General features: G+C 37.9%; 1 protein-coding gene across 1 annotated transcript; it reads left to right on the plus strand.

The window, feature by feature from the left end:
* The first annotated feature begins 49,225 nt into the window (after nt 1–49,225).
* On the plus strand, nt 49,226–53,673 carry LOC147537826 (uncharacterized). Its single transcript, XM_086642857.1, has 3 exons — nt 49,226–52,163; nt 52,647–52,865; nt 53,669–53,673. The coding sequence occupies exons 1-3, from the start codon at nt 49,226–49,228 to the stop codon at nt 53,671–53,673; spliced, it is 3,162 nt and encodes a 1,053-aa protein (XP_086498983.1).
* The last annotated feature ends 4,590 nt before the right edge of the window (nt 53,674–58,263 follow it).

The following is a 58,263-nucleotide window of genomic DNA, read 5'->3' on the forward strand; positions in this document are numbered from 1 at the left end:
ACCCAAATATTGAAACGCGGCGGAACTACATGAAGACCAGCATGTGTTATGATTTAATCCCTTGGCCAAGATGTATTATTACCCTAACACCAATGGTATTTACTCTAACACACCAATTGTATTATTAGGTTTCTTTCAAGATGTATTATTACCCTAACACCAATGGTATTTACTCTAACACACCAATTGTATTATTAGGTTTCTTTCGGCTCCACTTGCCGAGATGGAGGCAAGAGATTTGGTCTAATCCCTTGGCCAACATTTTTGGTTATTTGACCTTGCATTTTGTTTTAAACTCCTCAACTAACCGACATATTATTAAGGCCGCGGCTTTAGGGAATAAAGAAAAATTTCGGGGGAATAAAGATTTAGTCAGTCGATATTGACTTATGGGACATATTTTTTTTAGTCCAAAAATTTACTAGATTGAGTTATGCTCCCTAATCATCATCTTCCATTTACCTCTACCACCACAACTTCTGGCGCATTTTTTTCTCTATCTTTTTCTTCTTCACTCTCTCCCTCTCCATCTCCATCTCTCTGGAAATTCAACAATTCTACAATAGTAAAGCTTCTGTCTTTCTATTCCCTTCGATCTGTGGAAGAACCCATACAAACAATAAAGTCATTAAAGCTTTTGTCACTGCCCATTAGACAGTTTCAATGCCAGTCAAATTTCACCAAATGAAGAACCCAAAAAGAACACAATCAAATGAGAAACAACACCATTAATCAATGAGAGGATCATTACTACCTGATACTTGAGATTTTGGTTTCCCCTCTCTTGTTGTTTACTTCTCTCTCTCTCTCTCTCTAAAACCCTAATTTTAGGGTTTAATCGAATTAAAGATGAAGATTATCTCATCTTTCATTGTTAATTCATGTTAAATGTTTGAGAGATGCCTGGATCAAATTCCAAAACTTATCGAAATCGTCACAATGTCAAAAAAATCATATAGTCGAAGAAACAACGTAATGAGTGGAGAAGAAGACTATGATGTTTATGAATCAACTAATAACCCTGACTTTCTCTTTGAAAATGATTTGATGTGGGGAAAAAACACTAATTTTTGTATATCAGCGACATGGGAAGAGAATACGAATCAACTCACTCTCTTTTCAAGAACAAGCTTACATTTTCGGTTCCATCTCCCCGGAAAAGGTTCTCTCTCATATTCATTGTCTTTTTAGGGTTTTTTTGTGTGACTGTGTTTGGGAAAATTCGAAATTCAAAGAAAGCTTTTTTTAGGGATAAGAATTAGGGTTTCTTGATGTATCTTGATCTTTACAGGTGGAATAGAAAGAGTGAAGAATAAGAAGATAAAAAGAAAAAAGAAATGAAACGGTGGTTTGATTGGGGTTATCCGGAATGGCTATGTAATAGTGGTGGAGGTAAATGGAAGATGATGATTAGGGAGTATAACTCAATCTAGTAAATTTGTGGACTAAAAAAAACGTATGCCCATAAGTCAATATCAACTGACTAAGTCTGTATTTCCTCGAGATTTTTCTTTATTCTCAATAGCCGCGACCATTATTAAAGAAATTTATTTTTTTAATGTTACACTAGTAACTTTTTTATTATGTCTTTTTTCTAATTCAAGTGTTATTGAGTAATTCTAATATGAAGATTTTAGAAAAATTAATTAAAGTATGCAAGTTTCTTTTCTTTCTTCTTTGTTCACTAAGACGTAATTGTTGAAGAATTTATCTGACTTTTGGTCTCAACCTCTCAATTGAGTTGTCTAGTGCTACATTAGTTTGTAAATCTAAGCCTAATTAAAACTCCCCTCTTACTATCTTGCTTAGAATATAAGATAAATACAAGAAATATGATACAAAAGGATTTTAAGTTACACGTTTTTCAGTTCTTTTGACCAACTCGTAAAATCTTGTTTGTTGGTGAGAATGGGTGGCTCGCCAATTTTATTCGGAAATTATATAAAAGTTAGGAGCATAGAATCGGTGATTTGGCAATTGAACTCTGAAATTCGACCTCTAGCCCGAAATGTTGATGGGTCGGCTTAAACAATCAAGTAAATTTTGAGCTTAAAGTAGAGATGTACCGTAAGTCTATTTTGATTCTTGACTAACATCAAGTAAATTTTTAAACTAAAAATAGAGATGTTCCGTAAGTCTATCTTGATTAACTAAGTCTTTATTTTTCGAGACTTTTTAGGATGTCCCAAAACCACAACCTTTCCATTTCTTGTCATTGTCATGTTAGCCACCAACTACCTGATCTTTAATTTTACTGATTATCCAAATCGCCGGGAAAGCATACCAAGGAGGCTGTGATTTTAACTCATTGTCATCCCAAAACTAAGTGCCAGTAATGTTTTTGACTTGGTTCGAATGGTTACCAACAATGCTCAATCGTGCAACACCCACCCTTCCAAGTTCCGTTGCCAAGAGGGAGTTCTTGATGTGCTTATTATTATATATATTATTAATCAAATATCACCAGTCGTGTGAAAAGAGGATAACAATCAATAACAAAACAGTCCCAAAATCATCTTACACATTCTATTAACATAGAACAATGTGATTATATTCCTTCATGTACTAAGAGGAGAATAACCCATCACTTCGTAAAAATATAGTTTCATCATTGAAAATATAGGTGTTGTCTAGATTTTGATTTGTATTTGGGTGTGGGGAATAAGGGGGGGGGGGGGGGGGGGGGGGGGGGGGAGGAGTGACCCATCACCCTACACAATGATGATGAATCTTGGGTGCAAATCTCACCCCACTTGTAGGTATCCCTTCTCCTTCGGCGGTATGATTATGATTGTGTTAGTGGGACCTGATTGACTTTTGCTATAAAGATCCATTTAAAAAGTCTTTCACCTTTCCTCCACCTTTTCTTTTTTATCTTTTACCTGTCTGACCTGTCTTTTGATTTTTTTTTTCTTCTTAATTTCTTTCTTCAGGCCGGTCTCTCCACTAGGTTGGATGCTCGGAACCTTGTTGGATCAGGTTAGTGATTTTTGTTAGAAATGACTCGAATATGGATTGATATCGAACCCAGTTTACGATCTGTCAACCCGCTTACAAGCGAGTTTTGGACTCGTTACCGGAGGTGATTGCTGAGACAGGGCTGGTATGCGAAGCAGTGTTCCGAGACAGAGTTGGACTCCGAGACAGAGTTGGACTCCGAGACAGAGTTAGACTCCGAGACATAGCTGGAATGTGAAGCTAGGCTTATGTCGGTTATTAGTGTTAGCGTATCCGTGTATAATGTCGGTTGTAGAGAGAGATTCGGTGAGGCGGTGGGATTAGGGTTTAATGGGTATATAAACTAAACCCTAAGGAGATATCAGTAGCACAATCTCACGAAAAATCTTGTGTAAACTTGTTTGCTTATCCTAGTGGAAATCATCGCGCCATTGTCGTCGTGGAGTAGGTCTCACCAACCGAACCACGTAAATCTCTGTGTTATGTTCTTGATTGTTCTTTATTTCATGTTGCTTCACTCGGATTACTCGTATTGATCACATTAAATCCCGATTGGCATAATAATTTTTGTACCATTTTGATGCGGGGAAATGGAGAAGAGAGAAGATAATACAAATTAGAAACGAAAGGTATAGGCCGTTGGTATTTTGAGATCAAACGAGAGCTATTTACGATGCTAGATATTTATAGTTTCAACAAAAAAAAAACTAGACATTCATAGATCCCCTTTATTTATGTATAGATATTTTAGTGACGGCCGAAAAAACTTAGTACTTAGGAATAAGAGTTTTTTATATTTAAATTCCGTTTTCGAGTCGTCTCCAAAACCCACCACCACCACAATCACTAACTATAAGAACTTACCACAAACACAACCATAATTTAAATACATTTTAGGAGGTTTATTTTTACTACATTAATGAAATAAATTGACATTGATAAAGCTTCGTTAATGAAGGAGTTTGATATTCAAGAAACGGTGGAAAGCATAAGAAAAGACCAATGGAGAAGTCAGAGAAGTATGAATATAACTTGTTGTGTCGTGGTATGACGGCCACTATCTTGAAAGTGATTTCACGACAACCTCGGTGCAAATTGTATACACCGGTCAGTCCCCAATGATTTACCACAACTATTGTTATCTTCTCGCCCTAAAGTGAACAGTATTGGAGAAAGCAGATAGATAAACTCAGCAAAGAGAAGAAGATGATAGCAATTCTGATTTTCGGTGCGTCTTCCTTGTTAAATTTGGCCAGTATATATAGCCAAAGAGAATGACTAAACCGACTAGGAAACGTGGTAGAGAAGATGAGGAGTGGGAACTAACCTCGGAAACAGATTGCGTTGATCCCACTAAGTTTTGTTAAACAGAGTTTGAGTCAAAATAAAATTACTCTGGGTAGCAAAAGGAGTTTTGTTTTATTTTAGATTTCCCTTGCCCCACTTTCTAATCCAAATCCCCAAGCCCCACACCCAAACCAAAATCCAAAGGCCAGAGCCCTACTCTACTCTTAGTTCTTTAGAGCACCTCCAATGGAAGACTCAATTTGAGAAACTCTAAGTGCCACCTAAGATTTATTGAGTTTTTAGCAAGAAACTCTCGCTAATGCAACATTCAGTTAGGAACTCAAAATGATGTGACAGCATTTAATGGTGAGATATCTCAAGAACAAATTCAATATTTGAGTTTTCTTTTGAATATCTCCATTGTCTTAGTCAACCCACTTTATATCTTAAACTAATAGAAAGCTTTTATTCATAACTAAGTATCAAGTAGAGTTTTTTTGAGATCTTCACGGGAGACATACAAAGTTTAAAGAAACTCAATTTAGCCTCTTAGAAATGAAAATCTCAATTGAGACTTGACACATAGTACCAATTGAGTTTTTTTTTTTTTGGTTTTGCATTGGAGAAGCTCTTACAATAGGTTGTGAAGATAAATTGGCTCTGAAAGCCATCTCTTCTCTAGTGGTGGTCCCTTACCATGTGTTAGCTAGCAAACAAAAGAGTATTGACTAGTATAACACAAGTGTGGATTCCACCACCTAGTTCTGCTTGTATTGTTTCTTTCAATGTGTGGCGTGGTAGCTTCTACACAAAAACGACATTGGAAAAGCTCTTACAATAGGTTGTGAAGATAAATTGGCTCTGAAAGTCATCTCTTCTCTAGTGGTGGTCCCTTACCATGTGTTAGCTAGTAAACAAAAGAGTATTGACTAGTATAACACAAGTGTGGATTCCACCACCTAGTAACTAAAATACCCAAAAATCCCCCCACAAGATGTCGTTTTTGTGTAGAAGCTAGCACGCCACACATTGAAAGAAACAATATAAGCAGAACTAGAAGCATTATTATGAAAATCTGAATCAATGTCACTACAAAGAGTCCCAGCTCAGATACCCCTTCCCAACAAAGATCTTATTCTTAGAAATTAATATTTTGTCAAACTCAAATACTAATTTTAATATAGTTTTGTTCAGAAGTGATCCTGAGATGACATTTCTCCTTTGGGGAGGCACGTAGAAAACATCGTTGAGAGACATATTTTTTAGGTGAGTTTAAGAAGAACCTTCCCTTTGCCCATTATTCCAGCTTTTGCGGAATTTCCCACAAAGACACTGCCTCCATCAGACACCTCTTGAAAAGTCTAAAATAATTCTCTATTTACACACATGTGCCTTGAAGCTCCCGTGTCAAGCCCCCACTCACTCTAGCAGTCAACCAAAAATAGTTCTACCACATCAATGATCTCTCCGAGTTCAACAACATTGACCACAACAACCGGTTTGGAGTTTGGGTACATTGGTATACTTCGTGCCCAGATTTTCCACTTACATAGAAACCCCCTTTGATTTCTAGATTTTGGAGTAAGAACCTTCTGATTTTTTGTTTTTTTCTAGTCTTTATCAGACTTCTTCCTTTTCGCGAATTCGGACCTGTCTTTATTTTCAGAAGGGAAGGATTCAACTAGGTTAACATTAGAATAATGTAAAGATAAATTTGCAAACTTATCCTTGAGGCGATTCTCCTCTACAGTCCTCATGTGACTGATCAACTCTTGTAGATCATATCTTTTTTCTTGTGTTTGTAATGGTTTCTCTAGTCACTCCAATATTGAGGAAACTTTTCGAGTAGAACACTGGCTTGAAGTACTTCACACATCTTCCTGCCTTCAACAAGAATTTAACCAACTACGTTCTTATAGACATGAACCTAATCCATAATAGGCGACTCACCAGTAATCTGGAGCTGCAACCACTTTCCTACGATGTATTTCTTTCTTCCACCATCAAGACGTTTGTATTTCCAAGATATTCCAGGTATCCTCCGCAGACTTGTAGTTAACAGACAAATCAAATAGCCTATTACCAATATGATTCAGAAGATGGCCTCGAACGATTTGTTGTCTTTCTGGTATTTCACGACATCACCATTCGGGACAGTAGTTTTTTCTTAACACGGTTGATGTCGATATAGATATGATCAATAATCTGTTTTCTAGTTTTCCAGCAAAATATAATCGATCTCCAACTGTTCAAAGAAACTAAGAAGCTTTTGTGACCACCTTTTGTAGTTTGTTCCATTTAGAGGAGTCAGCTTCGACATATCAAGTAAAGTTTTGAGGTTAAGAACAACCATTGATGAGAGAAATCACTTTCAAATTGTTAGAAATATAATAAAAGATCAATAGTTTTATAAACCCTCGAAAAAAGAAGTGGAACACCAAAGCTAGATCATTTTTTTTATAGCACAATTGCGCCTTTCATTGTTCGAAAGAGAATAGGAGAAATCGAATTAGAATAAAAGAAATAGAAAATCGGAGCTAGGCCTTGAGTTCCGAAAATCTTAGTCAATTTTTTTTTTTAGAAAATGAGAAAGAAAAAGGATTTCATCTAGAAAGTAGTAAGGTCGTTGAAAACCCCACGAGAGAGATAGAGTTATACGGATTAATAAAAGAGAGAAGGTAAAAATCCAAGAAAATTATATCTGTAGAAAAGAATCCAGTTACTGTAATGAGATTGAAGAGAAAGGAAAATTGAGACGAATTTGAATCAATTTACCTCGATTAAGATCAATCACTAAAATTTAATTTGTGCATCCTCTTGAGAGCAGGACGATAAAGTAGAGAGTGAGACATTTAAGAAAGGAAAATATTAAGGTAGTAAGGAGTAATCAAGGTTTTGATGTCCTCAAATCTTGACGAACTTAGTTGACAGATAAGATCAAATTGTTGACACTTGCATGGAAGAAGTAATTTCGTAATGTAGGACATCCAAAACTCATTATTTCTTTGTCTCCTTTTAGATCTTAAATATTCTTCTACTGTGGAAAAGTAGGAAAAATTTCTGATCAACAAGTTTATTAGTTTTTTTATAACTAAATGATTGCAAAAAAACCACAAATTTAAGAACCAGTAAATACAAAAATTAAAAAACAATACTCCGGCGGACTGTAGTCATTGGTATTGGCTACCGCCACCAGTTTTGCGTAAACTCGCTATGATCTAATTCAATACGCGTTAGAGTTTTGAGGCTCTAGATACCATGATAGAATTAGAAAGAATAGATAATTCTTATTCCATATTCATTTTTGATTACAACCAAAATATATATAGAGTCTCAGACTCACTCTATTAGGTAAGAAGACTAACTAAGATATATTCTCAATATTACATTATATCGCCTTTCATAGATACAATCGAGAATAATATATTTGAAAGATATATAAATAATATCTAATATATCTAATATCTAATATATAAAAACAGGTCAGTCGGTTATTTGGACAAGTCTGGCCGTCCATTTTTGTTGGGAGCTTTATAAAGATCACATCCGACGACTGGTATAAATCCCTCTTTATGTAAATAAACTAAAAAGAAAAGGGTAATAGTGTCCTTAATTATTATTTTTTAAATACGGTTTCGATATCCCTAAATAACTACTGCTCCACTTTCTTCTCATTCTGCTTTTCTCTCTCACGATTTCTCCAACAAAATAAGTTACAAGTTTGTTGGCAAAATAAGTTACAATGTCCATAGGATTATATTTCTCTCTCTATTCTCTGCAATTATATTTCTTTCTCTATTCTCTGCAATTATCTCTTCTCTAAAATTATCGAAGTTTTTAATTTGTAGGAAGAGTTTGAGAATGTTACAGCGTTAGCCAAGAGGGATCTGTCGCGTCCGTAGGACGAGGCGGAAACCTAGTTATGTAAAGTCTTCATCATCTAACGGTAGATGTGGTTGATGTCTTCATGATCCAATGATAGATATTAATCTCATTTACAGTATGGACGTCACCGCTGTGAAAGTTAGTGATTTTGGAACAACTTCAGTGCAAGTTCTATACTTCGGTCACTCCCCAAGGATTTACCACAGCTATTGCTTTCTTCTCGCGTTGGAAAGTAGAAAGATAAACTCAGTGAAGACAAGAAGATGATGGATGTTATGATTTTCAGTGTGTCTACTCAGTTAAATTCGACTAGTACATGTAGCCAAAGACAAAGGCAAAGACTAAACCAACTGCGAAACGTGGTAGAGAAGATAGGGTAGTTGGAGAGAAATTCGGAAACAGATCGTGATTATCCCACGAATTTCTGTTAAACAGAGTTTGAGTCAAAATAAAATTACTCCAGGTAGCGAAAGGAGTTTTGTTTTATTTTAGATTCCCCAAGACAAAGCCCCAAACCAAAGCCCAAGCCCAAGCCCAAACCTGCCCGCCCGCCGCGCTGTGTGTTTGCACGCTTATGGGGACCCTTTTCTACTCTTAGTTGTTTACAATAGGTTGTCAAATAAGCTATTATAGAGAGTAGCTAGTTTCAATAGTCTACTATGTTGGACTTTGGGTTGTGCATAAATTTGTGAGAGCCATCTCTTTTCTAGTGGTGGTCTCTATTCATGTGCTAGATAGCAAACAAATGTGAACTGACTGGTAAACACAAGAGTGGATGCCACCACCCATTAACTAAAATATCCAACGTAAACTTCATCAACCTAGAAGGTACACTTGCATCCAACTACCGAGAATCAATAGTCATATAACAACATTTTTAGTTAAGACATGTTTCTAGATGTAAGATAATTTTTTTATGGTAGAAACTCAAATTTTCAGATTAATTTATTTTCTTTAATTTAGTTACCGACCAAAAAATTCAGCAAATAGATGTTTTTAACGTTGAGAATTTTTGGTATCATCGTTCTTTTGATAAATGTGTCATTATTGATCGAAAACTTCGAAAAAAAAAGGAACACTTGTGATGCCGCAAACTCATTTTCTTTTTCGCCATTAACAAATTTGGCGATCCATTGCCAAAGGAAAAGATACATCTGTAGATGTTGGAGGATTAGAGGGTCACGACCATTAATGGAAGAAAAGGCAAAATTAAATTATTTTTCTTACCATAGGGCTGGGCAAGCGATTGCATGATGTCACGTATTTAAATGCCCTCTAGAATATTTTGAGTTATTTAATTTGTTGGTCGACTTTTACTTTGTATAACAATAATGTGATTGAAAAACTGGAGCAGTACCTGAAAAGGGAGTGGTACCGGCCTTTACCAGGGAATCATGATTCTCTCATACACATCTATTATATTAAAACAGATCAGTCGGTTATCCATGGGATAAGTCTGACCGTCCATTTTATTTTAGAGATTTAGTTGGGAACACATCTGACGGATAATATAAAATCCTTTCATGTAAATACACTAAAAAAAAGAAGGGTATCTATGTAAATCGTCAAAATTAGTTAGAATAACTACCCACATATTTCTCTCCCTCTTTTTCTCTCTCACGGATTACATCTTATAAACTACCCACTCTCCCATATCTTCCTAATTTCTCTTCTAGCTATTTCACTTAAAATTGAAATTAAATCTATTATATTAAAACAGATCAGTCGGTTATCCATGGGATAAGTCTGACCGTCCATTTTATTTTAGAGATTTAGTTGGGAACACATCTGACGGATAATATAAAATCCTTTCATGTAAATACACTAAAAAAAAGAAGGGTATCTATGTAAATCGTCAAAATTAGTTAGAATAACTACCCACATATTTCTCTCCCTCTTTTTCTCTCTCACGGATTACATCTTATAAACTACCCACTCTCCCATAACTTCCTAATTTCTCTTCTAGCTATTTCACTTAAAATTGAAATTAAATCTTCCAATTTTTTTTATCAAATTTTTTCTGTTAGTGATACATAAATACAATTTTCCCTCTCTCCTCTTTAAACACACGGTTATCTCTCCTATATTGAAGTTAATGTAATTTATGTTGTAATTTAAATTTATTTTTTGTTCCTCAAAGGCGTTAGCCAAGAGGGATCTTCCCCGTCCGTAGGACGGGGAGGAAACCTAGTTTATAACGGGTGCCATCTGTGGAGCCCAATTTTATATCTAGAATAGTCTATTGTCTTAGATTATTTTTGATATGGACAAAAATCATTACATTTTTATTACAAGATATACTTTTTTTCTTTTTTTTTTGTTGAACTTGTTGCAAAATATACTTGATCTGAGTATATTAAATCAGGGTGCGTCCATAGGCGCCTCCCAAAACTGCTATAGGAGCCTCCCGTCTGTAGGAGCACCCGTAACGCCCAGTAGGCGCCTCCCGAGCACCCCTCTTCTTCTTCTCTTCATCGTGTGTTATTCTTTCTCTCTCTACTTTTTCTAAAATCCGAAATTTCAATGGTGTTATCCCAATTACAATACTGTGTATTTCAACAAAAATTATTACAATACTGTGTTTTCCTAAGCCATGAACCTTAATCTCTGCTCCAGGTATCAGTTTAATTTCTTCTTCCCCAAATCTTGAATTCAATTCCTTCATCCAATCTAATATGATGTGCATTCTCAACTAAAATTGATGAAGTTATTAGTTCTTCAACCAATAAAGCTTCATCTTTTTGAAATTTCTTGATCCATGAAATGAAGAACCCTAACGATTATCAAATGATATTTTTGAGTTTTCAATCTTTTGAATCAATGAAACAAAGAACCCTCATTGAAGGAAGAACCCTAACCATTATCAAATGATATTTTTGACAATTTCATCTTTGAATCCATAAACAAAGAATCCTGACCATGAATGAAGAACCCCAACTATGAAAACATAGGAGAAAATCCATGAAACCGTAGAGGTGTAGATTGAATATTTGATTAGAGCCTGGGCTCCGACGGTCTCAATCCGAAACCTAAAACAAAGTCTCGGACTGGCCCAGCCCGAGACGTCTCGGACTGGATAGTCCGACCCTTCTCGGGCTTGCCCACTCCGAAGAAATGTACTGGGCCTCGGACTGGTCTGCCCGAATGGGGGGCGCCTACAGTTGTCGAGAATTGACTGTAGTCAAACACCTTGGGAAAGCTCCTATAGCAGTTTCAGGAGGCGCCTATAGAGGCGCCCATTAAATCAGGTTGAGCAAATTTTATAACTCATCTATTGTTATCTTTACCTTATTTATATTCTAATTTATTACATCATGAATTTCCAATTCTATAGGAACTTGAGACATCGAGGGTGTAAAACTTTGATGATCCAACTTCTTCTCGAATTTTGTTTCTTACTTTGTTAGCAAACATTAATAATATTTCTTTTTGAATTGGAGGAGATGTATATTAACATTTTGTGGAGCATTTTCTAAGACAACTTGTTAGATTTTATCATTGTTTTTATCCAAAAGTTTTACCAACTCAATGAAATTGTCACGATTCGACGGATTTGTAGATTCATCATGCCCCCTAAACACACATATTTGATAGGCAAGATATCATAAACAATCAATAGACGCTTTGAGTCTTATCCGATTTTTCTTCACTAGTTTCTTAGATTGTACATTAATCATCTTATCAATATGTCGAGATGTCCAACCTAAATCTTGACAAGCTTTTACGGACAACATGTGTTGAGAATTATGATCTCCCATATGTGTTAGGAATGCACATTTTTTTCCATCATTGACACTCTTCCATCATCTAAATCCTTGATCCGTAAATAATGTACGTTTTGGCGGATTTGTTTCAAAGATAAAACATGGAAGACAATAGGTCGTATATTTTGTAGAAGAGTACTCAAGGCAAGGAAAAAAGGTATACCAATCTTGAAATTTCCGGGATTGCTTCCAAAACTTTGTTGTTAGGTAGTCTTGAAATATAGGTTGATAAGGTCCTGGCTTAAGATATGCACGTCAAAGCTCATCTTGTTTGTTACTAGGATGTTACCAAATTTGAAGGCGCAATCTCGGATCACGTATAAAAGATGTAGTATCAGCTTCTTCTTCTAAAACATCCAAGGGAGGTTGTCCATCATCGACTAAATTTTCAATGTTAGATATAGAAGGTGAAGGGTCTTAGTCTTTTTTGTTGTTTTCTCTAGTTGAAGTAAAAAAAAAACGAATATAGTGTTTTTTTCCTTCGCTTGGGTACTTGAGGAACTTCAGACATTTTAGCCTAAATATAAATCAACATCAAAACAAAATAAATTTAGATGAATGTGTACTCTCTAAGTTACTAAAAGATCATGTATATGTAAGTCTGGTGTAAAATTCATATATTCCCTAAAATCATAAAGGCCTTAAGTTACAATGAAGATTAGACATTACACCCAAATAATCTAAAGTAGTAGCTCAGTTAATCAAAATCAATAACCCTAAAAATAAAGTAATGGACAATGATTTAATCAAAATCAATAATCCACCTAAAAAATCAAAATCAGTAAGCTAAAAGTTGTACCTAAAATAATGAAAATTGAAGCATTAGAAGCTTTAATAAAAATCAAAGAAAGAGGTAGAAACATTACTTACATAGATTGAAGATAACAAAGCCTAGAATCCCTTAATTAGTTGATTTTGTTGTTGTTAAAAAAACAGAAGATAAAGAACTCAATAACCTTAGATTTCACTTCAAATCTTAAATTTGTAGAAGCAATAGAATCTTCGAGAGGGATGATGTCGATAAAGTCTTAGATACGATGAGAATGAGACATTCATTTCACATTTTCACGTTCATAAATTTTGGTTCTCTCTCTCTCTCGGTTTGGAAGGGACGGCCCTTTCTCTCTTTACTCTCTAGTTCTTCCCTTCAGACGAAGTAAAGAAAAAAAAAATGCCCCTGGCTGCTCTTACAAAAAAAAAACCATACCTCTTCAAGAAATTAACGAAACTGCCCCTGGCTGCAGCCAAAGGCACTCTCCAAGTACCTCTGCGATTGTTTTAGGGTATGAACGGCTAAGAAGACATAGTTCATGAAGGAGTTGAAGGAGATGTCCTTCGACCAAGGTGACAATGCGAACAATTTGTCGGATAGGATAATTGATGTGGAAGATCATCAAGTCCGATTGATTTAGGGATCGTAGAGTTGTAGCTAGAGACCAACTACGATCGTCGAATTACGAAGTAATTCGCGGCTAACTTCGATCGGATCCTACAACGGGTTACACATAAGAGTGACAAATTGATCTAGGATATGACTAGTGGGAGTGAGATATAATCATGGGAGTGTCCCATAAACATATCTCATAGGCCTAAAAAGGAATTAGGCAAAGATAGTACAAAAAGGCCAAAAGCAGGGTTTTTGGGCCTAGGCCGATTCGGGCACTTTTAGGGCTCGGATTGGGCTTATTTTTAGAGGGACGTTTCCTTATGTTATGAACATTAAATATGCCAATTTTTGCTGGGTTTGGACGTCATCTCCTTAGGGAATTGAGAAAATATCAATAGTTGCTATTTTCGACTATTTCCCTAAATCTTATTCTAAAGGGTGTTTTGGGAAACCTAAAAGGAGGTGGATTCTTATTAGGGTTCTATATAAACACTCTTAGGGCAGAGAATAAGGTGTGGAATTTCTCTCTAAGCTTTCTTACTCTACCACATCAAGTAGAGAGGAGAAAGTGAGCTAATTCCCATTAACTATCTATCTAGTCAAAGAAGAAGGTGTTCTTCTATCCAACCACCATTGGTGTGCTAGCTATACAACATGGTGGGAGATCAAATTGATTGCTCGTGTCCCAAGTAGAGGAGCTACACTTGAAGCTCTTGGTCTTCTTCAATCAATTCAAGTAGTTCGAGGGAAAAGCGATTAAGGTAATCTACTATCTCCATTAGTTTAATTACTAGTTTTGCATGTGATCCTGGGGATACTAGTGTAGACATTAGATGTCTTATTTCCGCTATAAACACTAGTATAAGGGTTTAAATCCCAACAGTGGCGTCAGAGCCTCTTGCAATGAACTAGTTTTTGCTAAGAATCGAACTAGTTCATATTGGATATGATTGATAGTTTAATAAATTGAGTTTATAAAAGTATTTTAAAAGTGTTTTAAAAAAAATTATTTAAACTCACAATTTGATATTATTGAATGGGATTCAATGAATTTCAAATTGAGAATCAAATTGTTAAAAGTGTTTTGAAAGACTCAATTTGATTGAATTTCAAACTAATCCATGCTTGATTAAGTTGATAGTTATGTTTAAAAAGGTTTTAAACATGAAATTTGATTAATTTTGAATTGGATTCAAAGATTTTTCAAATTGATTTCAAAATCGTTCTTTGAAAAAAGTTTCAAAAACCTAGATTTTGATCCAAAATTGGTTTGGTTAAGAGTTGTTTTTAAGTTTTGGAAACTTTTGAAAAACAAAAATTTGGAATTTTAGAAGTGTTCTAAAAGGAGTTATTTTGAGTTTAGGAAACTCTTAAAACAAAATTTGGAAAATTTTAAAAGTTTCTACAAGTTTTGTAAAATTTTAGAAGTGTTCTAAAAGATTTCAAAATTTAGAAAGAGTTTTAAAATTGGAAGTTAGCAAATAAGATTTGCACAACAAAAAAAAATAAAATAATTTGTCCGGTGCATGGACTAGCGTCCTGGCTCCGGCCAGGATGAGACCAGGCCTTGATAGGCCTCGGCCAGGACATGCCGGCCTATGGGCCGTGCTATGTCCGGACCTTGTCCGAGCCCTTTTGTGGGCTTGGGCGGGGACTTGTCTAAGACTTGACCCGGGCTTTTTCGAGGCTTTTCGGACCACGAAAAGGGACCATCATTCGAGTGAGAGTTTTTGCCAAAATTTCTTCCGATTCCAACCAAATAATTCCAAAATCAATCCGGGCCATCCAGAAGGCCAAAACGGATTTCTCTTTAAATTGATTTATGAAATCATTAAGAATCGAACCAATATTTTTTCCGAAATTGACCCGGGCTTTCAGAACCCAAAACGGAGTTTTTCTTAAAGATGATTTTAGAAATCATAAAAGATAAAACCGGAACGCACCATTAGTTAAATTCTTCGAATTTAGACTTAAGGACCGTAATGTGACATGTGATGTCAACTAAAGTATCTCCCAAGATAATCATGCATATATAATTCTTAGCCTTGATATATTATATGATTGCATGTGATGTGAATGCGGGAAACTAGTATGGCCATAGATTTATATCTTTATTCTTGTTTTAAGCACGGATGGGTGCATGCTTTGTAATTAATTTTAATTTCAAGTTTATACGATCTGCGAATCGTTAGAGTCTTGTAATTAGAGTTTAGGGTCTATGAGTCCATTGAAGAAACTCGAGGATGAAATCCAAAGGCGAGTGGGAGAAATCAATGGAGGTTCAAAGATGGCAATGTAAGATGAACCAAAAGGCGAAACAAGAAGAAAACCAAAGGAGATTAGATCTTCTAGGTTAGGGGCCATACTAGGATCCATGTCTGCTTGATTTACATTCTCGCGCGCATTTACTTACTTATTTACGCTTTATGTCGTGGATGTTAGTTAGGCTAAATAGTTCACTATAACAAATGCCAGACTAGCGTAAAAGTCCCCAAAAGTAATCTTGAGTAATCGCCTATCCAGATTAAAACACTCGTTGCGCCCTTGTTCGAGGAAGGTGGGTCGGCCTTCGCAGAGTACCTCCTCTACCTTGGGACAATGCGGGTAGGTCTATAGAAGAGGCCTACACGTCTAAATGGTTCTACTCAACGAGATCAGCAAGAGAGTCTTGGATACTCGAGGCAAAAGGATAGATTAGTCATCCATTAATGAAATCTATCAACCAAGAGTCATAAGGTATGATCAGTGAAGTAGTTCACTCACCCGGAACGACGGAGTCAAAGGGTAGGGCCTTCGTCCGCTTTACTCCGAAGAACTGAGATCTTGGAATCACTTATTCAATCGGGGACGATTTTTATTGAATAATGTGGGAAAACTAAGTTTTTCAAAAACGATAACGAGTTTTAAAACTTTGCCATTTCTTTATGTAGAATTAAGATGACACATGAAAACGGTTTCAACTTTAAAATCACACCTAAGGGAGGTGTTGATCCACTTCCTAGAATGGAAGAATGAATCCGAGAATAGTTCTCAGATTCAAAAGGAAAGCTTACTAGAATACCCAATCCCAATGTTGACTCATACCGAAGAAGGTCAAAAGCCACTTGCAAGCGATCTTATAACATTCTCTTTGGAAGAGTAATGGTTGCTAGCATAACCATTAAGACAAACTGAGGAAGAATTTCCCACAGAAGTCATAAATGGAGAGGTACGAGACCTCCAAGGCAATCTGAAAGTCATCCTAACGGAAGACAACAGAATACATCTATCACCCAATTCAATATCGATTGAACAAAGATAAATAAAACCTTAGATGAGTCACTCAGGTTGTTACGGACAAACTGAGCAGAACATACGGGAATATCCAATCTAAGAAAGGTTCTTGAGATTTGGTACAAAAATCTAAGAAAGAGCTCTTAAGATTCAAAAGGGCAAAGGGTCAGTCAAGTGAGACAAACATTTGATCGAAGAAAAGGCAAACAGTTACTGAGTACATGATCAAGAGTATTTCTCATTACTGTGAATTTTTCCAAACAATGGCTAGACCATTCAAGAGGAAACTACCCTTAGCACCTGGAGGACATAAGGAATGGAATTATGAATTCTGATTCCAACATCCTTGTTAACAAAGTTAAAAACAAGTATCGTAAAATTTCTTCATCAGGTATTTTATACCGGATGAGCGGCTCAGTGGGAGCTTAAGGTAATTACATACTTGACTAAAAGAAGTAAAGATCCAAGAGGGAGCAGAAGTAGTAATGCTAGGGATGCTGAAAGGGATCAAAGTCTTCTTTTAGACACTAATCTAGCTTAGAACTTAATAGTGATTATTTTGTTCTTCTAGAAACATATGATGTTTTAAACTAGTGGTAAAATTAACTGAAGGTTAACATTGATAATGGCTAAAATCAAGAGATTCAAACTCATTAAACTTCAGCATTGTCAATTAGGTCTTAAGGACTGAATTGACAAAGTCACCCTTTTCAAAAGGCATAGAGACTAGTAATCTATTAGGACTCATACAATGTTATGCAGACCTATAAGTTTACTTGCAGAAGCTAACGAGAGCTACTCCAATATGTACGCTGATAACTTCATGAAGTATGGAAACGTACAAATCATAAAGTATAAGTCAGAATGTTTGAAAGGTTCAAACAAAGTACAAACCGAAGTAAAGAATCATTTTGACAAGAGAGTTTAAGTCATCCGATTAGATTGGAGTGGTAAAAACTTGAGTCAAACATTTGATAACCATCAAAGGAGTTGAGAAGCCGATTCCCAACTCGCTCCATGGAACACATCTGTAGGATGGTGGATTCAGTGGGAGTAATCGAACATTGCTATGCATGATTCGATCAAAGATGGGTTTAAGCCAGTCTTCCGAATATTTTGGGACATATTCTAGAAACAATTGTTTTCACACTTACTAAAGTCCGTCTAATAGCTAAGCTTGTAAAAGCATTACAAAAATTAGCTAAAGTCTGACGCAATTTCTTTTGAAAGAAATTTGGGCTTCTTCCACAACCAATCAAGAGAACAAAGTGTTTGTTGCTCATGATAGTATTCTTCTAATAATTAGCAGCCTGGGAGAAAAGCACTAATTGTTACAAGAATAAGTGGGAGAAAAGTACAAGTCGATTTAATTTGGTCATGAGAAGAATCATGAAGAGTCATGAAGAACAATCATGAAACTTGTACAAGACGATTAAATTCGACCAAGAGCAACAAACAGCGGCTCCTCGGAAAAGGAAAGGTTAAAGATATGATCTTATAAACCCACCGCACAAAAGCGAATGTCATTCGCCGGAGAACTCTCAAAACAAGTGAAAGTGTCTCTAAAGGAATATCTCAAAGTAGTTGAAAAATTCCAAATTGTTGTTCAAAAGCCCTGAAAGGTCAAAATAAAATCTCAAAGACTCAGAAAATAAAGGTTATTTCTGAAAAGATAAAAGACCTGCGCAGAAACAGAAACTGACTCTAGTTTTTGGCTAGAAGCCAAAATCATCGTGGAATCCATATCTCGTCAAGACATGAAGCTTGATAATTTAAGTCAACAAGAAGACCTAAATTGGTTTTCCAAAGTAGAAAACTGAGAAGGATGGAAACATTCATGTTTCCCGAAACTAGACAAGAAGAATAAGATTCTTCCAATCAAGTTATGTCCATAGGCATGCTTCAGAAATCCATCGACGGATTAAAAGCACGCAAGAGTTAGAATCTTCGATTCAAAAGGCAATCAAAGAAATTTGATTCCTGGAGAATGAAGAAAAATCTTGAATCGCGAGTTTCAAGAAGGTAAGTGGGAGAAACAAACCTTCCGGGTCTGTATGCTGAGTACATACAAAAGATTGAGTACGACATAAGATGTTGTATAACAGTAAACACACTGACTCAATAAAAGGACCACACACAAGGATGAAATGCCATTTTGGGCATCTGAAGATCTATAAGCATAGATCAAAAGGATGATAGGATTGGAGAGACTCAGTACGCTGAGATGCTTGAGATCCGAAACAGAAAATCTAAGACTCGGAAAGTCTAAATGAATTTCGACCCAAAACTCATGACTAAGAGCGTTGCTAAATCGGAGTTTGAAAAGACACCGATGTAGCAAACAAGCATGAGAGAGAGATTTATGTTCGAATACATAAAGTCAATCATATTGGATATGGTTAGCATTTGAATATCCAAATTCGGATTTGAAAACCGAAACACTACATAGAAACATCCTAGAAGGCTAAAGGATGAAGTAGTACAAAAGTTGAACATGTCATCGTAGCAAACTTCCAGACATGGAAGGAGAGTAGGCTAAAAGTGTTTTAAGCCGGGAACTGTTGCAAATACTACATAAAGAATTAAAAGCCTTAACTCTAGTAAAAGTTACTAGAAATTATCAAGGTTGAAGTAAGCAATCTTCAAATTACTTGATAATTAGCAAAGTTTAAAACGGACTACATACGTAGTCAAACTAAACTGTCACCTAAGACATAGTATGAGACTCATACACAGTCTAAGGCATGAGGTAAATTTGGAATAAACCTCGGCAAGTAAAACTGAGTGGGTAAAAAGAGTTTTACGGAAGAGGCTCAGATTTACAACTCTCGTTATCAGAAATAATAGAGTTATTTCACAAGTCGTCTAAATTTGGTTTAGTATTTAAACGACAGTCCATTGATGATAAAACATTCCGAATAGGTTTGTCAGATACGTGATCTGATGAATGAAACCCTATTAAGTGAACTTGGAATATTTATTATCAAAAACCCTGGTCCAGGTCATTGCATGGACAACAATGACTCACGAAGACTAGCACGGGAGTCGATGGAATAGCGCAGTTTCATGGGTTATAGGAATAGTATATTATATTCGACTACGTGGGTGTGTAAAAGGTTTATACACTGGATAACCCTCAAATGAGAAGTACATCACTCGTGATGAACGTCAATACTTTTCATAAAGACAATTGGAGAGATTCCTCAAAACATGAGTGCTCCACTCATCTTATGAAAGGAATGTCCGACTTTGGTTCCGTCAAACGCCGCGCCGTAAAAGGAGGTTATAAAGACGGATACTGGGAAGGACAGGATAGACATGAAGTTAAGTGGGAGCGCAAGAATGGATTGTGTCACCCTAATCACATTAGGTACAAAGTGTCTCAAGGCCACTTGGTGAGTAGCAACTGAAAATGCGTGGCTGCGCTCAAACGGATTAAAAGTTAATCGTTTTTCTTTTACAGTTGTACTCGGATATCAAGAAAGTCTGAATGACGTGACGTATCAGATGGGATACTAAATTGACACGGGAATCGAGGCATTGCACTTGTTCTAAGTCCAAGTGGGAGTCTGAAGGAGTTGAAGGAGATGAAGGAGATGTCCTTCGACCAAGGTGACAATGCGAACAATTTGTCGGATAGGATAATTGATGTGGAAGATCATCAAGTCCGATTGATTTAGGGATCGTAGAGTTGTAGCTAGAGACCAACTACGATCGTCGAATTACGAAGTAATTCGCGGCTAACTTCGATCGGATCCTACAATGGGTTACACATAAGAGTGACAAATTGATCTAGGATATGACTAGTGGGAGTGAGATATAATCATGGGAGTGTCCCATAAACATATCTCATAGGCCTAAAAAGGAATTAGGCAAAGATAGTACAAAAAGGCCAAAAACAGGGTTTTTGGGCCTAGGCCGATTCGGGCACTTTTAGGGCTCGGAGTGGGCTGATTTTTGGAGGGACGCTTCCTTATGTTATGAACATTAAATATGCCAATTTTGGCTTGGTTTGGACGTCATCTACTTAGGGAATTGAGAAAATATCAATAGTTGTTATTTTCGACTATTTCCCTAAATCTTATTCTAAAGGGTGTTTTGGGAAACCTAAAAGGAGGTGGATTCTTATTAGGGTTCTATATAAACACTCTTAGGGCAGAGAATAAGGTGTGGAATTATTTCTCTCTAAGCTTTCTTACTCTACAACATCAAGTAGAGAGGAGAAAGTGAGCTAATTCCCATTAACTATCTATCTAGTCAAAGAAGAAGGTGTTCTTCTATCCAACCACCATTGGTGTGCTAGCTATACAACAAGGTGGGGGATCAAATTGATTGCTCGTGTCCCAAGTAGAGGAGCTACACTTGAAGCTCTTGGTCTTCTTCAATCAATTCAACTAGTTCGAGGGAAAAGCGATTAAGGTAATCTACTATCTCCATTAGTTTAATTACTAGTTTTGCATGTGATCCTGGGGATACTAGTGTAGACATTAGATGTCTTATTTCCGCTATAAACACTAGTATAAGGGTTTAAATCCCAACAGTTCATAAGCTGAAGACCATCCTTTATGGGTTAAAGACATTAAGCTCCATGTGCGAGGAATAGAAGAATTGATTAGTATTATCAAGAAAATGGGCTTCAAAAGCTTCTCATGAGAACACTTTATATATGAAAGTGAAAGAAGATGGAGCTATGTTATTTTCTTTTCTTTATGTTAATGATTTGATATTCACCGGTGATGATTCAAGACTATATGAAGAGTTCAAGAACATCATGATTAAGGAATTCGATATAACCGGTATTGGGTTGATCAGTCATTTCCTGGGTATTAAAGTGAAGCAGGCACATGGATACACCGAATGAATCTCATCTTAATGTTGAAAAGAGACTCCTTTGATATATTAAAGGTACACTCTACAAAGGTGTGTTTTCTCTTGTGCACAAGATTTTAAGCTTATTGGTTATTCCGATAGTGATAGTGGTAAAGACTTAGATGAAAGAATGAGTACATTAGGGTTTGTACTTTTATGAGTTATACAACATTTACTTAGTCTTTCAAGAAACAACCCATTGTGACTTTATCTACATGTGAAGCAGAATATGTAGCCGCTAGCTCTATGATTTGTCATGCCATTCGGTTAAGACATATGTCGAAGCATCTTCAATGCCCTCAAGTTGGTCAAACTGAAGTGTTTCTTAACAAAATATCAGTAGTTATTTTAGCCAAAAATCCTGATTGTCATGAAAGAAGCAAGCACATCGATACACACTATCATTTTATTCGTGAACATGTTAAACAAGGTGATATTGAAGTGATGTATTGCAGAGAGGTTTTAGCTAAATAGGTCAAAATATTATTAAAAATAAGTAAAAGAACACCAAACATTTCATAATTATTATTCAGGTCATAAAAGTACTAAGATACCCTTTTGTCATTTTGTGTAACTAATTTTTTTGATTGTTTTTCTTTAAACTTTAAATCTATATAATTTTTTCTTAAGGTGTCGGTGAAGGAGATGTCCTTCGACCAAAGATGCAATGCGAGCAATTTGTCGGATAGGACAATTGATGAAGAATATCATCAAGTCCTGACGAATTAGGGGTCGTAGTGTTTAGCTAGAAACCAACTACGATCGTCGAATTACGAAGTAATTCGCGGCTAACTTCGACCACATCCAACATCGGGTTACACATAAGAATGTCTATTTGATCGGATGATATGACTAGTGGGATGAGACATATAATCATGGGAGAGTCCCATAGACATGTTTCATAGGCCTAAAAGAAGTTTAGGCAAAGATAGCACAAAAGGCTCAAAAGAAGGGTATTTGGGTCGGGCACCAAAGGAGGTGATTTGGGGCCCAAAAGGGCACGGCCAAGCTTGGTCGTGTGACCCTATAGAGGTCGGCAAGACCTTCCCAAGATGGGCTTTTTGGAAAACCTAATTAGGGTGGGACTCTAACTAGGGTTCTATATAATGTCTCTTTGAGACTTTAATAAGGTGAGGAATTTCTCAAGAAGCTTTCTTACTCTACAACATCAAGTAGCGAGAGAAAGTGAACTAATTTCCAAGCTATCTAAATAGTTAAAGAGAAGAAGGTGTTCTTATTAATCAAACCACCATTGGAGTTCTAGCTATCTACAAGGTGGGAGATCAAATTGATCATTAGGGTGTCTTGAGTAGAGGAGCAACATTTGGAGCTCTTGGTCTTGACATTCGATTGGAAAGGTTCGAGGGAAAATTTAGCGGGTTAAGGTAATCCTAAACTCTTATTTAATTATTAGTTTAGGCATGATGATCTTGGGACCTAGTAGTGTTAGACATGAGATGTCTGGGATTCCTTTTATAACACTAGGAGACACCACAACTCAACAGTGGCGTCAGAGCCTCTTGCAAATAGCTAATTTTTGCTCAGTTTCGAACTAATCCATGATTGATTACATAGATGGTCATGTCTAAAAGTGTTTTAGGCTTCAATTTAATGATTTTGAATGTAATTTAAAAGTTTTAAAATTTATTTTCAAAGTTGATGATTGAAAAGAGTTTCAAAAGATTCGATTTTGATTGATTTCGGTATTGAAAAGTGTTTTCAAAAGAATTGTTCTTCATTGATTTTTTAGAAATCGTATGAAATCAAATTTTGGGTTTTAGAAGTTTCTGAATACATGGGGACAACAACTTTAGAAGCAAAAGAAAAGAATAAAAAAAATTGGAAATTTTAGAAGTTTCTAAAACTTGGGAAGCTACTGGCCCGCGTCTGGGATGCGGCCAGCACGCCACCCGGACGCGACCAAGAAGCTTACAGTACGACACCAGGAAGCGTCCTGGTTTGCGCGTGCCCAAGATTTGGGCGCGTCTAGGACGCACCCCTTGGAGTCCAAGGGCGTCTCGAACTTGACCCAAGATGCATGGATTACCACCAGACGCGTTATCTCAGTCTAGGACCGAGATGGCCAGGGACGCTTCTGCCATAGGCCAGAGTCCCCAGACGCAACTAGGATGCGTCTTGGACAACCTAGGGAGTCTCGGACAAAGTCCGAGACATCCCAAAGGCTCGACCCTCGGCCAGACGCGTCTAGGACGAGTCTGGGCCATAAGCCAGCGTCCTGACCTAGAGCCAGGACACGTCCTATTCCTAGGCCGAGAGCGAGATGCGTTCAGATGTGTCTCGTCTTGGCCAGAACGTGTTGTGCACGGTTTCCTCAAACATGGGTGCTTCACTCATCTTACGTAAGGAATGTCCGACTTTGGTTTCGCCAAACGCCGCGTCGTAAAAGGAGGTTATAGATGTAGGGATTTACACCCTTCTACTAGTGTTTATAGCGGAAATATGACATCTAATGTCTACACTAGTATTCCCAGGATCACATGCAAAACTAGTAATTAATCTAATGGAGATAGTAGATTACCTTAATCGCTTTTCCCTTGAACTAGTTGAATTGATTGAAGAAGACCAAGAGCTTCAAGTGTAGCTCCTCTACTTGGGACACGAGCAATCAATTTGATCTCCCACCTTGTTGTATAGCTAGCACACCAATGGTGGTTGGATAGAAGAACACCTTCTTCTTTGACTAGATTGATAGTAATGGGAATTAGCTCACTTTCTCCTCTCTACTTGATGTGGTAGAGTAAGAAAGCTTAGAGAGAAATTCCACACCTTATTCTCTGCCCTAAGAGTGTTTATATAGAACCCTAATAAGAATCCACCTCCTTTTAGGTTTCCTAAAACACCCTTTAGAATAAGATTTAGGGAAATAGTCGAAAATAGCAACTATTGGTATTTTCTCAATTCCCTAAGGAGATGACGTCCAAACCCAGCCAAAATTGGCAGATTTAATGTTCATAACATAAGGAAACGTCCCTCCAAAAATCAGCCCAATCCGAGCCATAAAAGTGCCCGAATCGGCCTAGGCCCAAAAACCCTGTTTTTGGCCTTTTTGTACTATCTTTGCCTAATTCCTTTTTAGGCCTATGAGATATGTTTATGGGACACTCCCATGATTATATCTCACTCCCACTAATCATATTCTAGATCAATTTGACACTCTTATGTGTAACCCGTTGTAGGATCCGATCGAAGTTAGCCGCGAATTACTTCGTAATTCGACGATCGTAGTTGGTCTCTAGCTACAACTCTACGATCCCTAAATCAATCGGACTTGATGATCTTCCACATCAATTATCCTATCCGACATATTGCTCGCATTGCCATCTTGGTCGAAGGACATCTCCTTCAACTCCTTCAGACTCCCACTTGGACTTAGAACAAGTGCAATGCCTCAATTCCCGTGTCAATTTAGTATCCCATCTGATACGTCACGTCATTCAGACTTTCTCGATATCCGAGTACAACTGTAAAAGACAAACGATTAACTTTTAATCCATTTGAGCGCGGCCACGCATTTTCAGTTGCTACTCATCAAGTGGCCTTGAGACACTTTGTACCTAATGTGATTAGGGTGACACAATCCATTCTTGCGCTCCCACTTAACTTCATGTCTATCCTGTCCTTCCCAGTATCCGTCTTTATAACCTCTTTTTACGGCGCGGCGTTTAACGGAACCAAAGTCGGGCATTCCTTACATAAGATGAGTGGAGCACTCATGTTTTGAGGAATCTCTCCAATTGTCTTTATGAGAAGTATTGACGTTCATCACGAGTGATGTACTTCTCATTTGAGGGTTATCCAGTGTATAAACCTTTTACACACCCACGTAGTCGAATAGAATATACCATTCCTATAGCCCATGAAACTGCGCTATCCCATCGACTCCCGTACTAGTCTTCGTGAGTCATTGTTGTCCATGCAATGACCTGGACTAGGGAATTCGATAATAAATATTCCAAGTTCACTTAATAGGGTTTCATTCATCAGATCACGTATCTAACAAACCTATTCGGAACGTTTTATTATCGATGGACTGTCGTTTAAATACTAAACCAAATTTAGACGACTGGTGAAATAACTCTTATTATTTCTGATAACGAGAGTTGTAAATCTGAGCCTCTTCCGTAAAACTCCTTTTACCCACTCAATTTTACTTGTCGAGGTTTAAAATTATACCTCATGCCTTAGACTGTGTATGATTCTCATACTATGTCTTAGGTGACAGTTTAGTTTGACTACCGTGGTAGTCGGTTTTAAACTTTGCTTATTATCAATTAATTTGAAGATTGCTAACTTCAACCTTGATAATATCTAGTAACTTTTACTAGAGTTAAGGCTTTTGATTCTTTATGTAGTATTTGCAACAGTTCCCGGCTTAAAACACTTTTAGCCTACTTTCCTTCCATGTCTGGAAGTTTGCTACGATGACATGTTCAACTTTTGTACTACTTCATCCTTTAGCCTTCTAGGATGTACTAAGTAGTGTTTCGGTTTTCCAATCCGAATTCGGATGTTTAAATGCTAATCATGTCCAACATGATTGACTTTATGTTTTCGAACATAAATGTCTCTCTCATGCGTGCTAGCTCATCGGTGTGTTTTCAGACTCCGAGTTTTGCAACGCCCTCTGTCATGAGTTTTTGGGTCGAAATCTTTTAGACTTTCCGAGTCTTAGATTTTCTGTTTCGGATCTCAAGCATCTCAGCGTACTGAGTCTCTCTAATCCTATCATCCTTTTGATCAATGCTTATAGATCTTCAGATGCCCAAAATGGCATTTCATCCTTGTGTGTGGTCCTTTTATTGAGTCAGTGTGTTCACTGTTACACAACATCTTATGTTGTACTCAATCTTTTGTACTCAGCATACGGACCCGGAAGGTTTGTTTACTCCCACTTACCTTCTTGAAACTCGTGATTCATGATTTTCTTCATTCCTCAGGAATCAAACTTCTTTGATTTCCTTTTTGAATCGAAGATTCTAACTCTTGCGTGCTTTTAATCCGTCGATAGATTTCTGAAGCATGCTTGTGGACATAACTTGATTGGAAGAATCTTATTCTTCTTGTCTTGTTTCGGGAAACATGAATGTTTCCATCCTTCTCAGTTTTCTATTTTGGAAAACCAATTTAGGTCTTCTGTTGACTTAAATTATCAAGCTTCATGTCTTGACGAGATATGGATTCCACGATGATTTTGGCTTCTAGCCAAAATCTAGAGTCAGTTTCCGTTTCTGCGCAGGTCTTTTATCTCTTCAGAAATAACCTTTATTTTCTGAGTCTTTGAGATTTGACAACAATTTGGAATTTTCTCAACTACTTTGAGATATTCCTTTAGAGACACTTTCATTTGTTTTGAGAGTTCTCCGGCGAATGACATTCGCTTTTGTGCGGTGGGTTTATAAGATCATATCTTTAACCTTTCCTTTTCCGAGGAGCCGCAGTTTGTTGCTCTTGGTCGAATTTAATCGTCTTGTACAAGTTTCATGATTGTTCTTCATGACCCTCCATGATTTTTCTCATGATCGAATTAAATCGACTTGTACTTTTCTCCCACTTATTCTTGTAATAATTAGTGCTAATTATTAGAAGAATACTATCATGAGCAACAAACACTTTGTTCTCTTGATTGGTTATGGAAGAAGCCCAAATTTCTTTCAAAAGAAATTGCGTCAGATATTAGCTAGTTTTGTAACGCTTTTACAAATTTAGCTTTAGACGGAATTTTGGTAGTTTTGTGAGAAGCTATGTCTAGACTAATGGATTTTGGAGGATAGAGTTTGATTCGTGTTCTTCATCTTAATCCTTTTGGACATTCCAAATATGGATAGGTTAGAAGTATGTTTGAAGATCAATCTCTGTTTCTGACTCAAGACTTTCTTTCTTGTCAGTATGATTCATGTTTTGGTTATAGTGGACTTGTTGTCCTCATCCCTTTTGGATTGGGATGAACCTATCTTATAGGTTTTTGACCAAGTTTAGAATCTTTTGGTATAATTTGTTAAATTTAGCACTTATTAACATCTCAATTTAGAAATAAAGTTCTTTATTGATTCTCCGTAATACTTAGTACAGAGATGATGTTAAAAACTAGAAAAACTATTAGTCTAGAATAGTGCCTAAAGTAGACTTCGATCCCTTTCAGCTTCCTTAGCAGTCGAGGCTTCTGCTCCCTCTTGGATCTTGTCTTCCTTAGCCAAATACTCAATTCCCAGCTGCGCCTGTACATTCACAATGATAGGGCAATTTTAGGTATCATATACCAAGGTTTGGGAATTTTACAGTATTTGATAAGTTAACTGTTTATACCTGAATTGGAAGCCACTGTTCCATTCTTTTTGTCCTCCAAGAACTTAGGGCAGTTTCTTTTCCAGTGGCCCTTGCCATCACAGTAGAAACATATGGTGTCAGGAGGAGGACCTTTGTCTTTAGATTTGGCAACTCGTTTGCCTTTACCTTTTGACACGGTTTTCTTCTTCTGTTTTCCACCTTTCTTGAACCCTTTGTCCTTTTGTACCATAAGAACGTCCTTCTTAGTCTCCACTATAGCGACGTCCTTTTCGGCTGTTAGAAGCATAGAATGAAGTTCCTCCAACGTTTTATCCCATCCATTCATGTTGTAGTTCATCTTAAACTGATTAAAACCACTATGGAGGGAGTGAAGGATAGTGTCGGTAGCCGTCTGTTGGCTATAAGGGAAACCTAGTTTAGCCAGCTTGCCCATGAGCCTGATCATTTGACGAACATGAGGCCCAACTGGTTTTCCCTTTTCAAGGCGCATGTCCATAATTGCTTTGGAGGTTTCAAACCTCTCCAATCTCGACTGTTTCTGGAACATTTCCCGAAGTTGTCGCATCATGGAGTAAGCATCCATGTCTATGAACTACTCTTGCAGAGTCGGTTCCATGGTTGCTAGCATTAAGCAAGTTACAGGCTCTGCCTTTTTCCGCACACTCCTTTCTTCATCTATCTCTTCTTTAGTCGAATCATCATCCAATACAGGAATTGGAGTTTCTAGTACATGTTGCTTTCCTTCCATCCTGAGAACTATTCCCAGGTTCCTTTCCCAGTCAAGGAAGTTGTGCTCATTTAGCTTCTCCTTGTCGAGAAGTGAGCGGAAGTTGAAAATATCTTTTGTCATCTTTGAACTACATAAAAGAAATGGCAAAGTTTTAAAACTCGTTATCGTTTTTGAAAAACTTAGTTTTCCCACATTATTCAATAAAAATCGTCCCCGATTGAATAAGTGATTCCAAGACCCCAGTTCTTCGGAGTAAAGCGGACGAAGGCCCTACCCTTTGACTCCGTCGTTCCGGGTGAGTGAACTACTTCACTGATCATACCTTATGACTCTTGGTTGATAGATTTCATTAATGAATGACTAATCTATCCTTTTGCCTCGAGTATCCAAGACTCTCTTGCTGATCTCGTTGAGTAGAACCATTTAGACGTGTAGGCCTCTTCTATAGACCTACCCGCATTGTCCCAAGGTAGAGGAGGTACTCTGCGAAGGCCGACCCACCTTCCTCGAACAAGGGCGCAACGAGTGTCTTAATCTGGATAGGCGATTACTCAAGATTACGTTTTGGGGACTTTTACGCTAGTCTGGCGTTTGTTATAGTGAACTATTTAGCCTAACTAACATCCACGACATAAAGCGTAAATAAGTAAGTAAATGCGCGGGAGAAAGTAAATCAAGCAGACATGGATCCTAGTATGGCCCCTAACCTAGAAGATCTAATCTCCTTTGGTTTTCTTCTTGTTTCGCCTTTTGGTTCATCTTAGATCGCCATCTTTGAACCTCCATTGATTTCTCCCACTCGCCTTTGGATTTCATCCTCGAGTTTCTTCAATGGACTCATAGACCCTAAACTCTAATTACAAGACTCTAACGATTCGCAGATCGTATAAACTTGAAATTAAAATTAATTACAAAGCATGCACCCATCCGTGCTTAAACAAGAATAAAGAAATAAATCTATGGCCATACTAGTTTCCCGCATTCATATCACATGCAATCATATAATATATCAAGGCTAAGAATTATATATGCATGATTATCTTGGGAGATACTTTTGTTGACATCACATGTCACATTACGGACCTTAAGTCTAAATTCGAAGAATTCAACTAATGGTGCGTTCAGATTTTATCTTTTATGATTTCTAAAATCAACATTTAAGAAAAACTCCGTTTTGGGCTCGAGAAAGCCCGGGTCAATTTCGGAAAAAATATTGGTTCGATTCTTAACGATTTCATAAATCAATTTAAAGAGAAATCCGTTTTGGCCTTCTGGATGGCCCGGATTGATTTTGGAATTATTTGGTTGGAATCGGAAGAAATTTTGGCAAAAACTCCCACTCGAATGATGGTCCCTTTTGTGGTCCGAAAAGCCTCGAAAAAGCCCGGGACAAGTCCTAGACAAGTCCCGGCCCAAGCCCAAAAAGGGCTCGGACAAGGTCCGGACATAGCACGGCCCATAGGGCCGGCATGTCCTGGCCGAGGCCTATCAAGGCCTGGTCTCGTCCTGGCCGGAGCCAGGACGCTAGTCCATGTACCAGACGCGTCCTAGACGTGTCTGGTGCTGGACCGGACCAGCACTAGGTGTCTCGGACTAGTCCGAGACACCCAGAACCTCCCAGACGCGTCTCCAAGACGCGTCTGGTCGAGTGCTCTGGACGCGTCCTAGACGCGTCCAGGAAGCTCCCTCCGCAGCTGCTGGTCGCGTCTCCAAGACGCGTCCCAACAGCTGCTCTGGACGTGTCTTCAAGACGCGTCCAGAAGCTTCTGTCGCAGCTGCTGGTCGCGTCCTAGACGCGTCTCAGCAGCTGCTCTGGACGCGTCCAGAGGACGCATCCAGGAGCTTCTGGTCCGGCCAGGAAGCTTCCTGGCCGGACACTTGGGTTTTTCAAAACCCTAGTTCCAAAAAAATTTTTTTTTTTTTTTTGTTGTGCAAATCTTATTTGCTAACTTCCAATTTTAAAACTTTTCTAAATTTTGAAATCTTTTAGAACATTTCTAAAATTTTTTACAAAACTTGTAGAAACTTTTAAAATTTCCAAATTTTGTTTTGAGAGTTTCCTAAAACTCAAAACACTTCTTTTAGAACACTTCTAAAATTCCAAATTTTTGTTTTTCAAAAGTTTCCAAAACTTAAAAACAACTCTTAATCAAACCAATTTTGGATCAAAGTCTAGGTTTTTTGAAATTTTTCAAAGAACAATTTTGAAATCTATTTGAAAAATTCTTGAATCCCATTCAAAATCAATCAAATTTTTATGTTTAAAATTCTTTTAAACATAACTATCAACTTAATCAAGCATGGATTAGTCCGAAATTCAATCAAATTGAGTTTTTAAAACACTTTCAATCATCAATTTGATTCTCAATTTGAAATTCATTGAATCCCATTCAATAATATCAAATTGTGAGTTTAAATAATTTTAAAACACTTTTAAAATACTTTTATAAACTTAATTTATCAAACTATCAATCATATCTAATATGAACTAGTTCGATTCTTAGAAAAAACTAGTTCATTGCAAGAGGCTCTGACGCCACTGTAGGGATTTACACCCTTCTACTAGTGTTTATAGCGGAAATATGACATCTAATGTCTACACTAGTATTCCCAGGATCACATGCAAAACTAGTAATTAATCTAATGGACATAGTAGATTTCCTTAATCGCTTTTCCCTCGAACTAGTTGAATTGATTGAAGAAGACCAAGAGCTTCAAGTGTAGCTCCTCTACTTGGGACACGAGCAATCAATTTGATCTCCCACATTGTTGTATAGCTAGCACACCAATGGTGGTTGGATAGAAGAACACCTTCTTCTTTGACTAGATTGATAGTAATGGGAATTAGCTCACTTTCTCCTCTCTACTTGATGTGGTAGAGTAAGAAAGCTTAGAGAGAAATTCCACACCTTATTCTCTGCCCTAAGAGTGTTTATATAGAACCCTAATAAGAATCCACCTCCTTTTAGGTTTCCTAAAACACCCTTTAGAATAAGATTTAGGGAAATAGTCGAAAATAGCAACTATTGGTATTTTCTCAATCCCCTAAGGATATGACGTCCAAACCCAGCCAAAATTGGCAGATTTAATGTTCATAACATAAGGAAACGTCCCTCCAAAAATCAGCCCAATCCGAGCCCTAAAAGTGCCCGAATCGGCCTAGGCCCAAAAACCCTGTTTTTGGCCTTTTTGTACTATCTTTGCCTAATTCCTTTTTAGGCCTATGAGATATGTTTATGGGACACTCCCATGATTATATCTCACTCCCACTAATCATATCCTAGATCAATTTGACACTCTTATGTGTAACCCGTTGTAGGATCCGATCGAAGTTAGCCGCGAATTACTTCGTAATTCGACGATCGTAGTTGGTCTCTAGCTACAACTCTACGATCCCTAAATCAATCGGACTTGATGATCTTCCACATCAATTATCCTATCCGACATATTGCTCGCATTGCCATCTTGGCCGAAGGACATCTCCTTCAACTCCTTCAATAGAAGCGGATACAGGGAAAGACATGATAGACATAAAGCTGAGTAGGAGTGCAAGAATGGATTGTGTCATCTTGATTATATTAGGAAAAAGTGTCTCAAGGCCGCTTGATGAGTAGCAACTGAAAATACGTAGCCGCGCTCAAATAGATTAAAAGTTAATCATTTGTCTTTGCCAGTTGTACTCGGTATCAAGACAGTCTGAAATATTTGACTAGATGGGATACAAATTGACACGGGAATCGAGCATTGCACTTGTTCTAAGTACAAGTAGGAGTCTGAAGGAGATGTCCTTCGACTAAAGATGAAATGCGAACAATTTGTCGGATAAGACAATTGATGAATAAGATCATTAAGTCCGGACGATTTAGGGGTCGTAGTGTTTAGCTAGAAACCAACTACGGTCGTCGAATTACAAAGTACTTCGCAACTAACTTCGACCGCATCCTACATCGGGTTACACATAAGAATGTCTATTTGATAGGATGATATGACTAGTGGGATGAGACATATAATCATGGGAGAGTCCCATAAACATGTCTCATATGCCTAAAAGAAGTTTAGGCAAATAAAGCACAAAAGACCCAAAAAAAGGATATTTGGGCCGGGCGCCAAAGGAGATGATATGGGGCCCAAAAGGGTACGGCCAAGCTTGGCCGTAGAGCCTGTTATAAGTGACTCGAATATGGATTGGTATCGAACCAGGTACAACCTACCAAAGCTTGGACCCATTAGCGGAGCTGATTACCAAAACAAAGCAGGTATGCGAAGCAGTGCTCTGAGGCAAAACTGGACTCCGAGACAGAGCTGGAATGCGAAGTTAGGCTTATGTCGGTGATTAGTGTTATTCGTGTATAATGTCGGTTGTAAAGAGAGAGTCGGTGAGGCGGTGAGATTAGGGTTTAGTGGCTATATAAACTAAACCCTAAGGAGATATCAGTAAGACACAATCTCACGAATCTCTTGTGTAAACTTGTTTGCTTATCATAGTGGAAATCATTGCGCCATTGTCGCCATGGAGTAGGTCTCACCAACCGAACCACGTAAATCTCTGTGTTGTGTTCTTGATTGTTCTTTACTATTCCTATTGCTTGTCTTGGATAACTCGTATTGTTCACATAAACCCCGATTGGGCACAACAAACTGGTACAAGAGCTAAGTTTCTGAGGTTTATGTGATGGCAAAATACGAGATAGAGAAGTTCGATGGAAGTAACGATTTTAATCTTTGGAAGATTAACATGCGAGCAGTATTAGTTCAACAGGGTCTGGTGAAGACGTTGAATGGGAAGGCTGCACTCGCTGAATCACTTTCAGAAGCAGAGAAGGAAGATCTCATGGAAAGAGCTCATGGTCAGATTCTGCTCTGTTTGAGCAATGAGGTCTTGCGGGAAGTAGCGACAGAAACTACTGTTGGAATTTACACCCTTCTACTAGTGTTTATAGCGGAAATAAGACATCTAATGTCTACACTAGTATTTCCAGGATCACATGCATAAGCCTATAATAATACTAAGTAAAACTAGAAAGATAAATACCTTATTCGCTAGTTTTCCCTCGAACCTTTCCAATTGCTTATGAGAAGACCAAGAGCTTCAAGCATATCTCCTCTACTTGGGACACGAGCAATCAACTTGATCTCCCACCTTGTTGTTTAGCTAGCACACCAATGGTGGTTGGAAGAAGAACTCTTTTCTTCTTGACTAGATAGATAGTTAATGGGAATGCTCACTTTCTCCTCTCTAATTGATATGGTAGAGTAAGAAAGCTTAGAGAGAAATTCCACACCTCATTATCTGCCCTAAAAGTGTTTATATAGAACCCTAATGAGAATACACCTCCTCAAAGGTTTCCTAAAACACCCTTTAGAATAAGATTTAGGAAAATAGTCGAAAATAGCAACTATTGATATTTTCTCAATTCCCTAATGAGAAGGTGTCCAAACACCACTAAATTTTGCATGCATACTACTGGATATGTCAGAAATCTCCCCACAAAATTTCAGCCCAATCCGAGCCCTAGAAGTGCCCGAATCGGCTAAGGCCCAAAAATCGTGTTTTTCGCCTTTTTGAACTATCTTTGCCTAATTCCTTTTTAGCCCTATGAGATATGTTTATGGGACATTCCCATTGTTATATCTCACTCCCACTAGTCATATCCTAGATCAATTTGACACTCTTATGTGTAACCCGCTGTAGGATCCGATCGAAGTTAGCCGCGAATTACTTCGTAATTCGACGATCGTAGTTGGTCTCTAGCTACAACTCTACGATCCCTACATCAATCGGACTTGATGATCTTCCACATCAATTTTGCTATCTGACAAATTGTTCGCATTTTCACCTTGGTCGAAGGACATCTCCTTCAACTCCTTCAACTACAACCGATGGGCTATGGAGTAAGCTGGAGACAAGGTATATGACGAAATCTCTAACTAATCGTTTGTATCTAAAGAAGAAATTATTTAGTTTACAGATGTTAGAAGGGGAATAGTTGAAAGACCATATGGATGAACTCAACCGAGTATTCTTAGATTTGGCAAACATAGATGTCAAATTCGAAGAAGAAGATAAGGCAGTACAATTGCTTACATCCCTGCCACCATCATATGAAAGCTTTGTTGATTCTTTTATGTCTGGTAAAACAACTACAACCTTTGAGGATGTTAAAGCAGCATTGAACTCGAAGGAGTTGAGACGGAGGTCAATGGAAGAAAGCAGCTCAGGTGATGGTTTGGTGGTAAGGGAAAGGTCGCAGCATGAGGTCGATGGGAATGGTCGTTCACGGTCTAAATTGAAACCTAAGAAGTACATATGCTTTAACTTTAAGAAGGAGGGGCACTTCAAAAGGAATTGTCCTGAACTTAGGAAAAAGCCAGCAGAGGCAGCAGTCATCGAAGAAGATGATGGTAGTGTCTTGGTAATCATTGAAGAATGTGATGAAGCTATGGTTCTGGCGATCAATGCCTGCTTCGCTGAAGATAGGTGGATTTTGGATACTGGTTGTACATTCCATGTATGTCCTCAATGGATTTCCACTTACACAGTCATTAATGGCGGTAAGGTGTTAATGGGAAACGACGCTCCTTGTAAGGTGGTTGGAATTAGTGTACTGTTCAGATCAAGATGCACGATGGTGTTGTGAGGACTATATCAGACATAAGAAATGTTCCAGATTTGAAGAGAAATCTAATCTCTTTGGGAACTCTGGATGATAATGGTTGCAAATATGTTGGTGAAGGTGGTGTTCTTCGGGTTTCTAAGGGGAGTCTTACAGTTATGAAGGGGTTGAAAAAGAAGGGTCTATATGTCCTACAGGGTAACACAGTTACCGGATCTGTAGCGGTATCTTCATTAGACAAGGAAGTTGAGACTACCAAGCTATGGCATATGCGGTTAGGGCATATGAGTGAAAGGGGGATGGCTATACTGAGCTAGCAGGGTTTACTCTGTGGGCAGAAGGTCAGAAAACTGGAATTTTGTGAACATTTTGTCTTAGGGAAGCAATGTCGGGTAAAGTTCAGCACAGCGGTTCACAATACCAAAGGAACTCTGGATTCCATCCATTCAGATCTTTGGGTCCCTCTCGGGTCAGCTCACATAGTGGGGGTAGATACATGTTAACCTTGATAGATGATTTTTCCAAGAAAGTACAGGTTTACATACTGAAACGCAAGGATGAGGCATTCGTCAAGTTCAAGCAGTGGAAGACTTTGATCGAGAAGCAGACTGGAAAATCTATTAAACGCTTGAGGACTCACAATGGCATGGAATTTTGCGGAAACGAGTTTAATAGGTTCTGTGTAGACGAAGGGATAGTGAGACACCATACGGTCAGAAAGACCCCACAACAGAATGGGATGGCGGAACGTATGAATAAAACTCTATTAGAACGAGTTCATTGTATGCTTTCGAATGCAGGACTGCCGGAGGTGTTCTGGGCTGAAGCAGTGAACACGGCAGGGTATCTGGTGAACATTTCACCCTGTACATCTACAGAGTGTAAAACTTCTAATGAGGTGTGGTCTGGTTATCCTGGTTATTATGAGAACTTGAGGATCTTTGGTTGTTCGGCTTATGCACATGTTAAGGAAGGTAAACTTGATCCGAGGGTTAAGAAATATGTATTTCTTGGGTATGAGCCTAGAGTTAAGGGTTATCGATTGTGGAATCCGGATGGAAAATCGAAGAAATTTCTCATAAGTAGAGATGTTACTTTTGATGAGTTAGCCATGGTAACTCAGAAGGTAACGCTTGTAGATGCTCGGGAGGGTATTGGTAAAAAGGTGGAGCAGGAAGATCATAGAGAGCATGTGGAGTTTGAGATAGACACTCCGGAAGAGGTTCGGCCTCAGGTAGATGACAAGCTGAGGAAGCTGAACCAGAGTTGGTTCAGTACAGTGTTGCGAGGAACAGAGGAAGGAGAGACATCCGAGCACCGGAAAGGTATGGGATGACAGATATGGTTGCATTTGCACTTACTGTGGGAGAAAACATAGGTGGAGGTGAGCCATGCACCTATGAAGAAGCTATGAGGAGCGATGATTCACGGCAGTGGTCTCTTGCCATGAATGAAGAGATTGAGTCTCTTCGGAAGAATCAGGTCTGGGAATTAGCCGAGCTGCCTAAGGGTCAGAAGATTGTTGGTGGCAAATGGGTTTTCAAGAAGAAGGAAGGAATCCCAGGGGTGGAAGATGCACGTTACATAACACGGTTAGTAGCTAAGGGGTTTACACAACGAGAAGGGATAGACTTCAATGAAGTATTTTTTCCTGTTGTTAAACATAACTCTATTAGAGTGATACTTGCTATGGTTGCTTTGTATGATATGGAATTAGAGCAGCTTGATGTTAAGACTGTGTTCTTACATGGAGAGCTGGAGGAACAAATCTATATGAATCAGCCACAGGGGTTTCAGATTCTCGGGAAAGAAGACCAGGTCTGTTTGTTGAAGAAGTCTTGACAGAAGTAGGTATGATAGTTGTGTGTACCACAGGAAACTATCAGATGGTTTTTATGTGTATCTACTCCTGTATGTGGATGACATGCTGATAGCTTGCAAGGATATGCCGGAATTCCACATGTTAAAGGCTCACTTAAAGGGTGAGTTTGAGATGAAAGACTTGGGTGCCTCAAGGAAGATATTGGGTATGGAGATATGAAGAGACAGATCTGCTGGGAAACTGTTCTTGTCTCAGAAAACGTACATCGAGAAGGTGTTGGAACGTTTTGGTATGACTGAGGCAAAACCTGTCAATACTCCATTGGCAGCACACTTCAAGCTTTCGGGAGAATTGTCACCAACAACTGATGACGAGACGGAGTACATGTCTCGGGTGCCTTATGCAAATGCAATAGGTAGCATTATGTATGCTATGGTGTGCACAAGGCATGATATTTCACATACTGTTAGTGTAGTAAGCAGATACATGGGCAGACCTGGGAAAGGTCATTGGCAGGCTGTGAAATGGATACTGCGGTATCTAAGAGGAACTGCGGAGCTTGGTCTAGTTTACGACAGAAGGGCTGACACTTCTGGTTCGCTAGTTGGATTTGTAGATTCGGATTTTTCGGGGGATCTTGATAGGAAGAGGTCGCTGACGGGCTATACGTTCACACTCTTTAGGAGTGCCATTGGCTGGAGAGCAGTGCTGCAGTCGGTGGTAGCTTTGTCTAGAACGGAAGCTGAGTACATGGCAGCAACAGATGCAGTGAAGACGGCAATATGGCTAAGAGGTTTAGTTCAGGATTTGGGCCTGAAGCAGGAGGTGACAGAGGTCTACTGCGACAACCAGAGTGTTGTTCATTTGACCAAAAATCTAATGTATCACGAGAGAACTAAACACATTGACGGCAGGTATCATTTTATCAAGGACATGATTGAACAAGGGAAGATCACGATGAAGAAGGTTTTTACGGTAGAGAATCCAGCCGATATGCTGACCAAGGCAGTTACAACTTTCAAGTTTAAGCATTGCTTAGACTTGATTGGGATTTCCAGATGTTATCCCTAGCAAGGCTGGAGCGACGATGGCTCAGAGGCGCTGAGCTATGATGGTGGCAAATCTAAGTCAAGAGGAGCATATTCAAGTCAAGGTGGAGAATTGTTAGAAGTGACTCGAATATGGATTGGTATCGAACCCGGTACAACCTACCGAAGCTTGGACCCATTAGCGGAGCTGATTACTGAGACAGAGCTGGTATGCGAAGCAGTGCTCTGAGGCAAAGCTGGACTCCGAGACAGAGCTTGAATGCGAAGCTAGGCTTATGTCGGTGATTATTGTTATTCGTGTATAATGTCGGTTGTAAAGAGAGAGTCGGTGAGGCGGTGGGATTAGGGTTTAGTGGCTATATAAATTAAACCATAAGGAGATATCAGTAAGACACAAGAACAATCTCTTCTGTAAACTTGTCGGTGAGGCGGTGGGATTAGGTCTAACCAACCGAACCACGTAAATCTCTCTGTTATGTTCTTGATTGTTCTTTACTATTCCTATTGCTTGTCTTGGATTACTCGTATTGTTCACATAAACCCCGATTGGGTACAACAGGACCCTATAGGGGCCGGCCAGAACTGCCCAAGATGGGCTTGATATGGCCGGCTAATAATAAGGGAATCTAATTCAAAATGACCTTTTGGGGAACCTAATTAGGGTGAAACTCTAACTAGGGTTCTATATAATGTCTCTTTGAGATTGGAATAAGGTGTGGAATTTCTCAAGAAGCTTTCTTACTCTACAACATCAAGTAAAGAGAGAAAGTAAGCTAATTCCCAAGCTATCTAACTAGTTAAATAGAAGAAGGTGTTCTTCTTAATCAAACCACCATTGGAGTTTTAGCTACCTACAAGGTGGGAGACCAAATTGATCATTCGGGTATCTTGAGTAGAGGATCAACAGCTGGAGCTCTTTGTCTTTACATTCGATTGCAAAGGTTCGAGGAAAATTTAGCGGTTAAGGTAATCCTAGACTCTTAGTTAGTTATTAGCTTATGCATGATGATCTTGGGACCTACTAGTGTTAGACATGACTTGTCTGAGATTCCGCTTAGTACACTGGGAGACACCAAAACTCAACAGTCGGATTTCTATGAAATTTATATATTTAGAAAGAATGTTTCATTAAATTTCTAACAAGATTCACTTTCAATACTTTTTCTTCAAAAAAAATTCAGATAAACACAACGTTCTTTTAATAATATTTCTTCAATTAAGTTGTAATATTTCTTTTAGAACCTGAGTTTGCAGTATTTCTTCTGCAACCTGAGTTTGCATGTGTTATAATGCAAACTCAGTTTCAACGTGCGTTTTGGAAACTGAGTTAGCACAAGTTTATAGCGGTAAACTAGGTTTGCAAAGTCAGATAACCATAGAAGAAAAAGAATCGAAGAAGAAATTCGAAGACGATTCAAAGAAGACAAAGAAGTAGAATACTTGGAGAAGAAGAAGAATGAAAGAAGAGCTCTTGATTTATCAGATAAGCAACTAACAGGTCAAAATTAAAGCAAAATTTTCTTCAGTAGAAGAGCTAAGTCTTGTAAGATTATTGAGTAACAAATATTCAAGATTTTTATTGGACAACTTCAAAATATTGAAACATAATTTGCCTGGAACAATTCCTTCACCGGTTATAGTCAAAGAAATCTCAAATTAAATTCAAAATTGCAGAATTGGATCTCTCTTCAAACTCACTATCCCGTCCAATTCCATCGAGTCTTTGTTACTGATGATACATAAAATAGTCATCCGTTGACTGACGTGAAGAAGTCAAGAAAAGACTAGAAGACCAACGGGTCAACCCGCCTCGAGGTAACATGATCGCTGAGCCGGAAAGGATCTGTCACCTAAGCCCATGACTGGGAGGTCAGCTAGATCATCTAAGGAGCTCTAACCCTGTTCCGCCTAATACACAACCAGGTCTGCAAGGTCGATGCCTTACGTCCTGAACACGGGAAGGCAGAAACGTGCCACACGCTTACTGACTCAATCCCGAATCTTCCTAAAGATCTCAGTCGGCTACGATCCTAAGTGTTTAATTAACTTGGGCTTCAAGAGTCTCATTAACTGAGGAAACATCTCCATGAAGATCGATCAACTCGGCATAATATCTACGAAGTATCCTTGAACATAGGAACTTCTAAATATCCAAGATACGAGATAAACTCAAAAGGAAATCTTAAATCTCCTAACTTTCGAAGTGTACTGTTAATCCCGAACAGTGGATCAAAACCGCTTTCATCCACACCGTCTATCACAGCCGGTCCAAAGCAGTCTATAAAAGGGCATCTCATCACCTTCAACAAGGTACGCTCCCCAATGATCAATTAATACTCAATACTTTAACTGTAAAGGACAATCGGACTATCTTGACCGTCAGAGAGGTTTTCGAACTCTTTGTAGGTTTCCCCCCAGGTTTTCAAGAGCAAGATCTAAGGAGAAGCATTATTGTTCTTCCAGACGGAATATTATTCAATCAAACAGACGATCCAACATCAAAGTCTCTTTTCTTGACTGATAACACTTGATAAGCTAGCTATGAAATCATAATAAATCACAATTGAGAGTTCGATAAGAAATAGAATTTTTGGGTTTATAGCCCAAAAAACGGGCCCTAATAAGACATTTAGTCCTCTCTAATCCTATAAAGGGTTTCAAAACCAAAAAAATAATATAAATGGATATCTAGTCCATTTGGTGTCATCTAGAGAAAAAACACAAATCCCTATAATACCAAATAAATCATAATTCCTAATCTAACCTTCCTCATATATTATAACTGATTTATCTTCAAAATCCATAAAAATCTTCTTCCATTTTTATCTCCCACATTCTCTCTCCAATCACGTTTTTAAACAAAGAAATATATATTATAACTAATTTATCTTCAAAATACATAAAGATCTTCTTCCATTTTTATCTCCCACATTCCCTCTCCAATCACGTTTCTAAACAAAGAAACGTGATTCATTATTTTCAGTAACCGAAATCTCTTTATTCTCTCTCTCTAAATCCGATTCACATAACAAAACCTCCATTAAACTCAGAAATCTTGTTTCATCTTCATTAGATTGTTTTTCAAACATTCGTCTTCTAATCCAATAAACAAGCTCAGATCTCCATTTCCATTTATGTCTCTTCATATCAAGTTAATCAGGTAAAACATAAATCAATATAAGTTTTTGTGATTCTATTTCAGTTTATAGTAGTTGATTCTCTCTCTCTACATCTTAATCTACTGAAAATCTTCCATTAAAACAAAGAAATTGTTTCATATTCATTAGAGTTTTTCAAAATCAGTTTCTCAATTGTTAATCAGGTAAACAAAATTCTTCTTTAATGATTCTGTTTCAAATCGAGTATGTTATTATTGTATTTCTCTCTCTAAAAGTTTCTTTAATGATTTCGATATTGATGAGATAATCCTTCATTACTAATTCCTAAAAATTGAGTATACTTATTGTTGCAATCAATCATCATATCAGATATCTTTAGATATGTAGTTTAAACCTAATGATATTCGTACTTTTTCTTCAGATCTGGTTTTTCAATCCGTACGGATTTATGAAACGTGGTTTTTTCGTACGGTTCCTCATAACAGAATTAACAGTACATGTACTTTATCATAAATTACCATAATTTATAGTAAATTATGCAAACATCTCCCGTACAATGTTTTTCAAAATGAGAACATGATATATGTATTTTCTGACAAATTATATATACTTTATCACGAATATCATGAATATTATATGGAACATTAATTATGCTTTAATCTCAAAAACAGTACTCGTTTCATTATTAGAACAACTTCGCTTATATATGTAAATCCCGTGTACTTTGAAATAAATTACATATAATTTACGTAAATGTTCATGTAATTTATTGTAAATAATATACTTTTTTATATAATTTATATGTATTAATCTCTCTCCATTTGTTATCACAGATGGAGTTCCAGGCAGAATCATCAAATCAAAATAAGCAAATCAAACTTGAAATACTCTTGTTCTTGTTACTTGACTTTTTGATTGGCTCTCGAAATATAAAACAAATGCACACTTGAATGAATCTTGATCATGATTCCTTGCAAAAGCCTCATATTCGGCCCCCTCCATTAGCATTCCAAGCAATAGGGCAACATGGATGGGCACCATTATTGAACCAGAGAAGATTTTGTACGTTTTTTTGTAACAGAATGTAAACGATGTGTTATGTAAAAGAAATTATGTGTAATGTAAAAGAAATTATGTGTAATTTACTGAAGAAGACCCAAATACATTTGATAAATTACGTTGTATACTTGACAAATGATGGTTTATTCGTCATAAATAATACATAATTTACGTATTTATTTCATAATTTGTATTCGATGAGTATTTATGTATGAGTAAAAACAAAAATAAATGCTGCTTTAATGTTCCCAGAAAAATATACTATTTCCAAAACTAAAAGTTAAGTGAGAGAAAGTGACATAGATGTTTTGTATATTAACCCCCAAATCACGCTAAATTGATCCTAGATTATATACTATTTACAAATCTGAAAGTTAAGTGAGAGAAAATTGTTTTGAATCGAAAAAAAATTTACATAGTAAGATAGAGAAAATTGATTTGGTTTCCAAATCTGTAAAGAAGAGAGAGAAAATTGATTTAGAAATATCCGTGGTGATGACGTTTTGGTTTTGGTTAGGATTTTGGTATCTGATTGATTCGGATAATAGGAAAGAGAAAATTTGATTTCCAAATCTGTTTAGAGGAGAGAGAAATTATGATTTGTTTCTATCCATTTGTTTACAATAAATCTCCATATTTTTGGCTTATAAATCTCCATCTTAAATCTGTAAAGAAGAGAGAGAAAATTGATTTGCAAAAGTTTGGATTTTGTTTCTAAACAGATTATAGAAGAGAGAGAAAATTTTGTGAGAATCTATCCGTTTTTTCCTAAATTTATCCTAAAATCAAGGTACATTAAACCGTTTGAAATTTTTGTCCGACCCCACATATTAAAATCCCACGAAAAACGACTGGGACATGGAAGGAATTATGTAATATATATTAAGGGTTTTTAGTCCCAAGAGCAAAAGGACTAAAAATCCATTTTTTGAGAAGATTGGACCCTAAATCCTTTTTGAACATTATTTTGGGCTATATACCCACGGACCCTAAGAAATAACACACCGCAACATCAAAACGAACTGTAGCAAGATCTGAAGCATCAACTTTTGGAGCAGTTTTAGCATTATAACCTTTAGGTTTTTTCTCTTCCACCATGAATACTTCCATTCCCAAATCCATGAATATCTGCATAAAACCTTCTTTCACATCTTCCTCCACTTTTTACTCTTCCAAGACCATGCCAATTGCTATCAAGCACATCTGAAGTCCAACCATAATTCTTAATTTACTACCCACTCCCTCTACTATTCTCAAATTCATTCCTAACTGATTCTTTTCTTCGTGGACCATTTCCCTTCTTCTCTCTGCTCTCACTTTAAACTAATCTAATAACATTTTACAAATTTATCTAGAATCAATTTGAGAGGGAACACCGAAAAGGAACAAGAAGGAAATCCCTCAGAAAGAAAAACCGACCAGATTCTATGGGTGGTAAGGAATTCAAAGGTAGCTTAGCCTGAGAGGAAGAAGATTTATGGTCGTTCTTATCTGGAATTTGAAACGAATTCATCAGATTAAAGGGATGTGAGCTTTGATTTAATCGTCGAGTGAGGAAGGGGAATAACAAAACCCTAGAATTTTTAACCTTTGTCGAGAGAAGAATGAGTTTTATTCGCAAAGGTATTTTGGGACAACTATATATAAAAATGACTTGCAAGGTAATTAGACATATTATTTTAACATGAACAATAATAACACATCTTATTAGGGAGATTTGCTGTTTGGACCTCCTTTTATATAATTGACTTGTTGTTTGGACTCCTTTTTTTCAGTGTTGCACTTTGGACTCCCTTTTGACGGAATCACACAACAATATTCCGTCTATAAAGTTATACTTCAAAAAATTCTCACTTTACCCTTAAATAATCAATATTGTAGTTTGGACGGCCAAGCTTCATCTTCCCCATTTGACATCAAGTTATAAGAGAAATCCATCTTATTAATGTTTGACTGCATTTGGTTCTTATAGTTCGAACAGACTTGTTTGTTTATATCTTGAATGATGATCAAGCATCATCTCTTTCTCTCTAACTGATGATCAATCTTCGATTGATGATATCATCAGTAAGCATCACACAGTCAGCTCACGGATGCATACCAAATTTGTTGATGCTTGGAAGGCTAGTGATAAGGTTGAGGTGAGATCCCCTTTTCGGTTTCTAATCTGGACTCAATGGGTTACTGTATAGAAGTAAAGCTAAAAAGGGTGTTGTATATGTTCTAAAATCTAAAAAGGTAACTGGTATCTACAGGACAGTGATTGTTTGATATCAATTTTAATATACTCCTATTACACTTGTTCAAGGTACTATAGACGATCCCTCCTTTGATTTTCAAGATAAAGTAGATCATATGTTCTTTTATTTATGAAAATTAACTAGATCCTTCCCTCCCAATATGGGAATTGGATGATGTTGAGAGAGGTCTTCTTTGCCAGGTCTAGATAATTCCGTCTCATCTTTCCCCTCGGGGTTTCTCTCTCTTCTCATTTATTTTGATTTAGGAATCATCTATTTCTCTCTAGATTTAGGTACCAGTTAGCTATTATAATTGGGATTGATTGTGACGTTGAAATTGATAATGGTTGTGATGGGGTGGTTTCGGTGAAGAAGAAAAAGGGTAATAACATCGTGAAGAAGAAGAAGGGCAATACAGTCTAATGTATTTTGGAACTGTTATAGTTAACATTTTTCTTTCGAAAGGGAGTCCAAAATGCATCACTGGAAAAAAGGGAGTCCAAACAGCAAGTCAATTATACGAAAGAGAGTCCAAACAACAAATCTCCCCATCTTAGTATAACACTTTCTTGTTATTTGGAAAAGTAAGTGTTTTTTACTCATTATGCAAAATATTTTGATTCAATTAGTTATTTTCTCTATTAGAAGTCTCAAGATGAAATAGCGAATATATTTACGAAACCTTTCAAGCATGATGTCTTTGAATGACTGAAGTGAATGAGGACTTTAGTGAATAGTAGAAAACAAAAAAAGAGAGGGTTCAAGGAAAGGGATTAGATTTAATGCTTGTTGGTGTTTTATGGAAAATGTTTTTTTTCTAGAAAGAGAAAGTAAAATGAGAATAGTGTAAAAGAAACTTTTAAGAAAAGAGATAGATCTAGCATGAGTATTAGTCTTGTGTTTAAGGTAACTTCTATATCTAATTTATTATTATGAGAGAATTACGTAATTAAGTTTTGCTCATAAGATTGCGTAGATCTAAATAAAGTCAATTCTAAGAAAGTATGTTGATGATAATTTTTTGAGTTTATTTGAGTAGATTGGTATATGGGTCCTTCTAATCTCCAACACCTAATTGGTATTTGGTAGGACATGTTAGCAGAACTACAATTATTACCTCAACCACTATTTAAGTATTTATGAATGAAAATATTATATATAAGTGGATTTTTTGAAGTTTTTGGGTGATTTGTTCTGGAGGACTGAATAACTGTACCAAGGTTGGTGCAGGCAATATATCAAAATTTCAATAATCTGAAACAGAGTCGCACCAAATTCCATGGAATGATTACAACCCTCACCACTCTGTCTATTTCTCTTACACAACATACAGACTAGCTAGCCATCTCCCCATTAACCTATAGTGACGAGACTTCCTCTCTTTCTCTCTCTTCTTTTTTACTTTTTCTCTCTCTCTAAATGTGTTTCATATCTATCCCTATCTCTGCCTGTATTATGTGTATGTCTAGATTTTGAATACTTTTTTCATCTCTTTGTTTTTTGTACGGTGCAAGGGGGAATTTTATTTGAAATCCCTTTTGTTGTTGTTATATATTCTGCAGAGATTTCTGTAAGAATTCGGAATTCCCTCTTCAAGAACCATCAAATCAGAGAATCATGGTCGTGCAAATGATGTTCCCCACTAAATCCCTGACCACAACCTTGGCTTTTTATTCCCCCTCACTAATAAGTCGTACCTAGCTCGTTTCAGTCGCACTTACCAGCTTGTCACTGCCTACATCACTATATACACCCATCACTAATCACAACGGCCCAAGGCACACAATGTGTGTGAAGACTAATGGGGACTATGACCAGGGTTATTAGCTATTTAGCTTCACCTTACACCAGAACAAAATACAGTCACCTTGAGGGAATTAGTCTAGGGCTTTGATTCTATCATGGCCAACCTTTTTGAATTTTCTACTTTTATTGAAAGTTTTTTGAATTATGAGAAAATGAAGTTTTAAAAACATCCATTTTAAATGTTAGAGGCACCTTCATGAAGGCAAATTTTGAGGGGGGGATATTTGAAGGAAGGAGGCACCTTTAAAACTTCCCATCAAAGAATGGGTAATTATTTGGAGTTTTTTGAGGAGAGAGAATGAGTCGTCTGACGTCAGCAATGCGATTCATCTTCCCTCCCCTTTCCACTCAGAAACCCTAAGGAGCTCTACCAACTAATACTTTCATCATAACTACAGTCTTAAACCACGCATGCAAAGAGAAAAACGGATATGAATCTGCAAGGAGAAACTTGATTGGTGCTTAGTTGATCTCTTGGGGATAATTTAACAATAATAAAGAAGAATACAGACAAATCGTTGCTTTTCGTCATTGGAAAGGCAAGCAGGCTTAACAAGATCAGAGAGAGGATCTCAGGAAGATCAAAAGGATAGAAAGAGAGCAAAATCAGGTAAGGTAATCTTGACCCTCATCTAATTAATTACATCTGTTTTAATTTCTTTAGATTAATGAACATGTGGCGGAAATAAGTTAGAGAACCGAGAAAGGCTACTCAATCTCCTTCACGCATGCGCCAGATTCTCTGGGTTTTGTGACGTTCGGCTTCCCCCACTATCTTCTGGTTTGGGTTTTTTTACACTTGGTTTATGACGGAGGTATTTCCTAGAGAATTCTAGATAACCGAGTGTTTTCGATTCCCACGTGGTGATAGGTTAGCTTAGTTTTCATGGAGGGGAAGAGTGACTTCCCTCTGGGTCGAGTCAAGTTTCTGTCTCTCCTACCCAGTATATATAAGGGTATCATTATTAGGGTTCTTTCTGAGATCTTCTCTATCCTTAATCCTCCTCCTTCTCTCATGTCGACCAACCCTAAGGATAACATTGAAGAACTAGCTCAACTCATGTCGATCCAGTTAGGCATGTCCGATTATGGTAAGCTTACTATTAACTATCCTAAGCCTTCTGAGAACAAAGAGATGCAAGTTATATCTTCTGGTTTCTTAGGCCGTCTATGTTGTCAATACGACTATGGCATAGGGTTTATCCGCAAGCACCTCTCAGCCCAGTCTAGGTTTTTTAGAGAGAGTCGTATTACTCCTTCTGCTACGGGTCCTAATCATTTCTTGATCAAGCCTAGAAATCTTATTGCTATGAATGAGATAAATCTTGGCCGTCCTTGGATTATAAGAGGGTATCTGGTGGTCTTGCAAGAGGTTGATCTACCCTTACATGGAGAAGTTCCTGCTCTCATGCAGGAACCTATGTGGTACAGCTTTTCCAGTTTACCCTCTTCGATTCAAAATCGTCATGATCTTGAAATCATCTTCTCATGCATGGGCTTCATCATTCAGATCCAACCCAAAAATTTCAGTATGGTGACCAATTCTAATATCAGGGTCCAATTCATGTACGATGTTCGTACTCCACTATTAGCTACTCTTCATTCTATATTTACAGATGGTGGGAAACCTGTTAACTTTAGCTACTTTAAATTCCCTAAAGCTATCTGTCACAAATGTAGAATTGTTGAGCACCCCATCACTCCCTGCATTCAAGTTCATCCCCACCTAGATAGTGTTCCCATGGAGGTTAACTTTGTGGCTCATGGCCCTGCTGACAATTGGGCCCTTACTGTGGTCCCTCCCTCTAAAGCTCATACCCACACTATCCCTCCTCACGAGTTATTCCAACAGAAAGGTAAAAGGAAAGAGTTGGAGAGGTTAGTTGAGGTTAAGATTGAAGAAGACTATCAAAATCAAATGATGAGCAAGAGGTCGAAGGACCATAGGATGGGTCATATTTCTCCTTTCTCGGGTAGTCACCATAGTGGTTTCTCTGGTAATTCTTCTAGGTCCTCTTCCATCACAGGTTACGGTCCATCGAGTTGGTATACGCCTCCCCCTGAATCGATTGATAGTTTGGAGGAGCGTCGGAGGCATTTATTCGCTGATTCACTCTTAGAATCTCCTGGCTTACAATCAGATGAGAAAGTTGAAGGAAGCCTGTTCTCGGTTCAATCTAGATCTTGTTATTTTTAAGTTGGTTTATAGTCTGGTTAATATGTTGATCCTATAGTTGTAAGGTTAATACTTAGTATTTTGGTACTGTTTTAATATGGTTTTTTGTTTAGTTGGCTATTAGATAGTAGTAATTTTGGTGTTTTGTTCTTATCTTGATCGGTTATATGATATCTATTTAGTTTAATGGACTTTTAAGTTTTTATATTCGGTTTTGATTCTCTCAATTCTAATCTTAGCAGCTAATTATACTGTATAAATCTTAGTGATATTGGTGGTGGTATTTGCTTTCTGTTTTCTTTAATAGCTTTTCATCCTCTTTGGCCTCCCTCTCTTTTCTCCTCTAAGGCGAAGGGAGAGAGCTCTATTTGAGGTGCCTGTAGACTCAATAGCTGGTGCTGTCACCTAGGATAGGTTAGAGGGCTGCTTTGGGCTTAGTGTGGTTGCCTTAAGAAGCTAACCACTCGCCTTTGTAGACGAGGTACCTTAGAGGCTTACTTGGACTTTAGCTTTTCCCCTTGCCTTAGGGCCTTTCTTTGATAGGTGACATTATTGAGAGTTTCTTTAGGCACCCTCTTTCAATCCTCTTTTAGATGGCTTTAGATAATAACAGTCCCTCCATTCTTAGTTGGAACGTGAGGGGTATATCCTCCTTAAGTACCCGGAAACATTTAATGCATATGATTACCAAATTGAACCCCGATATCGTTTTCCTAGCCGAGACTAAAACTAAATCTATAAACATTAACAAATATATTAAGCTTACCAAATATTACAATAATCATTTTGTAGAACCTATCAGAAAAGGAGGAGGATTAGCCGTTTATTGGAAACACAGTATTAATCTTAAGGTAATTTATTCGGACTATAATATTATCCACATGGAGGTAGTTAATGTTAATGACAACTCACAGTACATTATTACGGGATTTTATGGATGCCCTCATCATCACAACAAACTTAAGCCATGGAAAACATTAGAATCACTTGTTACGAACAATGACATTCCTTGGATAGTCATAGGTGACCTCAACACCATTTTAGACGATCAGGATAAAGTAGGAGGATCGCCAGCCTCTAACTCTCATATTCCTAAAGTGATGTCTTATATCAACAAATTGAGTTTACTAGATATGGGATTTATAGGATCCCCTTTCACGTGGAATAATAGACAATTTGGTGATAATTTCATACAAGAAAGGCTGTATAGGGCTCTAGCTAACCTTCCATGGCTTCGTATTAACAACAAATTTAGCATCAGTCACTTGGAGTCGGTTGGTTCTGACCATCTCCCCATTTTGCTAGCCGAAATAGAAGATAATAATGACAAACCCAAACCCTTTAAATTCCTTCGTACTTGGATGTCTCACCCAGAATGTCATGATTTTATCGCTAACAAATGGACTAATCATAGCAATATTCAAGTTAACCTCAAAAAGCTCAGTAGACACTTAACTAAGTGGAATAAAACAGTGTTTGGTAATATCGAGAACAACATAAAAAATATCATCAATAAAATAAATGTCACTACTAATAAAGAAGAGTTTAATCAATTAAATTACAACCTTGAGGAGTGCTATAAACACCAAGAAATTTTATGGAAAGAGAAGTCTAGGAACAATTTCCTTGCGGTAGGAGACAAAAACACTAAATTCTTCCACTCTCAAGCCATTCAACATAATAGGAATAATAAAATTAAAGCTATCAAAAACACGGATGGAGACTGGCTTGAGGATAGAGAGCACATTCAGGCTACTTTCACTCAACACTTGTTGACCATAAGCTCTTCTTATAATAATAATCCGAACATAGACAACCTCAACCTTTTCCACACTACCATTGCAGCAGATCAAAATCTAGAGCTGGTTAGTATCCCAGATCAGGAAGAAATCGATAGAGCTATTAAATACTTGAAAAGGGATGCGGCCCCGGGGCCCGATGGTTATCCCCCATTTTTCTTTCAAACGAATTGGGATACAGTTAGCCCCAATATTTATAGTTTAGTTCAAAATTTCTTCTATAATAATAATCCGAACATAGACAACCTCAACCTTTTCCACACTACCATTACAGCAGATCAAAATCTAGAGCTGGTTAGTATCCCAGATCAGGAAGAAATCGATAGAGCTATTAAATACTTGAAAAGGGATGCGGCCCCGGGGCCCGATGGTTATCCCCCATTTTTCTTTCAAACGAATTGGGATACAGTTAGCCCCAATATTTATAGTTTAGTTCAAAATTTCTTCTCCACAGCTGAGCTCCCTCCTGAAACTAACCACACCCATATTTGTCTGATCCCCAAAACCACTTCCCCCCAAATGTCGGCGGACTATAGACCCATTAGCCTTCTTAATACCACGTATAAAGTTATGACGAAAATCCTGGCTGATCGACTTAAACACTCTCTTCAAAACATTATTTCCCCTTTCCAAGCTGCTTACATCCCAGGCAGACAAATCACGGATAATATAATTATAGGTCAGGAAATTATTCATTCTCTCAAAACCATGAAAGGTTCTACGGGTTACTTTGGGCTGAAATTAGACATGTCCAAAGCGTTCGACAGAATTGAGTGGAACTTTCTGACCAATATTATGACTAAATTAGGGTACTCGGATCATTGGATCAAGATGATTACTCAATGTATTTCTACATCTTCGATGGTGGTTCTCATTAATGGCCGGCCGGGAAACACTTTTTTCCCCACGAGGGGTATTAGGCAAGGTGACCCACTCTCTCCTTTTCTCTTCACCATTGCAATGGAAGGTCTTAGCCGGCTTATTAATGCTGATCACGAAGGTAATAAGTTCCAAGGGTTCCCTACTAACAACCCAAACCTAGAAATTTCACATCTTCTGTTTGCATATGACTGTATTATTTTTTGTCGGAATTCTTTAGATAACATCCATACTCTCAAGCATATTCTCAAAACTTTTTGTGAAGCTTCAGGCCAGATGATCAACTATAGCAAATCCAATATTTTCAATTCTAAGAACTCCCATCCGAAATTTAAGCGTCTTATCATGAAAATGCTTAAAGTTAAATATGCCTCTGCTTCGAAAAAATACCTCGGCGCCCAGTTATTTATAGGGGCGCATAAGAAAAAGGTCTTCAATGACATTCCTCTTAAAATTAAGAATAAATTAGAGAAATGGAATCACAATTTCCTTTCTCAAGCGGGGCGAACTATTGTCATTTCGACAATAGCGGCAGCCGTACCCCGATACCAGATGCAATGCTTTACCCTTCCGAATGGTATTTGCAAGAGCATTTCGACTTTGCAAAAGTCTTTCTGGTGGGGTAAGTCTAAAGGTATTTGCACGAAAAGTTGGTCTTCGATTTGTCGACAAAAAAAATTAGGTGGGCTAGGGATCCACTCCCCTGAACTTGATAACCAAGCCATGTTAAGCAAGCTTGCATGGAGGATCAAATCTGATCTGAATGCAATATGGGTGCAATTCCTAAAAGCCAAATACTTTATCCACACAGAAAACCCCTTGCCAGCTAAATCACACCATTCGTGGCATTGGAAAAATATCAGCAAACAACTAAATAACATTGAAAAGTACACCGCTTGGGAAGTTCACAATGGTAAAAAGATTGATATATGGAATGATAACTGGATTCCCTCATTGCTCCATCCTATTACTAATAGTACTAACTCCCATCTGTCTAAAGTTTCGCAGCTGATTGAGGAATCCAAATGGAATGAAGCTCTGCTGAATAATACCTTTGATAGTAACACTACTAACTTAATTCTTTCCATTCCTTTAGTAGACAATGATGAAGATCAAAGAAAATGGACCCTAACAAAATCAGGTAAATTTTCGGTTAAATCGTTATATCATAATCTATGCACTAGTATAAACTCTCCTTTACCCATCTCTCTTAACTGGAACTTTATATGGGCTATTCCGGTAATCCCCAGAATCAAGGTTTTCATGTGGAAAATCTGCACTAAAGCCCTCCCGGTGAGGGCAAGAATAGGTAAATACATTGACAATAATCTGTCTTGTCCCAACTGTACGGAAATTGAAACTATCGAGCACGCGCTTCTTCATTGTCCCTTAGCCAGAAATATCTGGTTTCACTTCAATATTCAGTCAATACAAATACCATCGGTAGCAGATTGGATTTTTACTTGGGAGTAGGAATCTCAAATTAGTATCACAACTGATAACACCCACTTTGCCATTATATTATGGATAATCTGGAAAATTCGGTGCGACCATTGCTTTCAACATGAGATAAATAACCTGGATAGAATTATCAACATGATTTCCACATTCCCTAAATACACAGAAGTTAATCCGACAAATACCAATATAGAATCAGGAAAATGGAACCCACCAGACAGTTCTTCGTTAAAAATCAACATAGATGCTTCCTTCCTAAATCTTCAGAATGCTGTAGGAACGAGCTTGGTTGTTCATAACAATGAATCCAAATTTATTGAAGCTAGTGCTACCACCTCTAGAAGCAGAAATGCAGAAGAGAGCGAAGCTATTGCAATTTTAAATGGTATGATTTGGGCGGAATCCCACAAATATAAAAATATTATTATTGAAAGTGACAATAAAAATATCATACAACATTTAAAGAATCAAAGGAATAAAATTCAATGGCAATCCAAAATTCATATAAAGAAAATACAGGACATCAAAAGACGACAGGATAAAGTTAAATTCTCCTACACAAACAGGAAGTTCAATCAAGTTGCAGACAAGTTGGCGAAGTGGGCGAGAAAGAGGAACAGGACTCAATCTTGGAATTATGTTCCTTTTATGATTTCTAAATTGTATTGTAATAAGACTCTTTTGTGTTAGTTTCAATATATTCTACTCTTTCAACAAAACAAAAAAAAGAATGGGTAATTATTTGGGGCGGCAATTTATAACCACTTGTCAATTTGGCACTCACTTTGTCGCCGAGCTTTTATTAGGCTACAAGATTTGTTTTCCTTTTTTCAATTGTATCCTTCTTATGTTCCACAAAAATTATTTTTGTTAGTCACAATTTTATTTATTTCTTTATCTCTTATTTGTTTCCCTCTCTTCTATCTCGTTATTATTTACCTATACTTTGCTTGTCGCCAACAAAGGTTGTCGACCGACCATCAATTATCAACTTTTATTTCTTCTCTTTCCCTATTTTCTCTTGTTCTTTATTCACTTTCTTTTACGGTTACCACTTCAACCAGCACCACAGGCTTCTCCCATGCATGTTCTTAGTGAAATTAGCGTGATATGTTTACAATATTTTGTTTCAATTACTTAATACGAAAAAAAAGTTAAATTCTCTAATTTTTGTGTTTTATCATACAGCTTAATACAAAATTTTTCTTCACTTCTCAAACTCTAGGCATCTCTTGTTATTATAAAATGATAAAAGTATGAAGCAGGAGTAATCGAACGAAAATGTCATCATCGTTCACAAGCAGTAATACTTTTTTGATAAAAAGTTCATATCAAAAAGTTTACTTAAGTTGAACCTGTCTAGAACGAAATCTTAGCTCGGCCTTTGTCTAATCATACTTAAATTAATCACTTAATACGTGAAGGAGTGAAACTACGATTGTGTATAATAATCTTAGGGGTAATGGATAGAGACATTGGTGGACATTCATGGATAAAATGTCTTATAGACATTGACTCCGTAGACATAAAGTCTTTTAAACTTCCGTGGACATACAGATATATGTACTTGTCGATGTATAAATGGTGGATATCTATTATCATAATATTATCGTTATAAATACTTGATTTATGGTGGATGACCACCACACTTTGTAACTCTCACTACCATAAGTTTTTTTTTTTGAATTGTTCAACTTGTGCCTCGAACCCTTGACCTCTAAGATGGAAGATTATACCTCTTACCTCCAACCGAGGGTTGTTGGCCACTACCATAAGTTCTTCGTCATTAATACTTTGTATTCAAACACCATTATTATGTGACTCTCTATTGGTTATGTAACTCATCAAGAGGCCTATATAAAGAGGTTGTTGCTAATGAATATGATGTAGCAAAATAGAATTTTTTTTTTACAATGATAATAATAAAAGTTTAGTTCCTTTTGTCTTCTATCTCTTGGTTTATATTGTTATTACCTTATCAAGGAAGACAGTTGATCTTTCTCTCTCAGAATACCACCTGATCAAGGAAGACGACTGATCTTTCTCTCACTCCTGATTGTATCACCTGATTGTATCACCTTTTCTCCTGACAATCGTCTTGCTCAAATAAATAACTCCATAGCTCAATCTCTGTTTCACAATTCATATTTATTATTTGTCAAAATTACTTACTTGACCGTCGGAGCTCCCTTAGGCCGACACCATCCCGGTGTACCAATGATCTTTCGGTCACCTGTGTTTTATTTCTTGTCACAGGTTGAGCCCAAAAACGTCGTCGGTGCCCGTAAAAATATTAACAGGTGAAAGTCTGACTTCCGGTCGATGACCCGGTCCTCTTGACTGCGATTTCATACCCTCAGAGTTTGGCGCTAGAAGGAGGGCCCCGACAACTAATTATTGAGTTTACCCAAATGGCACAAGATATACCCAACACTCTCCTTGACGTACGATCCCAGTTTGCACTATTGACAGATCAGATGTAAGAGGACACACAACGATTCAGAGCCTTGGAAGAGGAGAACATCCTAGTCAGAGTCGAAAATCAATTATTGCAGGAAAAAATCATGGAGTTGTCTGTAGCCGTACCATCAAGAGGAGAACTTCCAGGCCCAACTTTTGACCGCCCCTACTATTTCTTCCATCATTACTTCATTTCAGGTAGTTATGGCTGCTGATGTCAAAAAATGGCTTTCTGTTAGATCAGCATGAAATAGGGAGTTGATGCATGACAACCTCTGTTATGTTCGAATCCTCCGTTAGGTTGGGGATTGATCAGCTCTGTGCTCCTGCTTTCGGCTCTGCTTTCTGCTCTGCTTTTCTTTGTTCTAGCTCGTGGTTCCTGTTCCTCGCTCCTTGCTCCTGCTCCTTACTCCTCGCTTTTGCTCCTTGCTCCAGCTCTTTGCTCCTGTTCGTCTGTTCCCAAAGGGGGGAAAACCTGTAAATAGTTCAAAAACCGCTCCGACGCTCAAGCCAGTCAGGGTGCTCATTCCAGTAAAAGAATGAATATTGATTGATCCTTTTGGGGGGCGAGTTATGAGAACTCTGAGTTTCTTGTGATCTTTTTAGGGTAAAGAGATCGTGTCCTGTGAAGGACGATGTGGGGGGCCTTTTATAGGCGATGTTAGGCCGACTATGATTAGTGGCGGTGGTGAGGCGGTTGCCGTCAAACCGAAGGAAAAGTTTCCTCCCTTGAGTATCTAGGGTTTCTCTTGAAGTTTATCCTGGATCTTTGATAAGTAGAAGTTCCTAACTTCAAGGACTTTCCGTAGAGATATCTTGCCGGTGTGATAGACTCTAAAGAGAAATTTTCTCCTTTAGATACGTGGAGTCCAAACTGGCTTAAACACTTCGACATATGTGGCCGACTGAGATCTTTCTCGAAGTTTTGGGATTAAGTCGGTAGGTTGCTTGGCGCTGCTGCCTCTCCAGTTCTGGGCGTAAGACACTGGTCGAACCTGTGTGGACCCCCTCCCCTCCACTCATTTCAAGACCTCAGAGTTGATCTGTCCATGCCAAGAGCGTCTCGCAGGGCTGTTGCTTCTGGCCGACTTCCCAGTTAGTGGAATATTTGGTGGACCATACGGAGCTCAACGGTCCTCCTGCCTTAAGCCGATCTAATCCAGTAGACTTCATGTCTGATCTTGACTCTTTAGACGTTAGTCAACGTTTGGACATTTTATGCATCATCATGAGTCCCGCCACTCCTTGGTCGAAAGTAATGAGACTGACGAGTAGAAGTTGATGATGCATAAAATGTCTAGACGTTGACTAACGTCTGAAGAGTCAAGATCAGACCTGAAGTCTACTGGGTCAACCCGACTTATGGTAGCAGGACCGCTGAGCCCCTGATGGTCCACAAAATATTCCCCTAACTAAGAGGTCGGCTGGAAGAAACCAGCCTTGCAAAACGCCCTTGGCATGGACAGATCAGCCCTTGGGTCTTCAGAGGAGTAAGGGGGTCCAAACAGATCCGGCCAATGTCTTAAGCCCAGAACTGGGAAGGCAATAGCGCTAGGCGATCTACCGACTTACTCCCGAATCTTCCAGAAGGATCTCAGTCGGCTACACATCTCGAAGTGTTTAAGCCAGCTTGAACTCCACGTAACTGAAGGAGGAAACTTCTCCTCTAGGACCTATCCCATCAGCAAGATATCTACAAAGGATCCTTAAACTTAGGAATTTACACTTATCAAAGATCCAAGATAGACTCTAAGAAAAATCCTAGATACTCAAGAGAGGAAACTTTTTCTTCGGTCTGACAGCAATCGCCTAAACCACCGCCACTAATCATAGTCGGCTTAACATCGCCTATAAAATGCCCCCCACATCGTCCTTCACATGGCACGATCTCTTTACCCAAAAAAATCACCAAAAACTCAGAGTTTCCATAACTCGCCCCCAAAAGGATCAATCAATATTCATTCTTTTACTGCAAAGAGCACCCTGACTGGCTTGAGCGTCGGAGCGGTTTTCGAACCCTTTGCAAGTTTTCCCCCTTTGGGAACAGACGAACAGGAATAGGAGCAAGAAGCAAGGAGCAGAGCAAGAGGCAGAGCAGGAAGCAGAGCAGGAAACAAGAACTCTAACTCGACGGCCAATTACTTAAAAGGTCGTATTCAAGCCCTTACCTCAAGTGAATCACTCCAGAAGAAAGTAATTATGTTTTAAAAGAATTACACAAGGGAGAATGTGGCAACCACTCTGGTGATCGTAGCTTAACCAATTGGGATCTGACTGTCGGCTACTACTGGCCGACCATGAGGGCTGATTCAATCGATCATGCCAAACGATGTGACAAATTCCAAAGGTTCTCCCAAGCCTCTCATCTGCCTCCTGAGAAATTGAATTATATACTATCACCCTGACCTTTTATGAAATGAGGGATGGACATAGTGGGGAAACTCCCCACTGCTCCAGGCCAACGTGTATACATATTGGCTATGACCGAGTATTTTTCTAAGTGGATCAAAGCCGAGGCCTTTCACCAAATAAAAGATAAAGAGGTAATGGTTTTTGTGTGGAAGCATACAATTTGCAGGTTTGGGGTACCTAAAGAAATAGTCACCGACAATGGATCTCAATTCCTTAGCATCGCCTTCCAACACTTTTGCAAGGACTAGGGGATAAAGCTCAGCTTCTCAATCCCAAGGTATCATCAAGCCGAATCTTCCAACAAAACTATCATGAACTCTCTAAAGAAGAAACTGGAAAAAGCTAGAGGAACTTGGGCAGACTAACTACCAGCAGTACTATGGGCTTATCGAACTGTACGAACACAAGCAAGTGAAACCCCTTTCTCATTAGCTTTTGGTTCTGAAGTTGTAATCCCAGCTGAAACCTGCCCTACCGCACGGTACCAGCTGATGATGCGTAAAATGTCCAAACGTTGATTGACGTTAGAAAGTCAAGCCTAGACCTGAAGTCCAACTGGTAAACCCGGCTTAAGGCCGCAAAACAGACAAACCCTCGACGCTCCGCCACCTACACCCCTTATTGGGAGGTCAGCCAGGATAAGCTAAGAGGAATCAACTCTGTTTCGCCTCTGTCTCACGCCCTAAACTGGGGAGACAGGAAAGTGCCTACAGCTTACTGACTTAATCCCGGAATCTCCCTAAAAGATCTCAGTCAGTTACAGATCTTAAGTGTTTAAGCAAGTTTGGGCTTCAAGAGTCTGAAAGAATAAAGTATCTCCCCAAAAATCTATCACTTCGGCAAGATATCTACGAAGTATCCTTGAACTTAGGAACTTCCATTCATCTAAGATCCGAGATAGACTGTAAGGG

The sequence above is a fragment of the Eschscholzia californica genome, unplaced genomic scaffold (assembly GCF_041429995.1).
Source record: "Eschscholzia californica isolate CP2 unplaced genomic scaffold, dmEscCali1.0.p SCAF_5, whole genome shotgun sequence".
In the NCBI taxonomy this organism is placed as follows: Eukaryota; Viridiplantae; Streptophyta; class Magnoliopsida; order Ranunculales; family Papaveraceae; genus Eschscholzia; species Eschscholzia californica.

Excerpts from the sequence above, each read along its gene's own strand:
- LOC147537826 (XM_086642857.1), top strand. The coding sequence starts at position 49,226 with ATGGAGGTAGTTAATGTTAATGACAACTCACAGTACATTATTACGGGA. Across the intron at positions 52,164-52,646 it reads ATGGACCCTAACAAAATCAG|AAGTTAATCCGACAAATACC; the intron begins GTAAATTTTCGG and ends CTAAATACACAG.